The 52,720-nt window shown below is 38.5% G+C and overlaps 1 protein-coding gene across 8 annotated transcripts; it reads right to left on the bottom strand.

Annotated features, from left to right (window-relative positions):
• Positions 1 to 7,772: 7,772 nt before the first annotated feature.
• Positions 7,773 to 52,307, bottom strand: pcbp2 (poly(rC) binding protein 2). 8 transcript variants are annotated; one of them, XM_039746834.1, is made up of 14 exons: positions 52,102 to 52,307; positions 49,021 to 49,059; positions 46,115 to 46,251; positions 43,249 to 43,272; positions 42,739 to 42,771; positions 42,232 to 42,348; positions 40,345 to 40,476; positions 33,087 to 33,215; positions 32,778 to 32,852; positions 31,698 to 31,739; positions 25,432 to 25,504; positions 20,028 to 20,083; positions 19,761 to 19,930; positions 7,773 to 8,541 (listed from the first exon to the last, which is right to left on the bottom strand). In XM_039746834.1, exons 2-14 carry the CDS (start codon positions 49,049 to 49,051, stop codon positions 8,505 to 8,507), a joined length of 1,056 nt encoding a protein of 351 aa, XP_039602768.1. In that variant the 5' UTR covers positions 49,052 to 49,059; positions 52,102 to 52,307; the 3' UTR covers positions 7,773 to 8,504. The 8 variants fall into 8 exon arrangements, with proteins under 8 accessions (XP_039602768.1, XP_039602769.1, XP_039602771.1 ...); XM_039746835.1 differs by lacking the exon at positions 49,021 to 49,059 and adding an exon at positions 48,453 to 48,518; XM_039746837.1 differs by lacking the exon at positions 49,021 to 49,059 and having other exon boundaries at positions 46,115 to 46,311.
• Between the last annotated feature and the right edge of the window lie 413 nt (positions 52,308 to 52,720).

Here is a 52,720-nt window from a genome sequence, read left to right as displayed (position 1 = left end):
CTCATCTGTTTTGTCACTCTTTTTGCATTTGGCTACGGTCAGTGTCACTACTGGTAGCATGAGGCCATACCTGGACCCTTCAAAGCTGGCACAGGTATACCAACTTCTCCAGGATGGCAGGCACATCAATACATGCCATTGCCAGAAGGTCTGCTGTGTCTCCAAGCACAGTCTCAAGGGCATGGAGGAGATACCAGGAGACATATAGTTACTCTAGGACAGCTGGACAGGGCCCCCGCGTAGAAGGTCCTTAACCCATCAGCAGGACCCACCGGTATCTGATCCTTTGGGCAAGGAGGAACAGGATGAGCACTGCCAGAGCCTACAAAATGACCTCCAGCAGGCCGGCCACTGGGGTGAATGTCTCTGACCAAACAATCAGAAACAGACTTCATGAGGGTGGCCTGAAGGCCCGACATCCTCTAGTGGGCCCTGTGCTGACTGCCCGGCACTGTGGAGCTCAAATGGCATTTGTCATAGAATACCAGAATTGGCAGGTTCACCACTGGCACCCTGTGCTTTTCACAGATGAGAGCAGGTTGACCCTGAGCAGATGGGGCAGACGTGAAAGGGTCTGGATGAGCCGTGGAGAACATTATGCTCTCTGTAACATCGTTCAGCATGAGCGGCTTGGTGATGGGTCAGTGATGGTATATCTGGGGAGGCACATCCATTGAGGGATGCACAGACCTCTACAGGCTAGACAACGGCACCTTGACTGCCATTAGGTATCGGGATGAAAACCTTGGACCCGTTGTCAGACCCTGTGATGGTGCAGTGGGTCCTGGGTTCCTCCTGGTGCACGACAATGCCTGGACTCATATGGCGAGAGGATGAAGGAATTGATACCATTGCCAGACCCCCACGTTCACTTGCCGGACCTCAATCCAATAGAACACCTCTGGGGGGGACATTATGTTTCGGTCCATCTGATGCCTCAGACTGTCTAGGAGCTCAGTGATGCCCTGGTCCAGATCTTGGAGGAGATCCCCCAGGACACCATCCATCGTCTCATTAGGACGTTGTCAGGCATGCATACAAACTACTGAGTACGATTTGGAGTTGCTGCTATGAAAGTTCGGCAAAATGGACAAGCCTGCCGCATCATTTTGTTCCCTTTGATTTCTTTCAATTCAGCCCTCTGTCGATTTATTTATTTTTATTTCCATCAAACGATGTGCCATCCTTTCATTCCTAACACATTACCATAGCAGTCCCTAGCAGTAGAGATAGCGAGATAGCCAGCAGGATTTTTGTTTTTTCCCATTGAGATATGATGTGTTTTCAAAGTGTTCCTTTCATTTTTTTGAGCAGTTTATAATGAAAATATAGGTAGAAATTTGCAGATTTCTGCACGCCACAACAGGGTCACAATGGTGGGCTGGCTAAATGGCTCTGCCGTGGGATAAGACCTGGCAGCCTACCACCAAAATACTCTATTGATGAACAACTCAATAATTTGTATCACCAACCTATTACTGTGATGATAATATAATAATGTATGTGAGTAGCCACTTTGCTGATTTGACTGCATTTCCCTTCTTGATCAAGGCTGTCATCATTTCTCAGTTTCTATTTTGCGTACACGAGTCAGAGTTGCTGTAAATATACACCAGCATTTTAGTAACCACCTAATTAATCAGATAAAGTAGCGAGTCAGACCTGTGGATGTAATACTGTCAAATAAGTAAACCAGCCCCCGTGGTGCAATGTCAGAGGATTCACCTCAAGCGGTGACATGTGAGGTTCGATCCCTGCAAAGGTGCGTATGCCCGACGAGCCCCAATCAGGGTGAAACCCGTGTCGTTTTCTCTTTGTATCATTTGGCAGGTACCGTATCACAGATCTATGAGATGCTCCTTGCAACTGAGAGGACGTGGCGGATGTTTGCTGACAGGCTGACCAAACACAAGCGTTACTGGTATGTGACCATCCAAATAATCAGATTGTGATTCACAATAACTAACAAAGTAATACTACACAAGCTTTTGCATCAAAGTTTTTGTTTTCCCTTTTGAGTGGGAATCTGCACACGCACATTTTGGGGGCCTTTTTTTTTTTCTGAGCCCCTGCTTGCGTTGGGGGCTTGTCCCCTTAAGTTTTTGGTTCAGCATATGCTTGGTTGGACTGAAATTAGGTGACTGGTTTGGCCATCATTTTAGCTTTTGATAAACTCCTGGGTTGCTTCAGCAGTGTGTTTGGTCTCATCATCTTGTTGGGAGGATGAAGTGCCGTCCAGTGAGTTTGGAACCTGAGCAGATCAGATTCACTGTGCCACTGCCGTCAGCTGTCCCATCATCAATGGAGAGGCAGCCATACATGCCCAAGCTGTGACGCCCTCACCACCATGTTTTAACAGATGAGGTGGTCTGCTTTGGCTTTTGGGCAATTCCTTTGGGTCTGCAGACTTTGCTCTCGCCATCACTCTGTTCAGGTTCATCTAATGGCGCTTTTCCACTGCATAGTACGGCACGACACGGTTCAGTTCAGCTCACTTTTGGGGGGTTTTCCACTGGGAACAGTACCTGGTCCTTTTTTTAGTACCACCTCAGCCGAGGTTCCAAGCGCGCCGAACCGTTACCAAAGCGTGGCGTGTAAACTCTGCTGGTCACTGATTGGCGGAGAAAATCGTCATTACTGCGTCACTGGCTATTCTTTTCTTTAAAGGTACACACGCGGAAGTTTGTGTCCGTCTCTCCATCGCTGGGCGTAGTTTGTTGCATAAGTGGATGAATGTTTCTTCAGACATTCGAAAGTTCTCCAGCCACGGAGTGTTTGTAAAACCGGGAACAATCACATCCCACCACTCTGAAGCACGGTTAAATGTCCAAACAGATGGTCTGTTGCGGCGACTTTTTTGCAAAATGTGGAAGATCTGTAATATACAGAATCAGCATTTTAATGTTACACTGGCAGTTAAGTTCATTTTATGGTTTGCAACAGTGATAAAAGTTAGCTAGTGATGTGCTTTTTTTAGATGCTTACCCTTGCGCGTCGTCAAGCTAAAGTGTTGTCGTTGTCTGCGTGTTGTTGTAAAAGTTCCACGGTGTCACGGCAGTAGGCGGCGCAACTATAACGACACGTGAATAATCCGCCCACTCTAAAGCGGTACTAAACTGCAGTCGAAACGCAAAACCGAGCCGAACCAAGGTGAGCTGTACTGAACCGTGCTGTGCCGTACTATGCAGTGGAAAAGCGCCTATGGACTCATCTGTCCAAAGCACCTTCTTCTAGAATCCTGCAGGCTCTTTGAAGTCCTTTTTTGTCACAAACTGTAATCTGGACATATCCTGCTTAGTGCAGTGGCCTCTTGTATTTCTTTTTCATGAAGACTTCTGCTGATTATCTTCTCTGACACGTCCATGTTGGCCCCCTGAAGATTGGCTCTGATGTGTCGCACAGGAATTTTTTTTTTTACTTGACCATAGTGTCATCAGCAGGTCGTTCCTTGGCCGCGATTCCTGAGCTCACCAGTGTGCTCCTCCTTCTTCTTCATGATATTCCAGACCAGGGGTGGCACACTCTGATCCTGGAGGGCCCTAGTGGCTACAGGCTTTCATTCTAACCATTTTCTTAATTAGTGACCAGTTTTTACTAGTAATTAACTTAATTTATTTGCCATTTAAGGCCCTGAGCAACGTCAGTCCTGGAGGTTTCAGTTGTTTCATGAGAAATCATTCATTGCCGATGAGGCACTTACAGCTCAGGTGACATTTTTCTCCTTCATTTTAGTGGTCGGTTTGAATCCTTAATTGCTTATTTTTGTCTTAAACAACTGTATTCATTGTTTTAACTCACCCTTATTAGCATTAAATGACAAAGAAACCAGCAGTTCTCCATCCTCCTTGTCTTCATTTCGACCCGTGTGTATTCATTATGACCTATTTGGTTTAATTAAGTACTCAGAAGGAAACTGAAGAGAAAGTGAAGAACTGAAAACTACTCCTTTGTTTTAGACTTCAAATCACTTGGATTACACGTGTATCATTAGAACGGGGAAAAGAAACCTGTGTTTTAAGAATTGGCTGACATTTTAGAGTTTAAACACTAACAAGCCATGAAATTAAATCAGATTATTGGTGATGATTGACCTTTTAATTAAGCAACTGGGTCAGAACAAAACCAACAACGACTGTGGCCCACCAGCATCAGAGTTGGCCACCCCTGTTCCAGACAGTTGATTTTGGTCATTCTAAGGTTTTGCAGATGTCTATAATGGCTTCTTTGTCTTTCATGGGCACAGCTCTTGTACTATGTTGAGCAATGGTGACTACAGACTCTTAAAGGTAGACGCAAGTTGAGGTATCTGCTGCAGCCTTAAAACCCACCTGAAGGAATCACAGACAGCTGTAACGCCAACTGTCCCAAACCTCATGGTGCCCTGAAATGGGGGGACCGTGTAGAAAAAGTGCCGTCATTTGCCTGTAGTCAGAATGTCTGTAAATCCCCTTAAATGAAAGTCTGCAATGTGCACCTTAATCAGAATTCTGAATTGTTTGATTTGTAAATCAAGAAAAAATGTGTATGGGGGGCACTGTATTATTTTTGTAATCCCCAACCCCTTTACTCTTTCAACAGCTGCTCATAGCGTTAACACACCTGCAGTCGTGCAGGCCGAGGGATGAGGAGGAGGAGTTGGACATCTATCTTTACATATATGGAAAGCATGTCATTAGCAGTGTATTTATTTTTTTTATTCAATTAAGCTAATAACATTTGATTGTTCAATATTTTATCTCAGCTATTGTCTATTCATTACCACATCAGGTAAGTACCATGCTTTTTACAAAAACACGCTGGTAGCTCTCATTATATGCCAAGACTGCTGCATAGCATCTTGCTTTCAGACCCTCAGTTACGGCAGCTCACTTTCCTTACACCTTGCAATAGTAAGTTACATAATGTTCTATAAAGTGAAAAAATGAAAAGCAACTTACTTTAGGATAGTAAAGTATGAAAGATGGCTCAATGACACACACAGTATCAGTGGCCGATTGAGTAATGAACTTTAAATCTCTACTGGGTTCTTTGAAGAATGTTGTTTGCTAAATCTGAACTCCAATAAGCCACAAACCTTTCACAACAATTTCAAGGACAACATTGCAAATATGGAGTTAAAAAAGGTATTTTAAGTAAACTAGTCATTTATGAAAGTTTTGCAGATGTGACATTGTGTTGTTTAACACCAGAAAAGAGTAAGTGGAGAGGAAGAATGGAGATGGGCTTTGGAAAATAGTGTTGAAGATAAATAGGAAGACAGACGACAAAATATAAGGTGTAAAGATGATCAGGATTTAGGCTGAGCCTGCATGGAGAATATTTACGATCGGTGGTAGAATAAGACAGAAAACTTGAAGCAGGGATAACCCATAGAGTACAGTGTGGATGGAGCAATTGGACGAAGGTCTCAGAAGTGTTGGGTGATCAAAGAATTAAGGCAGAGGTTAAAGGCGAGGTTTTTTTTTTTTTTTTTAAAAGACGTAATAATAACACCACCGATGAAGTATGGAGCTGAGACATGGGCAGTAACGGAGAAGGAGAAGCGAGATGTGAGAATGAGGAGATGGATGTGTGACATTACAAAGAAGGACAGAATAAGAAATGAGACAATCAGAAGGACCAATAAAAGAAGAAGAAACGGACAGGAAACAAGGATGAAGTGGTATAATTATGATGAGGAGAGACGAGAAATATGTGGGCAAAAGAGTGATGGGAATGGAAGTGCAGGGCAGGAGAAAGGGAGGGAGGCTAAAGCAGAGGTAGATGGATAAAGTTAAGGAAGATCTGAAGGAAAAGGTTGTGATTGGTCAAGATGTGGAGAACCGAGCTGAATGGACAATGTCTGCTTTTATGTGCTCCATTTGTAAAGGGGATTCTCAGTTTGCTTCCTCCCCCTCCTTTACTCTTCTAATTATGTCACCAAAACAAATCTGACCAATCAGATTGCTCCGAGGGTGATCTCCCACACACATTTGCATTTTATTACATAGGAGTAAATGCTATAGTACCAGAGAAAGATTTCAGCAGTCAACACTGAAACCATAGCGGGACTCCCAAATATGAAAGAGTACTGTCAAAACTCCTAGAATGAGCACAAATGAGGAAGGGGAGGTGAAAGAGTTTCCATTTACTTCTGCTTTCCACATCAGCCCTGCTCCCTGAGCCAAACTTGATTCTCTGTAGGACAGCACACAATCTTATTGATACAAGTGGGCAAGTAGGATGAAGCAATTGAAACGCATGACTAAAATGAGGACTTTTTAAAAAGGATTTATTTCAGCCATTGCATAACTTAAGAGATCTGAATTTGAGAGAAATGGTACTAGGATTAAAAGAGCTAAACGCAATAAAATCAACTGGACCAGAAAACCTTTACTCTTAGGGGAATATATAAAAATTAACTGTGAACATGCATTTTTCATAAATCAAAAAGGTGGTCATGTTCATCGAGCTAGGATGTTAAGCTTACCATGTGTCATGAGTAAATTAATGGAAGCATTTGTTAAAGACCGAACATCACTCAAGCACAGGGAAATTAGTGAAGAATGAGCATTTGTATAGAAAGAACGATCATCTTTAAGCAAAGATTAGAATTTGATAAGGACGCAACAAAACCATTTAAAAAAAAGTCGGGTAAAATGTTATTTAACTTAAAATGTTTTGCTAAAATCACCTTTTCTTCTTTAGGTGGTATCTTAACTACAATAAGTGAGATTTAAAAGGTGTATTAAACAAAAAGACAAAAAAAAAAAAAATACTCAAGGTACAAGGAAGTTTTCCAAATTAGATGTTGCCTACACATTTAGTGAATGGCTGCTGCTCTCATTTATGTTCTTCATTAAAAAGACCAATAGTTTTAAGTTGTGTGCAAACTTGCCCCAACCCAAGTGAAACAGAAGATACCATAAAGCAGAATTCAGACTGGGGTAAAACACATTTAACAATAATGTCAAGTGTTGAAAAGATAGCAAAAACAGGTGGTCTAAAACTTGGCAATACATTTTGAAGTGTTATACTGGCCTCATCGTGGTCCAGATCCATCATCGACAAAGACTTAAAGCTAAGGGATGTTTGACACAGTGTGCTATGTAACCCAACACAAGTCATGGAGGTTATTCTTTAAATGTGCACACAAGTAGTGAGAGCGCACTTAAAGTGTTATGTGCAGCTATGGTCACCATATTATTAAAAAATAATGCTATTACAATGCTTCAGAAACACCAAAGAATAAAAATTGACCGACTGCATGACTATGGAAAGATTGAAAGTTGGACCTTTTCAGTTGAAGCAAGCACAGAAAACAAAATATAAGAGTTCAGAACAGTGAAGGGAGCTAGTAGAGTGAATGCCAACTGTTATTTTTAAATGGGTACTTTAGAACAGAGTGCAGGACAGAAGCAGATTAAAAGGTAAACCTCATACAGAGATGCTTTAGGCTTGTTTTTGGTGACAGTAGAGCTTTGGGGACCATCAAATCCAGACATGATATTTTGTACAAGATGGATAAACAGGAACTGAAAAATGTTGGGATGAAAGATCAGTTCTTGTCAAAACCATTCTTAGGTACTTTTTTGATATAGCGTACATAAGCATTCAGGAGAGAGGTCCACTTGTTAGAAGTTTAAAAAAAAACTTGATTTTACAAACAGAAAATTCTAATAGGAACATGAAATAAATTGGAGTGGAACACAAAAAACTTAACAGCTCTGTCAGTGCCAAAAAAGAAGTAAGACTTTATATATATATATATATAAAAAAAAAAAAGCTTAAACTACTGAGAAAATATTCTTAACACCCGTAAACAAGCCCCTTCCCAATTACCAGGCACATGTACATTCTCAATGTAAGCAATTTCCACTCTTGGAATCATTATTAAATCTATATTTTCTACATAAATCTCTACACCTAAAAAAAACATTTTAAAGTTATTTTGAGCTCCTAAATGTCTAAGCCACTCTTGTAAACCCAACAGTGGACAACCAAGAGGAACACCCATCAAGGGGGCAAACTGTATACATCCAAGCAAAAAGTTATTCTTTGGAAAAATTAAATACACAGCACATGTAAAAAGGCAAATTCAGTTCATCTATTTATTATATATTTTTTTTTTTTTTTTTTCTTTTGTTTTTCTTTTTTTTTGTTTTTTTATTTTATAGAAAAATCTGACATAACAAGAGCTAAACTTGACCCTATTCAGATTTTTCACTTCTACACTTCAGGATGGTAGAACAGAAATTCATTGTGAACAAAAGGCAAAAAATAAAAAGTAGTAAATATAATTTTCCTTTTTCTTCAGCAAAGGTACATTAAAACCACTTAACAGATGCAAGGTAATTAAAAAGTTGAATAATTGAGGGGAAAAAAATAAAAGGCTGATGAACTGATGGGTGGGCATGACAAAAAAAGTTAAAATTGGAATAGCAAAAATTGTTCCGTTGTAACTACATTGGAGAATTATATGGGCATATGGATGCTACTGCTGATGGGTAACTTGAGCTTGCTCATTAGTTGCTTCCCAATCCTGATGCTTCAGACGACAGCCTAAAATAAGAAAAACACACAATGGGAAAGGGAAGAGAGGAAAAAGAAATACAAAAACTTGTTTCAATGCACTTTACTGTTACAAGTCAAAATTAACTCAAAGTGTTTACTGTCTATATGAGATGCCATATCCCTGCTGGGACAACACTACATAAATATGAAAGCAAGAGGTTATTCTATTTATATTATATGTTGCTAGTTATGTTGCGTAATTTCATACCACCTGACCAAGACAAGACTGAATTTTATTATCACGTACATAGCAATACACTTTTCATTGTTATAAAATAAACAGTTACAAATTTGTGTTACATAAGTGGAATATTCTATTTGAAACAGGCAGGAAAACTATAGGAGAAAAGTTTGCAAGAGAAGGGGAGCAAAATCAGCAAGAATCAAGCCACAACTGTATAGGCGTAAAGCTACTGTTGAACCCCAAGGGTTTGGGGTGTGGGTGAATGGCCTAAAATGTAAAAGAGCAACACAACTGTACACACCCATCTGAGTGTTTAACTGTATAAATTTTTCATAATCTGTTATATTCAAGAAATGCACGTCAAACATTTATCTCAATTAGAACCAATCATATTTATAAAAATCAACCCCAAAAAGGGAAGGGAACAAAACAAGCAGTGTAGTGTGTAATAAACAACTCACTCTGCTTTGTTGTACAAGTCCCAATAAAGGCATAATTTCAACAATCGTGCAACACTAACACTTGTTTAATATAAAAAGAGTGCAGTTTGGCATTCTGTTCAACAAGAGAGGTTTCTGACTATTGCTACTTGCTTCCCATTTAGAGAAAGCAGACCAAACTTTTTGAATACCACAAAAATCATAAGGCGTTTCACAAAAACTAGAAGTTGGATAGATATTCAAAAAATGTATGGAGTATGGAGGAAAAAACAAAAAAACAAAAAAAAAAAAAAAACCTTGTAGTACAATTTAATCAGAGCTCAGGAATAATACCCAGTAAATCATTAGTAACTGCTACTACTAACATACAATTTTTTCCTCTAGTTAGGCCACAAACTGAAAACATGTTTCTATGACATTTTTGTGGTCTGCAGCAACATTAATCATGCACAAGAAAAAAAAGCAACAGTCTTCTGCCACCAGATGGTCTTAACTCATTCCTTAAGTTTTCAGACAAGAGATACCCCATCTCCACCCACACCCTCCCAACCTTAAAAGCAAAACCCAGCAATCAGTAAGGAGACAACCTTCTCTTCTTGGATTTGTTTGCCAAGTCCGAGGTGCCCGGCTTGTTAGAAGCACCGGGGGCAGAACCACTGGCAGCAGACACAGCGACAGCCGGGCTCTTAGCATTGACCACACTGAGAGCCATCAAAGGGACGGGGTTCATGCCAAGCAGACTGGAGACACACACAGGGTTGCTGGGGAGCTGGGAATCGGAGGAAGGGCCACCCGACGGCAGCAAGGAGGACAGGGTGATGGCTGCTGCCGAAGTGACGACAGAGGAAGAGGAGGAGGAGGAGGAAGAGGAGGAGATGGAAGAACAAGAGGAGGTACTAGTAGTAGTAGTAGTAGTAGCAGTAGTAGTAGTAGTAGTAGCAGCAGCAGCAGTAGAGGGGGGGCAGGGCTGACAGAGGTTCATGCTGAGGTTGTGGTGCTCAGGGTTCGAGGAAGGCTGTTTAGCAGACTCTACGCTGCAACAGAGAAAGAGAGGGGGAGAAAGAGAGGAACACATGGTAGGGCTGGGTTAGGCGGGTTGGGAAAGGGGTGGCCCTCAATTCATGGAGACAGAAAAAAAAACATACAACACAAGAAAAAAGTTAACCCGCATAAGAGATCCTTCAACCTAACAAGTACTCTGATGAGGCCAAAAAAACCCACATTCTAGCACTGAAATATCTTCTCTTTCATTTGTTATACTCAAACTTAACATACTCATTCATTGCAAAGTAGTGCAAATTTGAAAGCAAGCCTGATGCAAGAAAAATAAATCAGAACTCTTGTACAAATGTATTGCGTACCCCTGTTACTGTAGAATACACTTGAACAACAAAAGATTTAGCAGTTACTGTGCTTCACTGTGCAGAGTAAACATTAGTCCCCAGCCTTGATTTAAATGTGGAGACAAAGTTTGCCAAAGCATATTCCTTCTGGAACTATGACTAAGGTGAGATCATATTGTTCTTGCATATTATTTTAATTTAAATAATTGCTCATTTGTCATTACCAAGTCATTTCCATTTTCTTTTACGTCTGTGTGTCAGTGGTGGAACTTGGTCTGTCTTGAAATGGAGGCATTGTGGGGTATTACGGATCTGTTTTTGAACTTTTGTCCCAATTAAACTTTCAGCACTCGATCCCTTTCAGAAAGTGGGTGACCTTGGATATTTTGAATATACATATAAAAACTATGTATAATTTTGGGTATATATTGCACAGTGTTTCCAGATTTATGTTTTAACATTTTCTGTGTTTGTATTTTTTCTTTAAGATATCCATCATTTTGTGAATTCATAATTGTGTTCAGGGAAAAAACATTGTTTCATGTCACTGATGTCGCTAATGCACATCACATGCATGTGTTATGTATTAATGCATAGAATCAGCTAACATGGAGAAGATATTTAGATTAAGTGGATCATTAACTTGGCACAGTGGTAGCGCTACTGCCTCTCAGTTAGGACACCGGGGTTCGCTTCCCAGGTCCTCCCTGTGTTGAGTTTGCATGTTCTCCCTGTGTCTGCGTGCGTTTCCTCCGGGTGTTCTGGTTTCCTCCCACAGTCCAAAGACAAGCAGGTTAGGTGCACCGGGGATTCTAAATTGTCCCTAGTGTGTGCTTGGGGTGTGAGCGCATGCGCCCTGCCCGGGGTTTGCTTCCTGCCTTGTGCCCTGTGTTGGCTCCAGGAGACCCCCCCCACCCCATTCGAGACCCTGTAGTTAGGACATAGCGGGTTGGATAATGTATGCATGGATCATTAACTTAGCAGAACAAAAAAATGCAGGAGCCTGGGTTTGAACACAGGCAGGATTTGCCACAGAAAGTACAAAATGTAGAGCATGTTATGGGTTATACTATCATACTTGATAACAACAGCTATGAAGAACAAAATGTACTTGTATACCAATATGCACTGTTAGAAAAGATTTCCTAGCACAAACTATTTATATAAACTGCTTTGTACAAAAGTACATAAATACATATTTAAGAATTTATCAAAGCAACCTGGCACAAACACACAAATCAAGAATTTACAGACTTGAGCTCCCCATATATACATAACAGTGTATTGTGCTGGCAAGTTAAGAATTTGACGCTTCACTGTTGCACTGGTTATTTTGGATTTCCACCATTCTCAAAACTTAAAACCTATTGCATGTCAGTAGAGTTTGCCATATAAATGACTATATATTGCAAAAAAGTACAGCTTGTCACTGGCAATAAAAACTCTTATAATAAACAGAGGGTAAAGGCCATCAGCACCTCATGTTCTGAAACTGTATCTCAAAACTGTATGAAAAATTCCAGTCCCTAGACTATCACTAATTGCAGCAGAAGACAAACTTACCAGATTTCCTATCAGACTAGTAATTCTGGCAACACTAAATAGTCTGATGGGACGAAATATCTGTGGTGAAGACAATGATGCCATAATTTGTATACACATTAAAGATTTCCCCAACAAAAGCATGAAAGACAAAATGTGTACAAATAGGAGTACTGTGATCCCTCGCTATATCACACTTCAACTTTCGCGGCTTCACTCTATCGCGATTTTTTCCTCATACACGGTTACGTCACTACGCATGCGCTTTCTGAGAACTTTTACCCCAGCCCCACAATGGCTCCTAAACGTGCTGCTTTTTCAAAGCCTTCGGACAATAAAACTAAGCTTCGGAGGAAGATGCTTACTATCCAGGAGAAGGTAACTCTTGAATATGATCAAAAATGGCAATACCCTACAAAAACCTCCTCACGCATATGAAAAGACAGCGCCAGCAACTGCCTATCAAGATGTCCTTCAGCCGCGCACCCAGACACCCACTGCCTACTCCTAGTACTCCTTCAGCAGTAGAAGACAACGACGCACCTGCTGAAGATTCTGCACCACCTGAAGACTTTCCTACTGAGGTCGTGCCTTCATAGGTTAGTGGTTGTGTGTAAGAACTGTGTGAGTGTGTAATTAAATGTACAGTACAATAATCTACTATATAAAAGCAGTCGGGATTGTCCTTCCGTCCCGTGAGTGCAAAGCATAGCGGTATTCCGCTTATCACAGACTTACTACTTGCGGTACGAAGCGACGTGAACAGAGTTCTGGTGCTCCCATCGTTCCCTTGCTTTTGTGCACGATGCGCTGGAAAAATAGACAAAATTATGTCTCTGGAAATAATTAATGTTGATGGTGTACAAATGCCTCACCATGTAGTAAATATCAGGAGAGATGGTGCTTGCTTATTCTCATCTATAGCTTATTTAGTGTGTGAAACTCCGTCTTTAGCGGTACAGATTCGGGCCGACATTGTACGACATTGGACAGGCACTCGAGGGGATAAAAAAAAAAAACGTAGGTTTTCGGGAGATGTTATGAATGGGCACTTTGATGTTCTCATTCCCTACAATTACATGCCTGATGTACACATGGAGCGCATACAAATTGAGGATAAAAGTCAGTCGCCTTAAAAGGCGGGGGAGCCTAGTAATATATTTGTAACGTCTAATGTCTTATTTTCTCTTATTTTGTCTAATATATTGGGTAATACGAGTGTAATGGTGACTAAAGGGTGTTATTTCATGTGTAGAGGGCTCTGTGACGATGTGGGTTCTGGCTCCACACTCCCTTTGCTATTGGAAGCACTCGAACCCAACACCGTCGATAATGTTGCCGAGTGAGCTAGTCAATGGAGGCAAATTATTGAGCATCTTAGCAAGGGGATGGTTAAAAGTGAAAACAGTGCTTTTATTAAAAACAGTCAACAAATACAGTTTTCCATAAATAGTGCAGATCTTCAAGTTCTTCAATAAATAAATAAATAATCCATAAAACGAACACGTGGAGGTTAAAAATCAATAAATAGAAAAAAAACACATCCTTAAAAACGAGAGGTTAAAATCTTCTTGTGGAAGCAGTCTTTAAAACAACAACAAACAAATCTGGTGCTCTTCTGTTAGCGTCTCACCTGCTAATCCCGATTGGGCATCGCAGCAGGCAAGACGCTCTCTGCAGCTGCCCTCCTGAAACACACGCACGAGACTGGAGACCTCCCGATCCCTGGCTTCGTATGGCACTCATCCCAGTCCGGAGAACTTGGTTTCCCACAGCGGCCAGGTCGCTCACGTTGGGGATTCCCACCACCAAGTCTCCCGACTTCCGCTGCCTTTCAATGGCCTCTCAGCGCCAGTCGCCTTCCCTGGTCACTCCAGCTACCTGATCGCTCAGGGGAGCGACATCAACACAAGCGTCTGGGTGTCGGCCAAACACCCAGCTTCAACGCAGCTGCCTACGAGCGCTCATTCGCTCGCCCGTCCGCTCGCTCTTCGCGGCTCTCTCTCACCGACCTGCTTCCTCTATTGCTCCCGATAACCTCCGTCCTCTCCTTTCCTTTCTCTCTCCAATCGTTTCTTTTACTCTCCCCACAACCGACTCGCTTCTTTTTAAAACGTGAGGGGCCATCACAGCTGTAGCATTAGCCACGGAGCAATCACGAATGTGGGCAGTTCCTCACCTGTGCACCGGTGAGAAGCGCCCATCGACGACCGCCCCCGCTCGCTACAAACAACGTCCCCCCTCACAAAGCCGCCTCGGGTGCGGTGATTATTTATTTAAAATGAATGGCCTTTTCTCAACGAGCTGTGGACCCGTAACACCACATTCCACCCCCCATAAAACTCCAGTTGCATGGGAAGGCTCCACACCACTGCCAACCCAATGCAACTGGAGCTCAGGTCCACAGCTCGGCCACTCTACACTGCACTAAAACCAATAAAAGCACTAAAACAATTCCCCACAATAAAACAAACCAACCCAAGCCCCCTTCATAAAACAGGACATTAAAAGAAGAACCTTAAAAGACAATTAAAAACGACAGCAATAAATAAATGTACTTAAAAAGCTCAGTCTCTTAAAAATGTCCTCCTCCGGCTTGGGTACGTGGGTTCTTCCATAGTCAGTTACCAATCCCGCTTGCTGCTCTGTCTCCTCTTCTGGCCTCCACTGCTAGCTCATCCCACCGCTGCCACCACCAAGCCTCCCGACTTCCGCTGCCTTTACACGGCCTTCTGCGGCTCGTCGCTTTCCTCTAGGCACTCCCGCTACCTGGTCACTCAGCGGGAGCAACCTCAACGCAAACGCCTGGGTGTCGGCCTAACACCCAGCTTCCTCGCAGCTGCCCACGAGCGCTCGAGCGCGCGTGTCTGTCTCTCTCCGGCACCGCCTGCTTCCACACTTGCTCCCTGTAACCTCCGTCCTCTCTTTTCCTTTCTTTCCTTTTCTCATCTCGTTCTTATTTTCACCTCCACAACCGACTCGCGCTTCTTTTTAAAACGTGAGGGGCCATCACAGCTGTAGCATTAGCCACGGGAGCAATCACGAATGTGGGCAGTTCCTCACCTGTGCACACGGTGAGAAACGCCCACATCGACGACTGCCCAGCGGCTGCTACAACAACGCCCCTCACGCCGCCGCTGCGGTGATTATTTATTTAAAATGAATGGCCTTTTCTCAACGAGCTGTGGACCCATAACACCACAGGCTCTAATGTTAAAAAAACGTATTTAGAAATCGTAAACAGGTTTTCTATACTCAAACTGCGAAAATATTCAATTCATAAATAAAGAATCCTACTTTGCGAAAATTCATTTATCACGGTAGAGTCTGGAGCAGATTAACCGTGATAAACGAGGGTTCACTGTACACTGAACAGAGCCCAAGGCTGGTTGCTTGCTGGTGTAAGTGCACAGACTTGGGTGATGCAGCTTTCAGTTTTAAAAATCAGACGGTGTGGCTCTAATTATTCTTTGACAGGTGCTTTCAACAAAGCTTCTGCTTAAAATTACAGATAATGAACTAAGACAGACTCTAAAAGCCACAACTGTGGAAGTGACATTAATCTATATATAGCATCCAGGTAGCTGAATTCCACTCCCACCATTTTCCAGACACAGCAGGGTATATAACTTAATATAAATAAGCAACAATCAGGTTTTTCACAGTTTTCACTTGCTGTATTATAATCTGTTTTAATATTTACAATATGTATGTGGTAACATTCACTTATCAAAACGTAAATTACATTTTGACAAGCCAAAATATAAATTCAAGAGATCCAACTGCAGAAATCAAATACAGAAACTGGCAAAACAAAACAGGAAGTAGACATTAAAATGTCAAAACGGTTTGGCCTAAACATATCCATGTGGCATCAGATTTAAAGATACTGACCAATCAAAGAGATGGGTGCAGAGTTTTAAGGTTTGCTATCCTAATTAAGCTCAGAAACAATGTTTGTAAGATGCAAAACAAAAACTTTATTCATTTTTATATTTGCGTTTTACAGAAAGGATTAGTACATTTGGCGGGTTCAATAAATTTTCCATTATATCTGTCCTTCAGCCTAACAGAAAAAAGCTTCAATAAATTCTAGCTCTGCTGCAGGCTTTACAGAGAGGTAGAGTCTCATTTTGTAATGTGCAAATAAAGTGTCAAATCTCCCAATATTCTGTGGCCATATGGACTGCACAGCATAAGGGTTAAATGTGCCGCAGAAAAAAAAAGGTCTACTTCAGAGAAAACTAGCAGCACTAGAAGACAAAAATCCATTGGTCCAAATGAAAATTGCAATACTTTTTAGAACTGATCTCTTTATTTCGGTTCTACTGTCCAAGTATAAAATCTTAAAGCTATTATCTTCTGCAACAAACTTACCAAAGACATTATAAAAATTAAAGTAGACAGATGTATAGCATATGTAGATGAAATTTTTATAAATCTTATTTCAATGAGGCTTTAAATGTCTGCACGGTAAACAGTTAATCTAATTGATCAACCGAGCCTGACCAAGGCCAGCATGGTCATTAACATTTCAGAAAATAACCTTTTCCTGTTGCCAATGGGAGAAAAACAAGTGGAATAAAAAATCCAATTTTACCTACTCCCCAAGAGATGCAGCTACTCAATCATTTTCAACAAAAGCCCAAGGATACATACATTGTGACCTTTATTCTCTCAATTAACACTAAAAACAAAACATACCCCAAAATTGAAAGCTCAGATATGCCACGTTTACAGAATCCTATCTTGAGTACTATATGGGCCTTTGGGAACACCATCCTACACAATCAAGCTAATACTTCAAATTGGTCAATGATCAATAAGCTTTCACAAAATGTGTTTTAGGAATTGCTGTACTTTTAAAACAAAAATATTCCTACAGTTTATAGGTCTTAAAGCTAGATTGCCACAGCTGTCCACTTACGACAGTTTTAAATGATAGCCATTCGCTGCTTTATGTAAAGAGTAACCACACTCTTCCTCCTGTTAAGTCTAACAAACCCACTCTGTGATCATTTAAACCTCACTGAGCTGGTACACTCGAGAGTTACTTCAGGATTAATGAGAACATGGGGGGAAAAAAAATTGTATGTAGTAAGCAGTTTTGCAACATTGACACTGCTTCAATGTTTTACTTGAGCTCAGCTTGAGTCTCTAAAGCATTGAAGAACATTTACATTCCTGCATTAGAATTCCCTCTCAGTTTACTAAAAATAGACTTTTAGTGGAGCCATCTATTGCAAACTCTTTTCCTTAATTCCACAAAGTCTGCATTTAAGGTGCTTTTCATAGCACTTTGCTTTGCATCTTTTAGTGACTTATTTTAAACTTGTGAGTAAGCCTATAAATTACTCTCATCTAAATTTACATTCATGGAGGATCACATTTACAGAAACAGACATTATCAGAATTGTTCACAAAAGCTTCACCTTAAGCAACATCTAGTCAAATGAGATGTCACATCTTGCCACCCCAGAATATCCATATGCAGGACTAGAAACCGCTGGACATGTCAAATTACCCAACTGTGTGACAACTTTCCAACAAAGTTTTACATTTCCAAAGTATTACAAGCTCAAACTTATTCAATAGCCAAAGCCCAAGCAAACTGATTAAAACTACTGCATGTTAAGACAAAATAAAACCGGTTAAATTTTGACAGAGCAAAACTACACACTAGCCGGACTAGGTTGCTGGGTATTTGAGACTAGGCACCTGGCAGTCACAGAAATGTATTGCAAATGCCTCCAACTTGCTAAGATTATGTATATGAAGTCAGTGGGGGGATCAATCCTGTAGGAAAGTACATAGATTAATGTGACATGGACTTTAACGATTCCCAGTGACGGCTTGTTTAGCATGCAAAAGGCACTGCTAAATCAAACATGCTATTAGAACAATGTACTCCTAACATCAGAACGATTTACAGAATGTCTCGAGAATTTAAAATTGAAAGTTATAAAATGTGCATTTTTAAATATTTTAAAATTTAAATATTCTGGCAAAAACACAGATTTCAAAGGTTAATCTTTAAAACAAACTTCAACTGATGCACACAAATTAATGAAATGTTTAAAATATATATGTGAACACCACTTAAAATAATAAAAAAAAAATCCCTAAATACCACCCTACTTGTATGCAGCAAATAAGGTTGAACACCAATGTTTAATGTAAGGGAAATTAGAAATAAACCTAGGGTAGACACATAATGAAGTCAGGGAAAGATATTTCATGGATCTTGTGAATGGCAAGACCAAAAAAAAAAAAAAAATTGTACTGAGACTGAGCCTGTTAATATGTAGGTGGTGTTATTGATAATTTATCATAATTGTTCTTTCACCCGCTCATATGGGCGAAGGCATGTGCACATGTCCCACTATATTATGGTTTAGTAAAATATTAGTAAGATTTTACAGAATACCTCTAACATGATTTATTAAATGTTTTTCTATACATTTGGTGGCGCCCCTCCTCGATTTAGATTTTATCTGGCAGGTTAAATAATTAAGCATTACATTTGATAATATAAATGTATTTATGTCAAGCAAGCCTTGCAGCCACTGACAGGGAGCCTAAACTGAAACAGTGTTGTGAGCCTGAGCAAGTCTCTTAACCTGCCTATCTTTATGCCCTAATCAAGACAAGTTATTTTTTTGGTCAAATTGCTGCAGCTTAAATGGAAACTTTAGCAGGATGGTTCTTTGCCATGGTCATACTGATAAGGACTGAGACAGAAATTAATTTTACTTGTATCATTTTCTTTATAAATGTTTTAATTTAGCCAATAAGTGATAATGATTAACCCATAAGAAACAAAGTGAAATATCCATGGTAATATTTTGATCAACTATAGCTGCCTTATGGATGGACACAAGCAAGCAGGTTTGAGGTGTGGGGCTTAGACAAGAAAGAAATAATCAAATTCTTCTATCACTTAACCCTGAAAGCGTGTTCTTGATCATGTCCATCTTTCTTAGTGTGGGCTATAAAATTGTAAGGCACTGGGCGCCTGCACGTTAGTGTTAATCACAAAGATTGAAGCAGCACAGTTAACTATACTAAAAAATGGTGGCATGGTAAAGCAAATGATATACTGTATGTCTGAAAAATCTGTCTGTGTTTATCATAGTGAAAAATACTGCATGACATACCCTGTGAGTGAACCACTATAAAATAAACACTGACTGCTGGCAGAAACTGATTTTAGGTTTTGCATAACTGGGTATTGTACAGAATAAAACATTAACAGTGGATTTCTGCTGCAGCAAAACAGGAAGAGTAGAGCTTAAAATTTTTTACTGAAATGTTCCTTTGCTTCACACAGTGAAACTAATAAAAATGAGAGCAACAAGGAACTAGGTAGACACTTTTGTGGAGGTGTACCACTTCAAGAGAGGGGGGATTGGGTGTCCTGTAAAGCTTTACTGAAGAGACTGCCTTTGAGAAACAGAAAAAAAAAAAAAAAAAAAAACCCCAGCCTGCAATAGCTCAGTAAATATTAAATACACCAAGATTAAGTAGAATTCAAAAAATAAATAATTTTTAAAATATATAATAAATAAATTTTATTTACTTAAACCTATGTAGTACTATGCAGGCCAACTATTTACCATGTAAATATCCCAAACTTTCCCTGTTTTAATTAAGAGAAGCCAGAAGACCCATACTCACTGTTTACTTATAGTCCCTTACCTGGCATTAATGAGGTACTCTGCCAAACTGATGCTAGCTGGGGAGCCAGTGATCGTGACCTGCCTGTCAGAAGAGCCCTCTACCGGGTTGGCGATTTTGATCTGGGCACCGGACATCTGGCGAATCTCATTTATTTTGGCGCCTTGTCGACCAATGATGCATCCGATCAACTATTGAGGGATAAAAATGATACATAAATATTCCAGTCAAAGAAAAAACACATTTGTACAAAAAAAAACAAAAAACAAAAATGGATCAGATACTCACATCATTTGGAATGGTGAGTTCATGAGAACTAGTCTGTGCTGAGGCATCCATTCCTGCTAAATTAAGACACATTATTAGCTTTATCTTGAACGGAATAGGAATCAACTAACCAGCAGATGAAAAATTGCACAAAACAATTATCTATTTGATGATCTATTTGATGATCTATTTAAAATTAATCTTACATTAGGATTATTTGTTAACTAACAAGTGCTTTTATATTAGCTTTCTAAAACATCTAATATAGACAAGTCATAATAGCATACAGGACCAGTAAGCGTCTATAATGGAATAAAAAAAAAAAAAAAGGCAATATCATTCTTCAAGAACATGGGAAACCTGGTTGGGTTACCAGTAGACTATAGAACATCCTGAAACCTATCAATCTAATCACTAATCTAAGAAAGGGGCCTTGATCTTACAAGAGGGAGATAACATACATGAATAAAGTTATATCCCGATAGCTCAATGGCTACCATGGGATCAAAATTTTGAGGCTGGTGTTCTCATTGCAAAATGTGACAAACAGCTTTCATTTCAAGTAGCAAGACCACTGAAGTGAGTGAAAAAATGTACAACAAAACTACATACTTAGGGACACATATGCATGGATATTTGTCACACTTCAATATATTTTGTAAGAAACATTCCTTCATACAAACTAATTCACATAATTAAAAAAAATGGTTTCCTTTGTCTTGCTTAGCCAAACTGATATGTCACACTACACATTCAGATGTTCTCTGAATAAATGGTTCCAATACTTTAAAACTGTGCCAAATCTCAAAGACATACTAGACAACTAGAACACTGAATACTACACATATATAAAACAGCTTCCTCTCCATACCCAATTTAAATTCTAGAATTCTAATTGAACAAATTCTTTTGTTCCAATTTTTTAGTTCTTAAACCTGGTGCTACATGTTCCAAAAATTATTTCAAAACATACCTATTTTTACCCATTTATATAAAAAAAAAAAAAAAAAAAAAAAACTTGACAAAAAATTAAGAAAATAAGCTTATATCTAAACAATGTATACATTACATAAATAGACACGCAGAACAAGACTGCCATAGGCAAAACCCCTTCTCTTTTTATTATACGTGCAAAAGATCGCTGATGACACTGCTATTGTGGGCTGCATCAGGAGTGGGCAGGAGGAGGAGTACAGGAAGCTAATCAAAGACTTTGTTAAATGGTGTGATTAATAAAGTATCTATCTATTTCATAAATATTGTCAGTCATTTCTTTTTAAGCAGACCTGGTACCAATCACAATTCTTAGCCACTTCCGGATTAGTTGTTGAATGTATGCTTGAAGGTTGCAAAGGCTGCATTGATGAGGAAAAGGGCTAAAGCTGATTTTGTATCTCCGACATGATGGATTCAATTGGTTATGATCTGGGAGGACAATCCTTCCTCTCTAGATGAAGCTTTACCATGGCATGGCCTAGAAGTGCTAAAATGCAGAGACCACAGGGTCAACATGCATTCTTGCAGCTACTTATAACTGTTTTACTTGCATTGTCTAGCTCACCTTAGTTTTAGAATACAATAAAATAAAAATTCAGGTTTTTGGTTCTCTCTGTAGCTGAAAACTGCATCCTTATGTACTGTGCTCATTGTGATGACATTCATAAGTCACATTTTTACCAGTGTCAAAATCACATGCAAGACCTTTATATTCAGCATCAAAGGAGAAGTACCTGAACAATTTCCCTGTAAAGATCTGCATATTCGAAGAACTGCTGCCCATATTTTAATTCAATATTTTGTTGCTTTTTTGTGGGCAAAAAGAGCAATGGACATGGGTGCATGGGGATGAGAACGCAAGGTAGGACAAAATGGAGGAGGATGGACAAAGCATAAGATCTAAAGGAAAGGGGTTTAACCGGAAAGGAAGTGCAAGACCAGTCCCACATAGATGAACAATATTACTGCTTTTCTGAGATTTTAAAACTGGCACTTTATTTGGTAAAGAGTTGCATATTAGCACTGGTTAAGGAACAAACACAAATGCTGAATTCATACACCTGAAAAATCCCATATGAATGCCAGGAGGTCATGTCATGGAATTCGCCTTTTAACTGCAAAGTATTCAAAATAATCAGATATATTTGAGAGCTAGAACACTTTAAACAAAGTCCTTTCAACTCATAGCTGGAACACACTTGGTGCAATTAAGATTTTGTTCCATATTGTAAAACAGAGATGCAAGAAAAGAGCATTGTGTTTAACAATTAAGTCAAAAGGATTTACATGTGCTTTAGTAATACATCTGTTCAACGATAAATAAGACCTGATGGGATTATAGCAGTATTCTTAGAGAAATGTGTAAATCTTTAGTAAGCATATTCCATTAATCAGTTCAGATGACACAAACCAACACTGACTGGAACATTAAAAAAAATGTGATTCCAACCCACAAAAACAGATCCCAGTATTTACAAGCCACAAAGCCTTACTTATTCTATTTAAGACTAAGGAAACTAACTGGAAATAAATTTGAAGACAACTTGCTTTGCAAGTATTACATACAGATACATACATACACACACACACTGTAGCTGGTGATAGTATACCAAGAAAAGTGACATTGCTCCATATGGGTTGATGCCATAACCTGGGTTCCATGATCTGTTTTTATATCATTAGACTTTCAATCTTTTTGATTATTTTAAAAATTACATCGATTTGCAGAGGACATCAAAAAATGAGAAATGGCAATTCTGACGCGGCAGCAATTTGGTAGGCCTGGACAACCTTCTGTTTATTTAATGATCCCATATGTGCTACATGAACAGATATATATCTTAGATAGATATAGATAGATATGTATGTAAATAAATAAAAAAAAACACCTTTACAAAATGCTGGATAAAAAGTTGATGTTGCAAAATTATTAATTGTTTAATTTGAGAATCAAGTATTTGGGCAGTTGCCTAAACTAAAGAAATACAAGATAAATTCAGTTTTAAAGCAAGGAACCGCTTTTCTTAGTTGAAGGAATATGAACAACAGGGACGTTGAATAAGCAGAAACTGATTGTTCTTACAAACTATGACAATGAAATAATGGGACATACTTGTTAGCTAACAATCTAGGTGGATGGAATGGTGGAAGCAAGCAGCCTTGCCACTGCCCACCTTACAGGGTCCAGGTATACCGCTGCACACCATTATTTGGGCCAACTATGCAGGTTTGATTGTTTTTCCATAGCTAAAGGAAGCTGAAGAAATAAAACAAAGAACTACTCACAGACCCCATAAATTTCACTAGAATTCCAGCAGGGCTAAGCAGGTCCTATTATGATGGCAGCCAAGTCTCAACTGTTGATAACAGGCACTTTCTATCTACACTTAATTATAAACCTCCGGTCAGCAAATATTCATGGTCGTTGATCATAGTAAACTGCTGCACACAGTGGAGGCCTTTGAGTGTGAAGTTCCTGATTCTGAGGTCTTAATTTTTCATCTCACTATGGCAGGAGTTAAGTTCCCAAGGAGGCAAGTTGGCAGTTTCCATCCACCATGAACCTCACCTTAATAAGAAATGACTGCAATGTTTTAAGAAATACATACTGATCTCCAGATAATGATTAATCTATCCTCATTGAGTTTGAGCAAAACTACAATTGTGCTGAACCTCATACTACCTGTTCCCCCTCCCTATATGGTGATTTCAATGTCTCCAATGAGAAGTGGTGCAACTGTAACTGGTCAAGCTGAACCTGGCTGTGCTGCTACACTTAATTTATGAAGTCCTACAGTCAGTAATGAATCATCTAGCAAATGAAGTACAAGGTCAGATGATGTTGCATCGGCCAAATCGAGTGACTTGGACAGCATACAGGCTTGGACACATTTGCATTTGTGGCAGAATGAAATTTAACTAAAGTAATGTATGTAGCAAGTAAAAATGTTAAGATATGAATACCCAGTGGGAGATCTGAAAAATGGAAAGTACCCCATAGTGGACCCATTATTAACTACATCCAGGCAGCGCCTTTGCACTGAGCCACCAGGTGACACTGTCCTTTAAACTCACTGTTATAAAGTGGGGAAAAAAAAAAAAAAGTGTGGGGTAGGGAGAAGGACTTGGGGAACCTTCAAATCTAAATCTAAACTGGACATTCTTGGTAATTAGGATGGATGAGCTTGATGAGCGGAAAGGTACATTCTCAACAAAATTTTTCTAATGTTCTACAAAGTACTGAGATCGACATGAATACCATACAAAGTATTGAAAATTTAAACCACTTGCTATGGAAAAGCCAATCTTTACTTTTGATTATATAATACAGCAGGGCACACTTTAGCCATACACAAAAGTCTGGGACTAAATGTACAGTCACTTTGCATTCATTAACTAGAATCAAGTGTTTAAAAGATTGTCAACTAGTGAAGTCTGGCCATGCAGGTCATGACTGGTGCATAATTCATTCTAAGGCATGGTGGGTGCTAGTTTTAAAGTTAGTTTTTAAATTTAGAAAATGGGGGTGCAGATAAATGCAGAGGAGGGAAACATCACTGAATCAATAAAGCTTTTCTTCACAGAGAATCAAAGACATGCAGAGAAGAGATTCATTTTTGGTAGATAGACTTCAGGATATTTTAGGGAAAAAAAAAAAAAAAAAGGAACGAGTGTGGGTTAGAAGTCGCAACAAGCTATGCTAACCCAAATGGTATGCAATCATTATGCGCTTCTTAAGGATGCATTATAAAAATAATTTCAGTTGGAATGATCTTTGTAATGGTTCTGTAGATAGCCCTGCAAATACACATTACCAGCATCACCCTGCAATGCCAATGCAAGTCATTTTAAGCTTCTCTCCTACTGTAGCGTTTCATTTGCACTGAGCCACCAGGGGATCAAATTGTCCCTTAAACTCATTCTGGTATAAAAAGGTAGAGGAAAAAAAAAATGCTCCCAGGGTGAAAACGTTGGGCTCCAAAGTAGTGTATGGTCAAAACTGTGTTGACACTGGATCAGGGGGGTGAGGAGTTGTAAAGAAGAAAACACGCACATTATGCTTTGGATATTGTTAGAAAACTGATTCAACCAACTGAAAATTACCCTTTCCAATGCACTTTTGACCCTCTAAAATTAGGTTTACACACAAACAATTACAAAGAACCTCATTCATGGTACTGAATTTAAATACCTGTTTGGGGAACTTAATACCCAACCATCTAAACAGAAAAGACATTTACATGAATGCTTGAACATTTTTCAATAGTTAAATTAAAGTTTATCCATAATCACATCTACAAAAAGGATGAAAATATTTCAAAACTGCTTTCTCACAGGAAAATTACCTAATTTTAAAAATGGGAAAAACCACCAAAAAGGGACCAAGTACAGTGTAAATCATTGCCACTTTAACTTTATTTCTACCTACCAGTGAATCCAGTACTTCCAGGAGTCAGTGGGAATGGATTCTGCTGCATGGCCAACTGGTGCAGTTTTGTAAGCTACAAAAGGAAAATGTATCCGATTACTGGTCAAATTTTAAAGACTATTCAAAAGCAAAAACAATGCAGTTAAGAAGTTTCCAGGCCAATCCCAACCTTAAAATATTCCCGGCAATTTAAAAAGTGATTTGGCGAAGAAAACAAGCACACCCCACACACACAGTGATTCAGAGTTTAAGTATCACTTTCTTATTTATATACTGAAGTTATAGGCATAAATATTGAATACTGAACATAAAAAAATCCATAATCATGAATTTAAGAATTAATAGGTAGGCAGACAGGAAAAATCTAGGTCCAGTGCACCTCTCTTTAATTCCTTTCACGCTATCACTTCAAAAAAAAAACAAAAAAAAAAAAAAACACAAACATGACTGGATGGGACAGTGACAGTGTAACAGAGCCACAGACTACTAAAAGTATAATGGGTCAAAAGAATTGAGAAAACAATATAATTAGAATGTGTGTGAAGATATCAAGCAAACATTCTACAAGGTAATACACAGAAAAGAACCTCACAAGTAAATCTGTACAGCACAATATATTGAAAATGTAACACTCTTTTATAGCACAGAGAGTCAAGACAAGTTGGCACAACTGTTTTGTTACAAGGGAAAAAAAAAATGTTACAACATCTTAAAAATGTAGTGCTTTCTGCTCCCTGATTTAAATGCTTTGATTTGGTTTATATCTTTTTGACATGCTCAAGTATGGCTTCTAACCTGGATTAAATAAATGAATAGCTGAAAAGATGTGTGAAGCAGACAGCTATATTTCTACCATTTGCTTCAACCTGGCACAACAAATTGACCAAGTAATATTTTTTAAATATATACTCAAAAGTCACTTACCCTTCAAGAAAAGCATTCCCAAATAGCACACAACCAATCTAATACAAAACACACCTACACATTCAAAGTAGAACAGATGACTCTTAATGATCAAAATGTTAGGTTGGTGCATCTCATAATTTGTGTGAGGGAGAGGATGGAAGAGAAAGACTGGAAAGAAAAAAAAAAAAAAAAAAAGAACTGCAAGCAAAACTAAGACCTTTCCAGTCTAACTTCAGCCCACATGAGGGCTAAACTATTTCGGGAAAATACCCAAGAGATTTTCCTGACAGATACTGCAATTTGCAATATCATTTTTACGTTAGGCTTCAATATTATAAATCACTGTATAATAGATTTAAACCATGATGGAACATTACCATATAAAGGTGGTATCAAAATATTAACTTTTATATTCTAACTAGCAAAATACCCACGCTTTGCAGCAGAGAAGTAGTGTGTTAAAAGTTATGAAAAAGAAAAGGAAACATTTTAAAAATAACACAACATGATTGTCAATGTAATTGTCACGGTTATGAGTGCTGCTGTCATCAAGGAATTGATTATCTTTATTTCTTTCAATCAGGTTTGTATTTGGAGGACGTGTTGTGTTCAAGTTACATTCTGCGTTTGTCAACTGTTGTAAAGATAACAGGTTTCATTCATCGAAGTGTTCACTACCCAAATTGCTACTCGTGAATCTTAAGATGTTTAACAGGCATTCCCGGTATTAACTTGTGGATTTGCCTGAGAGTATTTAGTGACAGCGTGTCTATGAACTTGTGGATTTTTCTGCAAGTATTTGGCGGCAGCGTCACAAAATTGTTTCTGTCTAGCTGCATCAGAAAATGTACCACAACATCCGACACGCCTCCCGTTTACTGTTTTCTCACAGCTTGGATTGCTGCTGTCATAATCGGTTTGAGTTGCATGGTTTGTTTCAATTATGTTAGTATTTGCAGGACTTGTGTTGAAGTGACATTCGGCATCTGTCAAGCGTTGTAAGCATGCAACCGGCTTCATTGATAACTTCACATCCAGCTTTTGAGAGTTGAAACATTCATAAACATCAAAGTGTCCACTACTGAAATCGTCACCTGTGAATCTAAGATGTTTAAGAGGCAGTGGCGGTTCTCAAAAGGTGTAAAATATTTGGCCATTTCGGTACACTTGAAAGCGACAACCGAACAATTCAGCGGCAGCCATCAACTCACATGCAGAACCATAGGTGAAGGGCTTAAGCATTTCACTCTTCTAGTGCCCCCGTGTAGTATAATTATCTCCTGTACCGTCATCAGTCCACACCTTGAACCTGTCCCAGTCATTCAATACATAAGACACAATGTTCTTCCGGATAAAAAGATTGAGCCTGATATGGCCGTACAATATGTAACACAGACAACGTAAAAGGCAGGTGGCATTTCCGGGCATGGAAACCACTCGGTAAGTGACAGTTCTTTGATCGATGGTGATCACCTCGATAGACATGTTAATGGGGTTACGGTTGGAACGATAAAGGAAATAGGTACCTGAACAGTAAACCAAGTCCAAAATACCTACACAATAACTATATCGTAATAAACGAACAACAGCGGAGAAGCCGTAGATTAAATAAAAAGGTTGCAGTTATCAGCAGGGAGACGTGAATACCGTGGCGAACCAAGGAAGGGAATGAAGAGACTGGCGCGATGGACGGCCTTATATGAGCAGGCAGTCAATTACGTGGGAGGTGTGGGGATGCGGGACGCAATGCCGCCTCACACGACCGATCTGCAGGCTATGGATGTATATATGTACGTAAGTAGGATTCAGTCATGAGCGTTATGCGTAGAATCAAAATGAAACCTGCTTAACTTTTGTAAGTAACCTGTAAGGAATGAGCCTGCCAAATTTTAGCCTTCTACCTACACAGGAAGTTGGAGAATTAGTGTTGAGTGAGTCAGCCAGTCAGTCAGCGAGTCAGTGAGGCCTTTGCCTTTTATTAGTATAGATGCAAGAATGACATTTTTATACATTTTAATTGGCATAGAACAATCAAACAAATAATTATCACCAAAGCTATGACTTGCGGCTCAGGAGCAGCATCTAAACATTACACAATCTGTAATTAACAGGACATTGACTGATCTCCAGCATTTAACTTTTAACTTCTTTTAGCTTAAAAAGAATACTTTTTCAAAAAAAAAAAAAAGGAACACTAAAAATAGAGTCTATTTAGAATCTAGAATCTAAATGTTACACAATATATCTAAATATTGCACATTCAAACACATTTATAGATCAACATTTACCTTTAATGTACCTTTGCCGCCAGCAAAGGCTGCCACTGTAGTAGTATACAGTGCAGAACTACTAAAATCTTAATTTCTCCAAAGAAGAAGTCTTATAAAATACAGTGATCCCTCGCTATATCACGCTTCGACTTTTTCGGCTTCACTCTATCGCAATTTTTTTCTCATACACGATTACATCACTACGCATGCGCTTTCTGAGAACTTTTATCTAAGTTGCTAAATGTGCTGCTTTTTCTAAGCCTTCTGACAATAAAACGAAGTGCCGGGGGAAGATGCTTACTATCCAGGAGAAGGTTAAACTCTTGGATATGATTAAAGATGGCAATACCCTACAAAAGCCTCCTCACGCATATGAAAAGACAGCGCCAGCAACTGCCTATCAAGATGTTCTTCAGTCGCGCACCCAGACACACACTGCCTACTCCTAGTACTCTTTCAGCGGAAGAAGACAACACACCTGCTGAAGTTACTGCACCACCTCTGAAGACTTTCCTACTGAGGTCATGCCTTCATAAGTTAGTGGTTGTATGTAAGAACTGTGTGTGTTTGTGTGCAATTAAATGTACAGTACAATAATCTACTATATAAAAGCGTTCGGGATTGTCCTTCCGTCCCATGAGTGCAAAGCGTAGTGGTATTCTGCTTATTACAGACTTACTACTTGCGGCTTGAGGTATGAAGCGACACGATGTGAGCAGAGTTCTGGTGCTCTCATCGTTCCCTTGCTTTTGTGCGCGATGCGCTGGAAAAATAGACAAAATTATGTCGCTGGAAATAATGTTGGAGTACAAATGCCTCACCGCGTAGTAAATATCAGGGGAGATGGTTCTTGCTTATTCTCATCTATAGCTTATTTAGTGCATGAAACTCCGTCTTTAGCGGTACAGATTCGGGCTGACATTGTACGACTTTGGACAGGCACTTGAGGGGATTAAAAAAAAAAACTTAGGTGTTCAGGAGATGTTATGAATGGGCACTTTGATGTTCTCATCCCCTACACTTACATGCCTGATGTACACATGGAGCGCACAAAAATTGAGGATAAAAGTCGGTCGCCTTAAAAGGCGAGTGCGCCTAGCAATATGATATTTGTAACGTCTAATATGTCTCATTTGCTCTTATTTTGTCTAATATATTGGGTAATACAAGTGTAATGGTGACTAAAGGGTGTTATTTCATGTCTAGAGGGCTCTAATGTTAAAAAACTTATTTAGAAATTCGTAATCAGGTTTTCTATACTCTAACTGCGAAAATATTCGATTTATAAAGAATCCTACTTCACGAAAATTAATTTATCACGGTAGAGTCTGGAACGGATTAACCGAGATAAACGAGGGTTCACTGTACTTGCTTCCCTGAAATCTGTACTTCTTAGCACTCACAGTGATCTATTGAGATTTTTTGTGAAGAACTCAGGCGTGTCAAACTTCACTGGTTTCAGGCATGAATGCAGACATGTGACTACATTTCCCCTAGCACAGGAATCTGCAAGCCAGTTTGCTCAACATCAGAAAGTTAACATTATGTAATACGGCTGTCAAATTACCCAAAAAAATAAAGGTTTGAATATTCAAATTGATAAATGGGTAAATATTCAAACTTCAGTTAATAATGCTGGGCATCTTTACAAAGGAGCAGATACCATTCGGTCTGCTGGGATGATGCCCTTCTACAGCCCTGTCCAACTCTTAGTCTCCTGGTATATCCTCCATGCTCGACACTGTGCTGGTAGACACAAGCAAACCAGCTTGTGATGGCAAATATAAAATATGCCGTCCTGGAGGAGCTGGGCTACCTTTGCAACCTGGATCAGCTACAGGTATTGCCTCATGCTAGGAGTAGCGACAAGGAACACTTACAAAAATGCAAAACTAGTGAAGAATCAGTGAGGAAGGCTAACGAGAGACAATTGTCCGAGGTCACCACCTACAAAACCATTCCCTTTTTGGGGGTGTCTTGCAGTTGCTTCTCCAGTGCACCTGTGATCATTTTCATTTGTACCAAAGCAGATGAAATTGACGCACAATCACTTATGCTTCCTAACTGGACAGATTGATATCACTAAAGCTTAACTGACTTGGTGTTAAGCCTGTGATGATCAAGTGTTCCCTTAATTTTAATAATAAAATGAAGACCTTTTACTTGTGACACTGAAAAAAAAACATAGCAACGGTATCAACACAACTATGTTAACTTTTGTGCTTCACATCTAATAAAATGTTATTTTATTACTTCATTGCATGTCTCTGTAGAAGGCTTTCTACTAAATATATATCGAAATAAAACAGGTTGACATACACTGTGGGATTGTCAAGATTCCGTAATGTCACCTCTAGCCAGACAGCAACTGGTTTTCAGTTCTGTCAAGAGACTGCTTTGAATTATCTAAAGCCAAGGAAAACCAAATGGAGGGAACTGAATGTGAATATGCTAGTGTTGCTGGAAATAAAACTATTACACTTTGGGAGTGCATGACATGATGGTATTTTGAAATTTGCAAAACACTGCTATTCATGTCACATTTTCAAACAAATTCACCAATGAGATCCTCAGTTTAGTAAAGCACCCACCCATCCTTGATTAATGGAAGAAAAAAACACCACATCAATAAACCAAAATAACAGAACATGTAAGAAGGAGTATGCAAAAAATGATATACATAACACAAAAAAAAAAATTTTAAAAATCAGTTATAAACATCACGCACTAAAAGCAGACCAGAACAGTGAGCACATTGAAGAGAGAAAGAAAGGCAAAAGATAGAAAACAGAAAGAAGGAGGCACAGACTCAAGCAGGGTCAAATCAAGATGAGGGAATTTACATGGGGGAGGGAGAAAAGGGATCGTTTTTGGGATTGTAAAGATAACAGTTAACGGTGGCTAACTTATCACTGATTGGACTGCAATAAAAAAAAAGGGGGGGGAATAAAAAGAGTAAAAATCTGTTAAAGCCCTTCTACTACTACTACTAACTACTACTTCTCTTTGCTAAACATTAAAATAAAATAAAATAAAAATATAAACAACCACCCAAGTCCTTCAGCAAAGGTAAAGGAGTCCAGCACTTACATCTGGATGTGGAATGGCGTACTGTCCTTGAATCGTATAGGCCTGCAAAGAAAACAAAACGTTCAGGAGGGTGGCTTGACGCGCTTCTGCGCCGTCACCATTTACTTGACACGGGGAGGCTGCAGCAGGTTCAATTATTACCTCTACCTCCCCCATCCCACACTACTTTTCCACAAAGTACCCAGTTGAGGGCATGGAAAGGAGTAGCTTCCAACCCCCACAACCCACTACTACTACTACCCCAAAATTAAAGCGTTGCAGCCAAAAAAAATGCACTGGAGGAAAGCCTGGACGAAAAAGGTGTTCCCAGAAGAAACCAGCCCCACCCCTTGACATACTTTCTAGCGGCTAACGTTAATCATGCAAACAGGATTGCTGTAAGAATTTGTTTCATAGTCATCTTGGGGATTGGTGGGGGTATACTGGCTTTGACAAAGGAAGCCCTAGCCGTCACACAGCAACCAAGATTTTTACTTAAAGTAAACCCTAGTAAGTCTGCTTCTCCCATAGGGACTATCAATACACGAAGGGCTTAATAAAGACAAGAAAAAAAACGCACAGGGTGCCATTTAAAATAATGTGGCAAACAGGGGCATTATTTCTTTCAAAGCCTAATTAAAAATTTAGAGGTTGAGCGCATAGAGACAGAAAGAAAGAGAGAGTGAAAAAAAAAGTGTGTGGACAGAAGAGTGCAACATCAGGAGTGCATGACTCCCATTTAACTCGTTCCTCTTCTACAATTGCATCTACTTCAGCAAAAGAAAAACACTGAAGTAAAGCACAGTTATAAAATAACCACCCTTTTTAAGAAGGCTGGGAAAGGAGAAAAAATATAAATAAAATGATGAGAAAGGTGGTAGGTGGAGGAGGGTGGGGTGGGGATGGAGGGTGGGGTGGGGGGGGCACCCAAATGTAAAATTTTGGGAAGGTTGGCTATCAGGCTATTAAAAAGGCATCAAACTTAAGAATTTTTCCCTCCATTTCCTATTAACAGGAACCCATGCAAGAACAACAATTACTTTGCCTTAAGCAAGACTTGAATTCTAAAGCCCACGTACACAAAACACAAAAGCCACATACCTGTCCACCAGCAAAGATGACGGGAGAGCCAGAAGGCTTAGGCCTGTAAGGGATAGTGACACCCTTCGGTGGGGACTGCAACATAAAAACTAAGAGTCAGCAGGGAAAGCAGAAAACACACGTTCCAAAGTTGCCTTGTTATGCCTTAATGTATAATTTATTAAATCCACTTTTGCTTTATAACCCTGTGTTCAAGTGAATTTTTAAATTCCAATATACCTTTAATTAGGAGCAACTAATTAATAGACTAATGTTACAGAAGTTTCCATAACAAAGAACACAACATGCACCTCTGTATACCAAACTCACCTCCAGCATGACAACGCAAATTTGTTTCACACATTCGATGATTGACTGTGGTGTCCCTGCAATTGTAATGGCGCGCTCAGTGGAGTTTGGCAGCATGTCTCCAGCCACTTGCACTTGGGCACCAGTAGACTACAAAGTAAAAATAAAGACAATCTTTCATAAAATGCTTAACACAGGCACTTTTTCCACATTTGATAAATTGCTTAACACAAAATTCAGAAACTAAATGACACAGAATTCACTTTCACCTTTACTTTGCAGAAATATGCTAACACAGCCCAACCCCTGCTCAGGTACAATAAAATGTAATTAGTGTGTTTATAATAAAATAAAAAATAAAAAAAAAAACTTGCTTGAATAAATGATTAGCCCTTTAGAGTTACTATTATAAACTTGCTCAAGTACAACTAATCACCTTTTTGATAACACACCAGGCTAATTGGCCCAACCTGACATCAAATGAAGCAGTTTACAATTACTTCAGAATAAATCTGGCTGTTCCTGGAGGATTCCACTGCTTGTAGTGCAAGCCAACAAAGTATTCACCAAGGTAGAAAAGGTTCTTTCAAAAGAGGCTATCAAATCAGGGAAAACTACCAAGAAGCCCATGATAACTTTAAAGAACTCACAAGTATTCATGGTTAAGACTAGTCTGTCTTTACATGTTACAATTTCACAAGCTTTACACAAACTTGTCCATTGTGGCAATATAGAAAGTAAGTAGCCTTTTGTGAAAAAGTACCAGAGTCTAATTTTCCCTTTGGGGAAAATACACTTTGAAGATTTTTTAATGACACGTGTCAAAAGTCTCTCTACCACCACCCCACCCCCACTCCCCCCAGATAAGACCAAGACTAAACATTTTGGATTGAACTGGAAGAGATAGGTTTAACAAAAACCAAGCAATGCACAACACACCACACAAATTACACCAGATCTTTTGTGAAGAATGGTGGCGTTAGCATTTTAGCAGGGACTGGGCTATGGGTCAGAACTGATGGGAAACAGAAGCCCTCTATCAGAGGGCTGAAGATGTTCAGGTGCTTCACCTCTATGTATGACAAGGACTCTAAACATCATGTATAGCAATGTAATGGCTTAAGGTTATGACTCCCGACTTAAACCTGATAATATATAAAAATCTGGGTAATGGATTTAAAGAGCTCTCCATCGCCATTCACCACAAAATGTAACTGAACTACAAAGAATGATATTCAAAAAGCACCTTTCCAATGCTTAATGTTCTTATTTAAATTGAAGGGTATATGTAGCATTGATTGGAATTGTGCATAGAACATTAAAGAGACAAGTACAGGATGTACAGGATATACAAACATTAAAACAGAAGACAAAAAAAAAAAAAAAAAAAAAAGTAACACACCAAGTTCAATACTGAAAGAAATGCCTGAAAGAATTTGTGATGTAACACACACAAATTACGCCGAGTATCTGGGCAGAGAGGTAAACTGAAAGAAGGTGCAGAATGTTAAGTTAAATGCCTCCTGAAATATTACAATGAATAAATAAAAAAGAATGAATGAATGGAGTCAGCTAGTTTAAATAATTCAGGGAGGTCATTCCAAAGTCTGGGAACTACAAAGCTGAAAGTCCTGTCACCGATAAGAGTGCAGGGGAGTGTGGGGCCCAACAACACTACCAGAATCAGAGGACTTTAGTGGGCAAACAGGAGCAAAGCAATGGAGGCGGTCACTGATGTAGTCTACAGCAAGCCGTTTAAAATCTTTTTAGGTTAAAAATAGAATTTTAAATTCAATCCTGTAAGATAAAGGAAACCAGTGAAGGTGAAGAAGGATTGGTGTGATGTGCTCACTATTGCTGGTTTGTGTTAAGACTCTTGCAGCAGAGTTTTGAATCCACTGGAACCGTGATACAAGATTAGAAGCAGCCTCTGTCAGTAGGGGGTTACTATAATTGATGCAGGATGTGATAAAACCATGGACAGATTTCGCAGCATTAGAGAAGTAGAGGAATGAGCAAATACGGGATATGTTATGAAGGTGGAAGCAAGAGAGTTTCTTAATGTGGTCAATGTGAGCGGAATAAGAAAGGGAGGAATCAAAAAATGACACCAAGATTCCTTGCGTTAGAGAAAAATCTAACGAGATCACCATAGAGTGTGTCTGAGGAGGATTTTTCATTTCCTTCAAGTTGTGCTTTAGTGTCAATTTGCAGGACTTCAGCTTTGCTTCAAATTAATTTAAAAAATTTCAATTTTTTATTTTTTTTTACTCTGTATGTAAAGTGCGCTCAATCAATGTAACATAAGAAGAAGGTTTTAATTTCACCATGGCAACTGTGAGCTGTGATAGCTCTGATGAAGTTTCATTTTTAAATATGAAATAGAGTTGATTATCATCTGCATAAAATAATAACCCAGTCCACAGCTACAAATATGGCCAAGGGAAAGCAGATAGAGCAGAGGGCCAAGGACAGAGCCTTGAGGACATCCTTGTGTGGCTAGCGCAGAGCTGGATCTGCTTTTGCCAAGACTAAACCTCTTGTTTATCAGTCAGCTAGGATTTAAACCACTAAAGGGCAGTGCCAGACATAACATTTTACTGTCCAGAATGGAGAACATGATATGTCTGACAGTGTCAAATGGTGCACTAAGGTCTAACAGAATATGCTAGTTTGTCCAGTGTCTGCTGCCATAAACAAATTAGTTGCCCAAAGCAGAGCAGTTTTACAGTTGTGCAATGTTCTAAAACCAGACTGAAAAGGTCCCATCAAATTACAAGTATTTAGCGAGTTGGGGGGCTGCAACAAGCTTAAGAACTTGACAGAAAGGCTCCAATCTAGGTGCATAAATCTGGTAAAGTATTGTATATCCAATATAAAAAGTAGATAAAAAAAAAAAAAAAAATGGTGGACTGACCACCTCTCAAATCCGGTTATTCTAATTCTTCCTTTCTGTATTGCTTTTCACAACTGCTGCCTTTTCTATCCGTTAACTGAATGTTATAAGGAAAAATATGTAAATAAAGTTGGAAGAGTTAAGCAGATTTTTATGAGACCAAGACAAAAATGTGACTATTTCAAAAGAGAAATGTCATTTTCTATAGCTTCTTCTTTCGGCTGCTCCCGTTGGAGGTTGCCACAGAGGATCATCTTCTTCCATGTCTTTCTGTTCTGTTACACCTATCACCTGCATGTCCTCTCTCACCACATCCATAAACCTTCACTTAGGCCTTCCTCTTTTCCTCTTCCCTGGCACCTCTATCCTTAGCATCTCTCCTCTGCACATGTCCAAACCAACACAATCTCGCCTCTGTCTCGCAACCGTCCAATTTGAGCTGACCCTCTAATGTCCTCATTTCTAATCTTGTCCATCCTCGTCACACCCAGTGCACATCTTTACCTCTGCTACCTCCAGCTCTATCTCCTGTTTTCTGGTCAGTGCCACTGTCTCCATCCCATATAATACAGCTGGTCTCACTACCATCCTGTAGACCTTCCCTTTCAATCTTACCGATACCCATCTGTCACAAATCACTCCAGACACTCCTCCACCCATTCAACCCTGCCAGCACTCTCTTCTTCACCTCTCTTCCACAATCCCCACTACTCTGTGCTGTTGATCCCAAGTATTTAAACCTCATCCACCTTCGCCAGCTCTACTCCTTGCATCCTCACCATTCCCCTGACCTCCCTCTCATTTACACACATGCATTCTGTCTTGTTCCTACTGACCTTCATGCCTCTCCTCTCTAGAGCATATCTCCACCTCTCCAGGGTCTCCTCAACCTGCTCCCTACTCTCGCTACAGATCACAATGTCATCAGCAATCATCATAGTCCATGGGGACTCCTGTCTAATCTCGTCAGTCAACGTGTCCACCATTGCAAATAAGGGCTCAGAGGTGATCCCTGATGTAATCCCACCTCCACGTTGAATGCATCCATCACTCCTACCGCAGACCTCACCACTGTCACACTTCCCCCGTACATATCCTATACAACTCTTACGTACTTCTCTGCCACTCCCGACTTCCTCATACAATACCACAGCTCCTCTTAAGACACCTTGTCATATGCTTTCTCCAGGTCCACAAAGACACAATGCAACTCCTTCTGGCCTTCTCTAGACTTCTCCATCAACATCCTCAGAGCAAACATGGGATCTGTGGTGCTCTTTCTTGGCATGAAACCATACTGCTGCTCACTAATCACCTCACTTCTTAACTGAGCTTCCACTACTCTTTCCCATAACTTCATGATGTGGCTCATCAATTTTATTCCCCCGTAGTTACTTCAGTCCTGCACATCCCCCTTATTCTTAAATAAATAATCGGCACCAGTACACTTCTCCACTCCTCAGGCATCCTCCCACTTTCCAAGATTCCATTAAACAATCTGTTTAAAAACTCCACTGCCATCACTCCTCAATACCTCCATGCTTCCATTGGTATGTCATCTGGACCATCTTGACCATGCAAACTGCACCGGGTAAAAGGTGCGAGAAAAATGAGTTAAAAATTAAAGTACATTTTTATGCATAACAGACATTAGCATTTATTTTATCATTTAATGCCCGACTTCAAAAAGATTTGTGACCACAGTAACCAAATTTCAGTATTTTAGCAGTTTTAAAGACTACAGTCTACTCTCCTTAAATTAATCAGAATCCAGAATGACATTGTTCAACAGGTTATTAATACACTCAAAGAATGTGGTGGTAAAACAAAAACACAGATACGTACCACTCCCAATACCAATGTTGTAGCGTTCAGACATTTTTGTTTAATCCCTGAAGACAGACACTCCTTGACCGAATTATTAGTAAGAGAGTTTGTGTTAGGTACAGCATCTCACATTTGCAATTAGAAAAAGAATAAAGAATTGTCCTTGATGATTAGTAAACAATTGGATTGAAGGAATAAAAGCCAAATTTGTGCACTTACTTGTAAACTTGTTAAGCATGTTAGTCCCGTTTCCCCAAGATAAAAACGCCTTATGAAGATTATCAGGACTGTGGCTTGTAATTTTGACAAGCTTTTTCTTTTATGCCATATGCATAAGGCAGTGGTTCTCAAACTGTGGGAGGGGGCCCCCCTAGTGGGCACGAAGTAACAAAAAGGGGGCATAAAGATGTGAAAAAAAAAAAAAAAACAAGAATCGAAAATATGAAAAATACATCTATAGAAACCAAACAAATTAACTTAAACTACATTCCGATACTAGAAAAATATAGAGCTAGATAAATGTCGATAAAAGTTATGTAGGTATAATAAAATTATGCATCCATGATGCATCATTAATTAAAAAAAGAACAAATTGATTAGTTGCTTCCTTTCAAAAAAAAAAAAAGTTAGGGGGGCACGATAAAAACTGCTATGAAAATGCGGGTCACAAAGGATAATAGTTTATATACATGTCTATTAGTTAATGTTTGTATTTTAAGGGGATTTTATACAAGTAATTTTAATTGTCACTGGACAATAAGTGTATAGAATTTCACTTTGTTAATTAAAAGTGAACAGGTTATACCTATGGTCTACAGTTCAATTAAAAAAATACCAACAAAAACATAAGGCTTATACACAGCTACTTAAGCACAGAATAAGTTTCTGAATTTGTCAATTCTGGCATTATGAAAACAGGTATTATCAGCCCTTAACCCTTTTTTAATCAGGCAGACCAGTTTGAGCCATCCACACAGCAATATATACCTGAAATGTCAGTATAATGGCTCACCTATCTACCAATATAATCCTGCTGGCCTGAATAGCGTACACAACTGTTTGTAATCGCAATGATAAGTTTAATGTCACTGTGCAGAAATTTTAAATCTGTTTTTCCTTTTACATGCACAGCTGAGCCAGATTTAGTACAAAGGTAGTTCAGCATTTAGAACTGCTAGGCCAGGCATAGGACAAGATAGACAGAGACAAGCAGGCAAAATGCACTATTTCTGTATGTTAAGAGTCAGCATGCCTCTCTATGCCTTGTTTGGAATGGCATTATTTACCCAAGTAAGGGCCTGTACATGGAGAAAACAGTATAAAAGACTTGGACAGCAGCCAAACACCACAAAGCCGACGGACGGGTGGGGGAGAACGTCATCCGCCCTGAAAATCAATCCACCGCAGCGGTGAAAAATGGCAGACTGTATACATCAATATCCACCTTGGTAATTGTCTTGCCATTTGGCTTTCTTCGTCTGTAATGCTGCATAAATAGTCATTAAAGAAAGCCAAGTTATTTTTCTCTTATGTGATTTCTTCCCGCCATATCACTAAGGGAGAGGTATTGCCTTTTATTATATCTATATAGTTTCGGGTTACTTAAGACACCATAATTGCAAAAGAACTTATTCCAACCAGGGAGCTATCGCGGCCAGAGGAAAACACCATTATGATATGCTACTCTCTAAATCTTGCAGCCCAAAAGGCTGTTACACATCTCTGTTGACATAAGCCAGTTGGCCGGAATATTTCCCTTCACTATATTAGACTATGCACATAATATACTGCTGTCTAGTTACACTACTTGTAAAAATTATGCTGCTCTTTTCTTTAGTTGCATGTCAGCTTTGTTTCTTTATCGTAGGTTTCAAGAAAATGAAAGGGATTTCAGTTGTACTTTGGCATGGAAACAACTCAAAATAGATGCTTAGTGTGCCCATAGAAGCACAAGCAAGCAAACAGGTTTTGCCCTTCTGCTCCATGGACGGTTTCTTTCCTCCCCGAGCTCTCCTTGGGACATCTGTAACAGATGTACCCTCCATTTAAACTCCCCACCTGCAACTATCCCCAGAGCAGGTTGCACCACATCAGAAGGAATTCTGATGCAGGAAGGCAGAAGCGAGAGCCCTGTGGGCAAGGGAAGACATGGGGCAGATGATCAAAAGATGGACAAAATCATGTGAACAGTTCTTGTGAGTTTCTCTTGTAATAAAAACTGCTTAAAAGCAGGTTACTCAAAAGGTACTGTGTTGGCATCAGGTGCTTATAATGGATGGTTAAAAAAAATAAATAAAATTACAAATTACGCAAGAATTAAAGTGGTACAGCTTGTACTATAGTATCAATCTGTTATTACATTGTGTCATATCATGCCTATGTATTTATTTAGAAACCCTTGAACTGAATGTTATTTAAAATAAAACCAACAGTATTAACAACAAAACCAACTACTACAGCACCATACTCGAATATATAATGTACATTTATGAAGAGGTTTTCAACCAAGAAAAGCATGTTAAAATTAAGCAACACCTCAAAGACATCTTTGCTCACCTCTCTAATCTCCTTAATCTTGCAACCTCCTTTCCCAATTAGAGAGCCACACTGGCTGGCTGGAACCACAATGCGTAGAGTAACAGGAGGCTTGCTAGTGGCTGTGCTGTTAGTCATTGAGCTACTAATATCCTGTGGAAGAACAAAAAAAAAAAAAAATACATACAATCAGAACACTGCAACGTATAATATTGTATTTCACATACAATAAGAAAAATAAACAGCTTCTCTATGGATCAAAGGCCAGTAGTTTTTCTTCCAAATTAGGTTAACATATGAATCAATATTTGTGCTCCTTTATCCTCAATGCCACAGACTAGTCTCAATACTTTCTTTGCCTTGTGCACATTTCTACCCAATGCTTCACCTTTTTTGATTTAATAATGCTGAAAAAGTATAACTGACCCATTTGTTGAAACAAATACCACAAATTACTTATAATGTACCCTTTTATTTTGTGACCATTTGAAATGCTTTATTTTATGGAATTTCACTTATTAATTGTATATTTAATATCAGCAAATGCATGGCATCTCTTTTGCTTATCATTTTCCTTAGGCAATGTAAGTGCAAGAAGCAGCACTTTTTAAAAAGTTGGCGAATTTAATGAAGTGGGGATTACCTTTTGAACCTCCCACTTTAATTTTTTTTATTGAAGAGTATATGGAATACTTTCCCTGGACAATAACAGACTCAATTTAAGTGCCTAAACTGAGCTAAAGTGAACTTTAAACATATATTACAGTTTAATATTTGGATCAAAAAGTATAAATCGATACGTCTCCCCCACCATCCCATAATTATAATCAGCAGCACTTTCAGCGAATCCGAATAGCAGTGAAGTATGTCATTAACCAGTTTCAGCTTACCTTCACAATGTGTAAATTTGAGGCTTACTTAAAAATGTTTAATGTTTTATATTTTATAAATTATCACTTTCTGGAGTAATAGTTGAAAGGCCCAATTCCTGAATTCCAACTGAGGGATTTGTTTTTGGCCCCCATCCAGATGGTGGTAAAAAAGGCAATTTTAGAAACTCTCCAATTAGATACTCTGGAAAAACCAGCAAGAACTCTTCTTTCTAAACCACCACAATCTAACAGTTCAGGCCAGAATATTCAATAAAACACAAAAGTCTATTTTACACAGAAAATGACAATCCATTTCAAATACTCACTTTTAACTCTCCCTTTTCAGTGTGTTAAACAGTCTATTTTATTAGCTACAGAAATTAGCAAGTAACTGCTGAATAATTTAGCACACAGCAGCAAAAAGCTGCCAATACAGGGGAAAAACTGGTGGACTTCGGCTGAAACGACTCGTGACAAATTAACACTGGTACTTAAATCCTCACCCAGATTAAAACGGCTAGTGTTAAATAGTAAAATATGTTCTTTCAGTCACCCTTTGAAGTGATAGAGATTGGTGATGTTTTACATTTCCCTCTAATACCAGGAGTTTCAAGGTAATGCTGGTTATGCTATGAAAAATATCACAATACTGTTTAAAGCACTACCTACCATTAGGCGGCATTAACATAGAAGATACCAGAAAATGTGAACATGATAATTAGTTGTAAAATGTCTTATGAAAAGCAGGACCAAACAGAAAAAAATAAATCACTGGTAAAAACTTAATGAAATTCATATATTGAGCTTTTATCTTTGGGTGTCCTATTACAACAATGTATTAAATGAACTATCCAGGTTGAGGCCAATTAAACTGAACTGCTTTTATAGGCAAACCCCAAAAAGTAGAACCTTTCCATGAACAAAAACTGATTATACAAGATCATTTTTAAACTATTTTTCAGCGAACAACTTGACTGGTGCCCACACTGAAACTCACAATATTACAAGTATAACGGTCTCAATTTTGCTCACTCACCTCTTCAAGCTTCTCTATGATCATGGAGAAAGCTTTAAAAATGGCCGTAGTAGGCCCAGCCAAAGTTATGATCCTTTCAGGGCAGTTTCCTTCAGAGATGTTAATGCGGGCACCACTCTGTAAAGAAAGGGAAAATAAAATGAAAGATAAGTTTTTTTTCTGCCAAAATGAATATTAAAAAAAAAAAAAAAAAGTAGAAAATGTTTCTCTATAAAACATTACACCGTGTTCCTTGGAATCATTGAATGCTTCCATTAGTACCTAAAACTGAACATCATTCTGAGCCATAGACAGACTAAAAGCAGTGTCAAAATGGGGAAATTCTGCACCAAAAAAATGTGCAATGACATCGGCCAAAAACAGGACCCAAAAAAACACACCTCAAGACATAAGGTTCCTACAGAAATTGCCCTGTGTTAGTGTTTATTTTATTGATAATTATAATAAACTACTAACAAAATCAAACTTTTTACTAGCATATTATAGAATTTTGTTAAAGGGCCTTACCTCTTCCCGCATCTTTTTCACAGATTCCCCTTTCTGTACACAGGGAAAAAAAAAACAAGGCCTTTATCTTCTGCTAATAACACTGACCTTATGCAAACAGCATAAAACAGTTTTATAAACAGTACAGTCTGATACTCAAGAAGTTGATTTCTACTACTTAAAAGCAATCTAATTTGTTTAGGAGTTACTAAATATGATGAGGGGTGCACAATTGTTCCCAGATTGTTGTGCAGGGTTTTTTTTTTATTATTATTTTTATTTTAAGTCATAATGTAGATCACTGCTCCCTCACCACTCAAGCAATACACATTTATCTTTTGGATACTTAAAAGTCCTTGAAATGAGAACAGCTGAAATCCAATCTTTACGAAGAACACACACTTCTTATGAAAACCACTATATGCAGCAAATTAAAAAAAAAATAAATAAAAACACAGGCATAGCAAAGCTGCTTCTCAAAAATTAAGAATAGGATATACAAAATGGAATTATGGAAAAAATGTAACTTACCTTGCCGATGATACTCCCAACTTCCTATAAAGAAAACCAAGACCACCTCATTAATACACTAGGTCTACAGATAACATGTACATCAGAAGACTTTGCTCAACAGTCATCAGCAATGACAATGCTACTTAGATTTCACCAAAATCATTACTACTTTACACCATATTTTCCTGTGTGTTGCCAGAGAGGCTTGCAGAGAGGAATCTATAGTCTGGAATTTCCCACTTTACTATAATAGATTTAAATGAGTTATTTATTAATATTTAGTAGTAATCAGAATTAAAGTATTAACAGATACAATAGAAATGTTAATTTTAATAGCATGGTGTTCAAGTTATTTTTTGCATTACTAACCATATACTGTAAACTTGTACAAATTTTTATGTGAAAGCAAAATTACATGAACTGGCAGCAGAACATAAAAAGTAAAAGGCAAAACTGGAGAAACATGAATGTCCTGCTAGGGTTTTGTTGTCTCAAAATTACTATGGCACACTGGAGTGAATGGCAAGATAAACAACTCACATACACTTGTTCAATGTCAAAAGAGATACGGACATACACTCTACTCCTACACGATTATTAAATCACAATTAGATAGATACTTTATTAATCCAAAGGGGAAATTCACAATTACAATACTATGTTGTTGTATATAGATCCTGCATGGCTTGCTTTTATTAATTTTGTGTGTGTATATTTTATATATATTTTATTACTACTTAACGGATTTAGATTGGTTTTTTCTACAATTTGCTTGAACATTCTGGTTGATTTTGTGACTACTCAGCAAGCGCAGTATCATAGTTCACTTGCAGGAGCGATATACTCACACTAATCAGAGACAGAGGCAGCGGGCCAAGCGGAGGGGGAAGCACGACGTCAACAGTGGAGACCCGGGCAGGGCCCTCCTCACTCACGCACCAGCCTTTGTTCAAATCGATCTACCTCAGGCCATGTTTGGAAGCATACCTTGCCTCCGCTTAGCTAGCGATACCTGTTTATTGATTTTTAAAGTTTGTCCCGTTTCACTACTACGCAGGTGGAGCTGTGGGGAACAGCTACTTGGATATAAAGTGATTATTAGGTCTTCCTATTTGTAGTCTTGTTAGAAAGTCAGTTTTCACTACTGTACAAGGCTACTTTGTATGTAAAGCTACTGCTGCATATTTGAATCTGAAGATACTATATATATATATATATTATGCGGTACATTATAACGATAGGGACAATGAAGGAGGCCAGAATTTTATATTACAGCAAATGTTCTACTACCCATGGTGCCTTGGCACACATTACTTATATAAGATGAAGTATTTTAATTCATGAAGGATCCCAATGGCAGTGTGATGCAGCAAAGGCAATGTGGCGGTCACAACATTCCACGGTCTAGGATGAAGGAGGCAAAGGCACACCAAACTAACAAAAACCTACATCAGTCTCAATATATGAATGGGGGAAAGGGGGGGAACAAACACACATCCACACACAGCCTTTTTATTTGAAAATTGTATGGAAAGCATAATGATTTTGAAAATATGGGGTTTGATTTCTGGTTCTGAAATTCACTATTATTGTATAGTGGATTAGGTGAATTCAACCATGAATAAACTTAACTACATTACTTCTTAAAAAAAGACACTGTTTTCTGTCTGGTGGTCATTTTCTGCAAGTCCAGATTGTGATGAGATGGGCAACTTTTGTTTTAGATTCCGACATCAGTGCACAGTTGTGATTTGTACCAATTTTAATTCAACTAATATTTTTAATAACCATGTTTTTTTTGTTTTTTTTTATAATTGCATGTCTACAAATTCCAAACCTCTAGTCATTCGTAACATACTGCATATCTGTTCAACATTATGGATGCATGAATGAATTGTGTCCTAATACTTTAAATAAACATGCCACTTTAACATATTTTCAAGTGTGTTCTATAATGTGTAAACTAATGATATATGAACAGATTTTACTGCATAATTGCAAGCAGTATACACAGGGTAATGTAACTGAAAATCCTCTCTCTTACCAATCCATACCTTACAGGAGAAAGGGGATTTTATAATAAAAAAAACACACACACACACACTTCTCATAAGACTAACAATTCAAAATACAAGCATGTTTATTTACTCCACTTTCCAGCAATGTTTGCAGAGGAGTGGCAAAATTTAAACAAAAAAACCTAGTAGTTAGAACCCTTAAATCAGAAATTAATGTGTTAGTCGTTTCAATCTTTCTCTTGCCTGCAATGTTAATCACTCAGTTTGGCCTTGCAGAAACAATGCCAATGCATGTGCCTTTTATTTATACTTCAAAACAGCCTACTAGTCATGTCTTCAGGAATGAAACATGGTATAGAAATAGAAAAAAAAATGTATATATGTATGTGTATTTTACTTGGATCTTCTGGACCACAAAAATTAGCTTTCATCAACTTCATTTTTTAATAAAAGCTTTAATGACTCATTATTAAATTTAGAAACTTAAAAAAATGCACAAATCCCAATGCCTAGACGAATGTAATAAACTAGAAGCTGCCAGAAAGAATCCAGAATATATGAGGTAAGAAATAAATAGATACACTGTAGAAATAGAGTGCAGACAGCTAGAAAGAGAGAAGGATAAGAAGCAAACTGTTTTGCTATAGAGGATGAGACATTAGAATGAATAGGGTGTGGGAACAATCAGGAAATTAAGAGAACAAAGACTTTACAAATCAAGTGCAAATGCTTCTGCAACCAACTTCTACTGTAGGTACGTTTAAATCCCAACATTAACACTGACAATAAGCAGACATTCAAGTCAAACATTAACCAAAAAGGCTGCTAAAATCTAAAAATGCTGTCTAGGCAAATAGTTTGCTTACCTTGCCGTGCATCAGAAGTCTGATAGTCAGTGTGACGTTCAGTCCACCTTCAATTACACCGGAGTCCATGGTGAAGCAGGTTCTGAGTGCTTCAGGCTGGTCAAGGTCACTGGTATCTTTGGTCACAAGAATGGAATCTTATTTTTTTGAGGGGGGAGGGGAAAAAAGGGAGGAAACATTAGGAATACAAAGATGACCTGCCAAAAGGAAATCAACGATAACTTAGTGACTGTTGCACTGGAAATTTTGGCAAATCAAAATGCCAACTAAAAGCCATTATGGGTGGAGTTTAATGAGGGGGACGAAACAAGATTTCCCCCTTTATTACTTTTGTAAACCCAAGGTACTTTGGAATAACTGCTTCTTTAGCGAGAGGAGAAATTTAACTTCTCCCTCAGCCAAATTCTTTGCTATTGTAGACTTAGAAAAGTAAACGATTTCTAAGTGGTAAAGTTGGTGGGGAAGACAAATGTGGGAAAGGAGCAACTGTTTATTTTATGTTAGGAATGATTAACATAAAAAAAGAAAAACCCCTTGATTAATATGGCAAAATGCTGGGAAAATTAAGGTGCATCTTCTTGCTCAATTATAATTATTTAAGAATGTGAAACGTGTTACATTTATTTTTATATACACAGTCAAATGCACTAGCACCCCGCAAACCCATGCCAATGCATTAAGTATTTTAAATATTGTGTACAGCTGCAGATGCTACCGTGTGTTTCCTTGCCCAATTTGGTATTTTTGCAAACTGTCAGACATATTGCTTGTTATTTTAATCAAAAGAAGCAGAGATTAAAATCCTAATAACTCTATGCAATGCATTTAAATGTGTATAACTCATTTTGGTATACAAAGATCTTGGGTTTCTAAGTATTCCAGGGGGTGAGCTCTTCATTATACAAGGAGGAGGAGGGTACTAGGGAATATGAAAATGAACTGTACACAAAAATAAGTCCCCATGACACTAAATAAAAGGGTGAGAGTGAAAATAAATGATATGCAAAAATCTTATGAAACCTGAAATTTTCAAAAGTGTGAATGTCAAAGTACCAGCATTAATGACAAAGTATCCTGCAAATATTCTTGAAAGTAAAAAGAGCCACAAAAAAAATACACAATAGAAAATACTCACGAAAAAGCTTTCACATACTTGTCAGAAAAACAGCATCTGAACACTAACATCTAATTTGTTGCAAGGTATTTTAGAGAAATATATTATAATTATATTGCTGTGAAACAGACCAGATGAAAGGACAGTCCTTTCTTCTCGTTTGAGTGGGGTGTTAAAAGAATATGAATTGTATTGCTTAAGGGACATTGGGCAGCTGAAACTAATTTTACAGCAGTATCTGCAAGTGCCGTCTTCACATAGTCTATATGATAGGATACCTTTTTCCTTTAGTTACCATGTTATTTGGAGACGGACCTTCAAAGTTTGCACAGTTTTAACATGTTGCAAATTCTAGTTTTTATGTACTGTATATTAACTATACTGAAACAATGAACTAAAATAGTATCCAACAGAACCCAGCAGCATGGTTATGGAATGATCCTGGAAACAAACCTAGTGAGCATAGTGCTTAATGTGCACCACAGGTACATTGTATCATATTTCGGTAGGACATTGGACTTTTACAAATCAATTGACAGAAGTAACACATTAGATATTTTATAAAGTGATCTTCCAAAAAAGTTCTCTGCAGTACCGCCTTGACAGGCTCAATCTGCAAAAGATGGGGATTGGGGGAATTTACCTAAAAACTTTCCATCAAACCTTCAACCATTATGATCAATCCAGCATTGCCAGCAAAACATGTACTGTAAAAATGTTCACAAACAAATGCAGAGCTCCATTAAGAGGTTTGTGAGTACATGGGTCACTTTTGATTCAGGCAATTATTTCTCTTCTGAAACATCCACTCTCGAAACTTACAAAGCTGCACAAATGTAGAAACAAAATGGAACTGAAGATGCAAAGGTTAGTATTAACTAAGACAGTCAGTCTCTGTTAAGAAAAACTGTAATTCACCAGTAAAAGATGGGAATCAGCACAGTCTAACTCAAGAAATGTTTCTATTCAGCTTAAAAAAGAATTAGTTAAAACACGACCTTACACACACAAAGCCTGCTCAGTTAAAATTTTTAAAATTGAAAAAGATTTTTCACAATAATTTTGTACTTAGAATTACATTAAAATCTGGTCTTTCAAAGTGTGTTTTTCTCTACACAAAGGTAAATAAATCTTAACTACAAAGGACATCTGTTTTAAGAGGAAAATTAAACTTGTTAAAAAACAAAAAAAAGTTTGTGTTCAATATTAAGAGAAATAACTTACTCCAGTAATTCATTTGTCTTTTCAGCAAATGCTTGTGTGTACCCAAAGCAGACTGATTGTAAAAATCTGTGAAAAAGAGTTGCAGAGACACAGATGTGTTTCCAGCAAACACCAGTACTCCCACCCCAAAAAACAGATCCACTAAACAAAAAGCTTATGCAAGGCAAACTGTTAAAGGACCAAGACCGATAAAGCATAAAAGGATAGATTTAAATAAGCATTCCGATTTAACATCTCTATTTTAGTACTGAATGTGATGCTCAATGAGTAAGGACAAAAATACTTTGAACTTAAACAAAGGAAGATAATGGGATTAATCAGTAAACTCTCATGGGATGCAAGTGAATTTTTTTTTTGTTTACTCGAATCAGCCAACACTGATCAAAGCCTATACCAATTCAGAAAAATAAGCTTGTCACACGTGCCAAGGTCTTCGTAATCATCATATAGTCTTATTTCACAATCGATGCAGGAGGCATTGACAACATGGCATGTTTTGTGAATATTTTACTTTATTTTGAAATATATGATTTAATAATTATTGCATAAATGAACTACTCAAACCTACCTTTGTTAAAAAGCATCCTTAAGAAACACATTCATTGTTCTATTTGAAAAAAGAAGCACAGATAAGATGTATAATGTAGCTGTTAGAAATGGTAGTAAAAATATAATGGTTAAATTTTGCAGGACAGTGTAACAGTGCACTCTTAAAGGCACTAACCTCTAACCCTGCTGAAATAAAAATTGATCACAAAAAAAGGACAATCAGGAAGGTAAACCAATGGATCACATGTTGCTTTCTGCAGCCAATTTAGCCATGTGACAAATCTGGGATAGGATAGAATTCTTTCTGTAAGCAGCCTGGCCCAAAAACAATGGCTTTGGATTATAAAACAGAAGACTAGTGGTTGTTTTCTTCCCTTCAGGTTTTCCCTTAACAAATCACAAGGATGGAGACGGGGGTGGGTTGAGGTTGGGGCGTTCATCTACAGACAAAGACAGTATAAAGAAAATGTATGCATAGAAAAGTTTGAAGTATACTTACTAATCACATGGAGTCAGAGAGCAGTGATGTGTTGTATGTCAATCGACAAATGCAAATCAGTTCCACCTTGTACATGTGACAAGAATGAGCTTATAAACAGCACATACAATATGTAATACATGATATATGCAGCATATGTTTGTGCACAAGCTTTGCAAAAGGATTTAACCTCTGCTCTGTGAAAGCCAAAGTGACTGCAGGTTTTCTTTTCAGCTACTTGTTTCAATTAGCAACTGCAACGTTAGTGGCTCTGAATTCAGCTAATTCACTTTAATATTCCGACAACTAAATTGCTTATTTTTTTCTCCGCGTATCCAGATGCCAGTTAAACTCTGTGATACTCCATTTCTAACACACACGAAAAAGAAAATAAATATTAGAATCACCAACAGGCTGAGGCCCTAAAGAAGCCCTAATGCATGGGTGTCAAGCTTGTTTTCTAGAAGCCCACAATTGCTTCCGGTTTTTGTTTTAAACTATATTATAAATAACAGGCAATTCTTGCTGTTAATAATACATGCTTATATTATATTGCTTGGCGGTGCATATTATATTCCAGTAGCTACAGACATTTATCATTAAAAGACAGCAGCTAAGATGAGCAACTGCCACTACTGCAGCCCCTCACAAACGAAGTCTGACACTGCTAGAATGTGCATTCTACCCATAAAGCAATTTTGGATGGGGTTCAAAATACAAAGGCACTACAACATTTATTGAGTTTCAAGACTTTGAATTTTACAGTTTAAATCCTAAAGATGTCAAATCAAATCCCACTACTAACACTGTGAGACCATGAGCAAGTCACTTCACCTGCCTGTACTCCAATTGGGAAAAGCAAAGGAAATGTAAACAATTGTATTCAAGTGTGTAAGTCACCTTGGATAAGATGTCAGACAAATTACAATAGAAAGGCAATTTGTTTGTATGAGATGTCACAAATTTTTCCATGAGTTCATCTTCAACCGTTACTCACATAACTAATGTCACCCGGGCTCAAATGTACCACGTGAGTCAGAGGAACAAATAGAGGCAGACTCTTAATTGCAAGGAGAGACCACCCTTTGTGTCATGAGATAGGATCCAAGTTCCTAGCGACCTCATGTGCAAACAGTCAGCATGAAGCATGCACACAAGCAAATTCACATAACGGGAGAATTTCCAATGACAGCGGGATCATTAGCACAGTAAGAAGAAAAAGGTTTGAACAGATAATGGGATTTTAAAGTCAAACCAGTAAGCCACAAGGTCACGCTGCCTGCAATATAATAAAAGTACATTACATTAGGGTAAAGAATAATGGCATAACCTCTTACAGTATATATACACTGGTTAAATACAAAAAGAGGGAAATTCCTAAAATTCAAAGTGATACACTAGCTGGTTAGACACGAATAATCTCAACTGTTTTATTCAAAGAGAAAATGTCATTGCTTGAAAACCACTTTTTTGTGATCAATTTTATTGAGATGTTAAAATATGGAACTTTCTTAAAACAATCTTGCATCTTTTGTCAGAAAATGTAAAAAAAAATATCATTCGGCTGACAGCTAAACTGAAACATTTGATTGCCATATTCAGATTTATTAGGAAATTAAGATTACTGAATTACACATTTCCATTTTTAAATCTTTAGTAAATCACCTTCTGTTTCGATTACTTTACCTAGAAAAACTGTTTGGTAAAAATGCAAAAGAACAAAGATGCCAATAGGATTCGAGCCAGAGCTTGTGATCCCTTTATTCACTGACGTTTTCGAATCGGGTCGAGTAGTAAAAATGGAAGCCAATCGTCGAATGTTACATTTTTCCCCCAAGTTTTAAAAAAAACACCAATACGAAACTTTAACCTTGAACCAGGCTTTTTTATTCGAATAAAGCGTACTAAACACAAAATAAAGGCGATGGATTTCTGATCGATACTTTTCACGGCCTTCTGTAGCCAGTCCCGTAATTGTAAACGCAACACTATTCTGTGCGATCAAATGCTTAAGAATGTATTTCAAAGAAAAGAAAAAAAAAAAAAAAAAGAAAAAATATCTAATCATGTTTTAGTTCTTGCCATTCAGTAAATCAGTCTTTGAATTTCTCACTTTTATCAAGGCCCTACATTCAATTAAGTTACTGCGTTACACATAATACAATGGAAATCATACATGAAGTACAACGTAAAGGGAAAAACTGGACCCTACCGTTTCCAAACTCATTTTAAATACATTTCAACAATTAATTTTCAGGTGCACGTCGCCGGCGACACTCCACGATCAAACAACGCGCGAGTTGTGGCGTCGCTCATCGCTCTGCGTACATACGCTTGTTTGGATTATTTATCGTCAGTTTCCCATGCAAACTAGCAAAGTTGGTAAAAAATAAACTAAAGTTAAGCGAGTCATATAATAACAAGAATAAAACGCTTACCAAAGACTTTCGCTATAACAACGCATCGACTGAAAAGTGCAGCACCCCCTCCCCACCCCCTCCTAGTTCACCCGCCCGGTCGGCCAAATCATGTTGGGCCTGCATCGTGCTGCTGGCCGCGAGGCCTGCGGTTCTCTCCTAAGCCTACCGCGCCAATGACACATCTCTAGCATCGGCTGCTTACCTTTTCGGAACCGCGCTCGGTTTCCAGGAGGAGGGGAGGGTCGGGTCTGTGGGGTAAAAGGGGGAAGAGGTTCGGGCGGGTTTAAAACAACCCAGGGGGAAGAGTTCAGAAAGGATCCGGGGAGAAGGGGAGGCGAGACCGTATGAGATGGAGCTCCTCTCCAACACAAAGACAACAAAACGCGCACCTCTCAACTCCCACCTTTAACCCAAGCGGCCCGCCCCTTCTGCCATCTTAAGCTTCATACGTAGTCACCGCCTAGAAGAGGCTGTCACCTACAATACGCATGCGCGCGCTAATCGGGTCGGTAACGATGGCGGCAGTGCAGATCAGGTAGTGATAAGTGATAGTGAAACGGAGGACACGCACGCGGTCGTCGTTGTCACTCATGTAGGCAGGCTGGTAAAAAAAATGAGCTTGGCGTTCTTCTAATAGAATTTTAGCGGAGTACATATACGGATGGAAAAAGTAAACTGTTTTTTGTTATACAAGTAGATTAAACCATTTTGCTATTAATTATTGACAGCATACTCCAGATTACAAAATGTTCTGAACACAATTCTGGACATTCCCAATTAAAATCACTTATGTATGACATGACAGGTATACCTTAAAATTG

This window comes from Polypterus senegalus, chromosome 3, assembly GCF_016835505.1.
Source record: "Polypterus senegalus isolate Bchr_013 chromosome 3, ASM1683550v1, whole genome shotgun sequence".
Lineage (NCBI taxonomy): Eukaryota > Metazoa > Chordata > Cladistia > Polypteriformes > Polypteridae > Polypterus > Polypterus senegalus.
This window is presented reverse-complemented; position numbering and strand designations above follow the sequence as displayed.

Excerpts from the sequence above, each read along its gene's own strand:
- pcbp2 (XM_039746834.1), bottom strand. The coding sequence starts at position 49,051 with ATGTGTTTCTTAAGGATGCTTTTTAACAAAG. Across the intron at positions 32,853-33,086 it reads TTTGCGTTGTCATGCTGGAG|TCCCCACCGAAGGGTGTCAC; the intron begins GTGAGTTTGGTA and ends TTTATGTTGCAG. Across the intron at positions 31,740-32,777 it reads TCATCTTTGCTGGTGGACAG|GCCTATACGATTCAAGGACA; the intron begins GTATGTGGCTTT and ends TTTTCTTTGCAG.